Source organism: Oryx dammah, unplaced genomic scaffold (assembly GCF_014754425.2).
Source record: "Oryx dammah isolate SB20612 unplaced genomic scaffold, SCBI_Odam_1.1 HiC_scaffold_3, whole genome shotgun sequence".
Lineage (NCBI taxonomy): Eukaryota > Metazoa > Chordata > Mammalia > Artiodactyla > Bovidae > Oryx > Oryx dammah.
In genome coordinates, this window is record NW_024070187.1 from 70056139 (window position 1) to 70128227 (window position 72089).

Sequence of the window (72089 nt, forward strand, 5' to 3'; positions counted from 1 at the left end):
ACCTGATGGGGGCAGCCATCTAGCAGAAGTATAGGAAAAGTTTTAGATCTACTGTAAATATTAGATCACCCCTGCCCTAAGTTATGTCTTATTTACTTTCATTAGTTTCTTACTAAACATCCATAATAATAATGAAAAATCATCACCAAAAAAAACCCGATTTTCCAACACGTCCATATTTCAAAAACTGTCCTGTAATACAGAAAAGAATAAGGTTGAACTTGACCTAAAGGTCAGTAAAATCCAAGGACATTATTCATACAAAAGCAAAATGCAAAGTCTGAGAAGATGGAATAGAAATACTTTCCCCTACTCCTCCCATAAATTATATCTAAAAATTCAGAAATTATGTAGAAAACAGATATTAAAAGAGTCTGAAAGGTGGATAGAAGGTAGATTGAGAGAAAGAAAGGAAATAATAAAGTTAAGAGTATTAGTCAATGGGGAGGAAGAAAAAGAGTAAAAGTGAATGAAATTGCAAATGAAAAAAAAAAACAGCAGAGATAATCAAGAAAACAGAGAACTAATGCTTTGAAAATATCAGTAATGACAAACCTCTAGAAAGACTAACAAAGAAAAAAGAAACCCAAAAATGCCAATATAAGGATCAGAACTGATAAAGGGTTATCACTACAAAATCTGCAGACATCTAAAGGAGAATAAGGGAAGACTGCAAAAAACCCTGGTGGCTCAGAAGGTAAAGTGTCTGCCTGAGATGCGGAAGACCTGGGTTCAATCCCTGGATCAGGAAGATCCCCTGGAGAAGGTAATGGCACCCCACTCCAGTACTCTTGCCTGGAAAATCCCATGGATGGAGGAGCCTGGTGGGCTGCAGTCCATGGGGTCACTAAAGAGTCGGACACGACTGAGCGACTTCCCTTTCACTTTTCACTTTCGTGCACTGGAGAAGGACATGGCAACCCACTCCAGTGTTCTTGCCTGGAGAATCCCAGGGAAGGGGGAGCCTGGTGGGCTGCCGTCTATGGGATCGCAAAGAGTCGGACACGACTGAAGCAACTTAGCAGCAGTAGCAGCAGCACGTCAAGATCTCAATTTTCTCCAAATTGATATACCTTTTTAATTAAATTCCTAGCAAAATCCCATCAAGATTGATTTGCATATAAAGATTATATCAGGCTTCTCCATCCAAGGGATTTTCCATGCAAGAGTGCTAGAGTGGATTGCCATTTCTTTCTCCAGGGGATCTTCCCAACCCAGGAATTGAACCCGGGTCTCTCGCATTCCAGGCAGACGCTTTACCGTCTGAGCCACCAAGGAAGCCCATGGAAAAGCAAAGGAATAAGAATAGCTAAAACATTTTGAAAAAGAATAAAGTGGGAGGTATGCATATGTAGTTCATTCAGTCGTATCCAGCTCTGTGACCCCACCAGTTTCCTCTGTCCATGGAATTTTCCAGACAAAAATACTGAAGTGGATTGCCATTTCCTATTCTGGGGGATCTTCCTGACTCAGAGATCAAACCTCTGTCTCCTGCATTGCCTACACTGGCAGCCAAATCCTTTACCACTGAGCCACCTGGAAAATCTAAGGTGAGGGGCTTCTGCCCATGGCAGTTGCCACAGTGATTACTGCATGCTTGGGAGGGGCAGCAAAGGGAGAGGTATAGTCTACTCAATTTCAAGACATGATATAGCTATTGTAATAAAAACTGTGAGGTGCTGTCAGAGAGACAGACATATAGATCAACATAACAGAATAAAGAACTCAGATCTACATTAATATGCTCAATTGGTTTTTGACAAAGGTGCAAAACTAGTCAGTTGAGGAAAGATAACCTTTTCAAGATGCAGGATAAATTGGACATCTCAATGAAGGAAGGACAGGAAGATAAGAGGGAGGAAGGGAAGGAAGGAGAGGGAAAAGAGGGGAGGGGAGAGAAGGGAAGGGGGGAAGGGAGAAAGGGAGGAAGAAAGAGAAGAAAGGAAAAGAAAGAAAAAAAGAAAAGAAAAAGGTCTTGACCTAAGTCTCCTGCTGCTAAGTCACTTCAGTCGTGTCCGACTCTGTGTGATCCCATAGACGGCAGCCCACCGGCTCCTCTGTCCCTGGGATTCTCCAGGCAAGAACACTGGAGTGGGTTGCCATTTCCTTCTCCAATGCATGAAAGTGAAAAATGAAAGTGAAGTCGCTCAGTGGTTTCTGACTCTTAGTGACCCCATGGAGTGCACCCCACCAGGCTCCTGCTTCCATGAGGTTTTCCAGGCAAGAGTACTGGAGTGCGGTGCCATTGCCTTCTAACTTTTATCAAAAAACAACTCAAAATCGATCACAGACTTACATGTAAAACATAAAACTTAGAAGAAAAAGGAAGAATCTGATACCCAAAAAGTTGACACATAAAATTAACCACTACATTGGCATAATGACATAATACAGCTGCTGAAACTCAGCCATCATGCCTCAGTCCAAGAAGCAGGAAAGAGGAAGTGGGCAAGGACAAAGGAAGTGTGACAGTTTCTGATTTTATTAAGGAATTTTTCTGGCAATCCTAATCAACACCTTTTGCTTACATCGCAGGTGGAAACTGTAATATTTTAGCTGGGAAAACAAGCAGAGTGCCAGCGTAACTAATTCTGATAAGCTAGGCCCCAGAGTGAAACTTTATATTTATCCTACTTGGGGTCCATAGAACTCCTGTAACAGTAGCTTGACATCTTCCATCTGTTTTAGGAACTCTGATTATTATTTAAATATTGAGCTTGCTCTATTCTCTCTTTCCTCACCTGACCAGTGAACCAGTGAAGTTGCTCAGTTGTGTCCAACTCTGCGACCCCATGGACTGTAGCCTACCAGGCTCCTTCACCCATGGAATTTTCCAGGCAAGAGTACTGGAGTGGGTTGCCATTTCCTTCTCTAGGGGATTTCCCGACCCAGGGATCAAACCCAGGTCTCCCGAATTATAGGCAGACGCTTTACCGTCTGAGCCACCAAGGAAGTCCTCCCCTGACAGTTCAATCATATACATGTTTTCTCTTTTCATTATATCTCTGTACTTCTGTATTATACATGTATATGTATAATCATAAACATGTTATCTCTTTTCATTATTTCTTTGTATTTCTAGGGTTGTTCCCTGGTGGCTCGGGCAATAAAGAATCTGCCTGCAATGCAGGATACCTGGTTTGATTGCTTGGTCAGGAAGATCCCCTGGAGAAGGGAATGGCAACCCACTCCACTATTCTTTCCTGGAGAATTCCATGGACACAGGAACCTTGTGGTCTACAGTCCATGGGGTCACAAAGAGTCAGATGAGACTGAGCAACTAACACTTTCTTTCCTTGGTGGCTCAGACAGTAAAGAATCTGCCTGAAATGTGGGAGACCCAAGTTTGATTCCTGGGTTGGGAAGATCCCCTGGAGAAAGGAATGGCTACCCACTCCAATATTCTTGCCTGGAAAATCCCATGGACAGAGGAACCTGGCTGGCTACAGTCCATGGGGTAACAAAGAGTTGGACATGACTAAGCAACTAACACAATCCAATTTTGTATTTTCCATTATTTCTTCTTTTGATTCCTTAATCCATTATTTTCTTCTGATCTTTTTTTTCTTGCTCTAATGTACTTTTAAACCCATCTATTGAATTCTTAATTTCAATTACTGACATTTTAGTTGTAAAACGACTGTATAGCTTTCTCTCACAGTTTCCAGTTCTCTGTGGAAACTTTTCATCTAATGTGTTTAACATATTATTTTAAACCCTTTGTCTGCTACTTCAACTATCAAGAAATTTTTTCAGTCTATATCTATTGTCTGGGGTTTATTCCCCTTGATTTTTGATGATTGGTTTTGTCTGCTAGTATGCCTGGTAAGTTGCCAGAAATTGGAGATAAGCTATAGAGATAATTTGAGGCTCTGGGTGATATCACAGTCCTCCAGAGATTATTTACTTTTGCTTCTACCAGGTATTCTGAGTAAGAACAGATTATTTTAACCCAATTGAGCTGGCATGATAAAGGATTTTGCTTTTTGTGAAGGTTGCCTACTTCTATTTCATCCTTGCTGCTAGGATACAATCTTTTAGGGATCCTTTGAAAGCCTGGAATATTTCATTCACAAGAGTCCCACCTTCTTGATAGGCCAATATTGTTTCTTCAGCTATAACACTGGTAGAAATTTAGCCTCTTAGCCACCATTTTCCATTCAACTTTTTCATGTTTCATCCTCCATTTATGAATCACCCAATGTCTTGCCACCCAACTGGCAACAACAGTTGGGTTCATTTTTGTGTTTCTCTCCTTTCCAGCATCTTGGCCCCTCAACCTCAGTCTTGGTAACTCTCAGATGCCTTTGAATATGTATTTTTAAAATTTTTATCCATCATTTATAATTGTTGTCATTTGAAGAATTAATCTGCAATTGAGTTTACCAGCAGCATCCTGACTGATGAATTCTGAATAATTGACCCCTTAAGGGCAGGAATTCTGACTTTTCACTGTCAGCCTCAGCTAAAGGTCTACAACACAGCAAACTGTTAAATGAATGAGGTCTTTTAAATTTATACAACTGGTCAAGACAATAAATGCTCTAGGAATTCACAGAAAGACATAAAATTTGAACTGAAATCATTATGTAAAAACATCATGAAGATGCAGGTTGATGTAAACCTCTGTTTTAACATTTGAGCCAGAGTGGATAGAACTTAGGTAGTCTGTGATATGGAGTAGGATGCTGTATTAGTCTCTATGCTGTGCTGTGCTTAGTCACTCAGTTGTGTCCAACTCTTTGTGACCTCATGGACTGTACCCACGAGGCTCCTCTGTCCATGGGATTCTCCAGGCAAGAATACTGGAGTGGGTTGCCATGCCCTCCTCCAGGGGATCTTTCCAACCCAGGGATCGAACCCAGGTCTCCTGCATTGTAGGAAGATTTGATACCATCTGAGCCATCAGGGAAGCCCATATTAGTCTCTAGATGCTGCTGAAATCAATTGCCACAAACCTAGCAGCTTAAAACAACACAAATTTCTTAATATTATAGCTCTGAGGTCAGAAGTCTGAGATGAGTCTTACAGGGTTAAAATCATTATTTTGGCAGAGATTTGTTCTTTATGTAGCCTCCAAGAGAGAATGTTTCCTTGCCATTTTCATCTTCAAAAGGTCACCTGAATTCCTTGGTTTGTGGCCCCTTCCTTCACCTTCAAAATGCATCTCTTGAACCTTTGCTTCTTTCGTCAGTTCAGTTCAGTCGCTCAGTCATGTCCGACTCTTTGCGACCCCATGAACCACAGCACACCAGGCCTCCCTGTCCATCACCAACTCCCAGAGTTCACCCAAACTCATATCCATTGAGTCAGTGATGCCATCCAGCCATCTCATCCTCTGTCGTCCCCTTCTCCTCCTGCCCCCAGTCCTTCCTAGCATCAGGGTCTTTTCCAATGAGTCAACTCTTCGCATGAGGTGGCCAAAGTATTGGAGTTTCAGCTTCAGCACCAGTCCTTTCAATGGACACCCAGGACTGATCTCCTTTAGAATGAACTGGTTCAAAGGCAGAAAAAGGAGATTTGATGAAAGAAGCATGCTTCTTCTGCCTTTGATCCACTTGCTTCCATCTTACAAGGACTGCTGTGATTATGCTGTGCACAGCTGAATAATCCAGTATCATCTCCCCATTTTAAGAGCCTTAACCACAGCTGTAAAGTCCCTTTTGTTGTGTGTTTGTTGTTGTTCAGTCAGTCAGATGTGTCTGACTCTTTGAGACCCCATGGATGGCAGCACACCCGGCTTCCCTGTCCTTCACCATCTCCCAGAGCTTTTGTTGTATAACTTAACATATTCATAGGCTCTGGGGACTGGGATGTGGACATACTCATAAGTCCATTATTCTGTACCACAGATGTTTTAGCAAAGGTTTAATGAAGTGGCCTAGAACCAACAGCATCAGTATCAGCTGGTAATTTGTTAGAAACACAAATTCTCAGCCTGAACCCAGATCTACTGGACCAAAAACTCTGGTGAGGCCCAGCAATCTATGTTATAGCAAGCCCTCCAGGTAATTCTGATGTATACTAAACCATTTGTGAGATACTGTCCAAGAGTGTGGTAAAAGGCAAAGCAGGTGCAAAGGATTCATGAGTAGATGGACTTCATGAGAATAAAGAATTTCTAGAGCATAACACAGATGGAATCAAGAGCATGGAGAGCCTGCAGTGAAGTGTTATATCACAGGCAAACTTTTGTCTCCAAATATGAATTTGCTGGTCTTCTTACATATTTCAAAGAATAAAACACTTAACTGAACATTCCCATTGATTTCATGAGGCATAAAATTAATCTTTTCAAATACACAATCTAACAGATTGACCTAGAAAAATAATTTTATTTTTAAAAATAAAAATCAAAAATTTATTCTAAGAATTTGCAGACTAAAGACATAATTTCTTACACACTCAAAAAATTTTTTTAAAATACAGAAATACTCAAAGGGTTAATTAATAATATTTTAATTCCAGAGCATCTTCCTCAAATTAGCTATAACAATAGCTGTAATTTATCAGCAATTTTACTATTTTCATTTTTCCTTCTAACAAGCAGCAAGTGAGGAATTCTTAACAGTGTTATCTCTAGAAGACTAGGGCCTCCAAAGAATCACAGGTGACTTCCCAAGAGGGCTGATTAACAGCAGAGGACAATTGCCTTTCCAAAGGCAGCAAACTGGGGCCATTTCAAATTGTGCTCTCCTAGAGGCAAACAGGAAACAGGAAGCTCTCTGCCAGCCATTATTACCCTCCCCCAGAGCAGGAAAAGCAATGGGAGGAGGCTTATCAGTTACTTTGACTCAGCCCAGGGAACGAGATGGCTTGTTCTGCAGGCCTGGGCTGCTAGGTAGCAGACACCTGCAATCTACTATAACTCTCCCTGACAGCCAAATAACATCCATTCAGTTTTAATACTGGGGAAATGAAAATGAATGCTACTCAAAGCACATTTACTAGGCTTTAAACAAAAGGGAAGATAGTTTTGTCAAGTGGCAGTGAACAAGCAAAAGATAAGCTACCTTCCATCAGCAGAAGTCTTTTGCTGGGCCCCAAACTGCTCTGGTGGCTCAGTCAGTAAAGAATCTGCCTGCAATGCGGAAGACCTGGATTCGATTCCTGGGTTGGAAAGATCCCCTGGAGGACAGCATGGCAACCCGCTCCAGTATGCTTGCCTGGAGAATCTCCATGTACAGAGGAGCCTGGCGGGCTACAGTCCGTGAGGTCACAAAGAGTTGGACATGATGATGCGTTTGAACTGTGCTGTTGGAGAAGACTCTTGAGGGTCCCTTGGACTGCAAGGAGATCCAACCAGTCCATTCTGAAGGAGATCAACCCTGGGATTTCTTTGGAAGGAATGATGCTAAAGCTGAAGCTGCAGTACTTTGGCCACTTCATGCGAAGAGTTGACTCATTGGAAAAGACTCTGATGCTGGGAGAGATTGGGAGCAGGAGGAGAAAGGGACGACCCAGGATGAGATGGCTGGATGGCATCATGGACTCGATGGACGTGAGTCTGAGTGAACTCGGGGAGATGGTGATGGACAGGGAGGCCTGGTGTGCTGCGATTCACGGGGTTGCAGAGTCGGACACGACTGAGACTGAACTGAACTGAAGCGACCAAGCACGCACAGGACAAACTCCTCTGGGAGAACATCACCATAGCACTCAGCTACAAAAACTCAAAATGAGGAGAAACAGTAAGACGAGTTATAGTGTCCTCTAGCAAATGTAACAATAATAAGAGAATACGGGAGTAGGTAGCCGTTTTCTCCTCCAGGGGATCTCCCCAACACACCGATTGAACCCGTGTCTCCTGAAGCTCCTGCATTGGCAGGTAGATTCTTTTACCACTGAGTCACTTGAGAAACTAGTCCATGCTTCCACACGAATTCCTGTAGCCTCCTGGACTTGGTACAGTAGTGCACCCACAGCTTATTCTATTTGCATTTCTTTGCAAAATTTAACATACTCTCAAACAAGCCTGAGTTTAGAAGCAGAAGAGAGCTAAGTGCTGCTGCTGCTGCTAAGTCACTTCAGTCGTGTCCGACTCTGTGCGAACCCAGAGATGGCAGCCCACCAGGCTCCCCCATCCCTGGGATTCTCCAGGCAAGAACACTAGAGTGGGTTGTCATTTCCTTCTCCAGTGCATGAAAGTGAAAAGTGAAAGTGAAGTCGCTCGGTCATGTCCGACTCTTCACGGCCCCATGGACTGCAGCCTACCAGGCTCCTCCTTCCATGGGATTTTCCAGGCAAGAGTACTGGAGTGGAGCTAAGTGCTGAATGTGCCAAAATATACCAATTTATGAGTATCACCATGATTAAATATTTTAAGACTTCTCTTCAGGTTACTGAAACGGATCTACAAAGGATCTTCATCACACAGACATAGCGTAAGGGATCCATGCTTTGAGATTATATTTGTGGAGGAAAAAAGGAGAATTTGAATTGATATAACAGGTGCTATTAATTAACTCAAATGTTGGTTCTGACTGGGGCCAAGTCAAACCAACTGGTCATATGATTTAAGATATTTCCAAATATGTTTTTTTCTCCAACCTTTCTCTGTTAGCAATGGCATCGGCAACCCACATACCCAAAGGAGAACACACTGAGCCATTCTTATCTTTACCCTCTCCTTTACCATCTCCCCACCCACTTCATGCACATATGCAGTTTTAACCACTTGAGACCCTTTCTCATTCCACCTCTGAAATACCCTCATTTCTGTCTCTCTCCATTCCCAGTGCCCAACTTTTGGCTCCCATCATCTTTCTCTCTGGACTACAAACACTGCCTCTTGACCCATGTCCAAATCCTTGAAACCTTGACCAGAAGGGCCAAACACCCTCAACACAGTAGGTCAAATGTCCCTCACATGTGCATCTCATTCCCTCAGGAAAAGTCAATGGTCCCCTCATCAATGTTTTCACATCACTCTCTTCTGGATTTAACACAATCATTCTATAAAATTATTTTATTGAGATACAACTTGTATACAACAAAAGACACCAATCTTAAGTGTATAGCTGGACTAATTTTTACATATGTGTATGACCTGTAGCCACCACCCAAATCAAGACATCAAACATGCCAGCAGCTCCTCAATGTTCTCTTTACCCTGCTCCCAGTCAACACGTTGCCACCCAAAGGTAACCACTATTCTAACCTCAAATCACTAGATTAAGTTGCCTATTTTTAAATTGTATATAAATGGAATCAAGAAGTATGCACTCTTCTATGTGGTATTCTATTTTATGAATGCACCATTTATCCATTCTGTGAACAGATATTTAGGATGCTTCAATTTGGAGGCAATTATAAATCTGTCATGTCATATTATCGTACATATTTTTGTGGACATATACACTATTTCTGTGGAGAAGGCAATGGCACCCTACTCCAGTACTCTTGTCTGGAAAATCCCATGGATGGAGGAGCCTGGTAGGCTGCAGTCTGTGGGGTCACTAAGAGTTGGACATGACTGAGCGACTTCACTTTCACTTTTCATTTTCATGCATTGGAGAGGAAATGGCAACCCACTCCAGTGTTCTTGCCTGGAGAATCCCAGGGGTGGGGGAGCCTGGTGGGCTGACGTCTATAGGGTCACACAGAGTCGGACACGACTGAAGTGACTTAGCAGTAGCACACTATTTCTGTTGGATGTGTACCCAGAAGTGGAATCGTTAAGTCATAGGATATATATATATATATGTATGTATGTATATATATATTATATATATGCAGGGTGACACATACCTATCCTAGCTTTGTCAACACCTCACTCACCCAAAGCAACGTGGAATATTCAAATCAGTTCCCTATATCCCTTGGTCCCTACAGAGTTGCCCAAAAGCTCATTTGTATCTATCTGCCTGGTACTACTGGGTTTTAAACTTGCTGATACGTATTTTGTCCCCAATTAAACTGCTGGAAAATTTAACAGGCTAGAAAACCTCAAATGTTCAACTCTTTTTTCCCTGTAACTTTGTGCAGATTTATTCTGAAATGTGCTAAGGAAACCATGCTCATTAAGTAGCCATTCTGCTTTTAAGGTGGAATCAATTAGTGCCAAAGTTCTCCACCTCAACCCAGAGATAGAAAAGGCCTCCTGGAGAAACACCCCCAAAAGATGCATGTCCCTTGATCTGTTTGCGCAGATGGCAGGTATTAGTTACACAAACACATGGAAAGAAGATAGGATTACGGTAGGAAGTCCTCCAAAGTCCTCCAGCTCTCCCTGAAACTGAATTTCTTGCTCTTCCTGTTTTTGCTTCTGAGTCTTAAATTTTCACTGCTCTTGTATTTCTGTGAGTGTCATAGCATGAACCACTTTCTACTCCTTCTCACAGAGATGATTCTCTGCATTTTGATGTCACTTTTAATAAAACATTGGTTCCAGACAGTTTCAGCTACCACATCCAAAAGAAGCCCTTTGCAAACCTGAAACTGTAACCCTCCCTGAGCTAAAAGTAGAACAAAAGTCCCAAAGATAAAGTTTCATAAAGCTATGCAAAATGGGAAGATATATATTGTTATTATTTTCTTTTACCCTGAGAAGTATTAATAAAATTTAAATGTCCTTTTGATTTGAAATAAAGATCTTCTTTTAATTGAGAGAAACTCAATGTGTCTGAGTTACTCACTTGTTGCTACCCTATTCAGGAGGAGAGGTTTCATGAAAAAATTCTGATCTGGCAGCAGGCAGCCATTCTGTGCAATTAGGCACCTCATTCTTCTATCTTAAGAGATGCTTCTAAAATGAGTTCAACAAATAAGTATTTCTGAACACCCTCAGGCAAAATTAACCAGCCTGCACCTCTCACTTCCCCTTCTCAAAATCACAGTAAAATGACAGCTATTAATTCACTGAAACCTGGCAAATACCATGATTCACCCTGGGCAAGGGGTCAAGTTAACACTGGCAGAGCAGGATGGACAGTGTAATAATCTGGCTACTTCTTTAGGAAAACCTCAGGTGGTTTAAATAAAGTCCTGTGACATTTTTCTTGATTTTACAAATGTCCCACCCAATTCTCTCTGCCAAATGGTGATGCCACTTATCCCTCAGGATTCCTGATAGAGATGGCATATAATACAACCTCAAATATCAACTCAAATACCACCTTTTTATTTAAATATCCAAAAAAATGGTGTCAAAGGAAATACAGATATTGAGATGCTTTAATTATTGTTTAAAACAAGATATGAGGAAGGACACTACATAATGATCAAGGGATCAGTTCAAGAGGAAGACATAACAATTGTAAATATCTATGCTCCCAACATAGGAGAACCTCAATACATAAGACAAACACTGCTGCTGCCAAGTCGCTTCAGTCGTGTCTGACTCTGTGCGACCCCATAGATGGAAGCCCACCAGGCTCCCCCGTCCCCGGGATTCTCCAGGCAAGAACACTGGAGTGGGTTGCCATTTCCTTCACCAATGCATGAAAGTGAAAAGTGAAATGGAAGTTACTCAGTCGTGTCCGACTCTTAGAGACCCCATGGACTGCAGCCTACCAGGCTCTGCTGTTCATGGGATTTTCCAGGCAAGAGTACTGGAGTGGGGTGCCATTGCCTTCTCCGAAGACAAACATTAACAGACATAAAAGGACAAATTGACAGTAACACAATAATAGTAAGAGACTTTAACACCCCATCCACACCTACGAACAGATGATCAAAACAGAAAATTAATAAGGAAACACAAGTCTTAAATGATACATTAGATGAGATGGATTTCATTGATATCTTCAGGACATTCCATTCAAATGCAGAAGAATCCACCTTCTTCTCAAGTGCACATGGAACATTCCCCAGGAGATACCACATCTTGGGTCACAAATCAAACCTCAGTAAATTTAAGAAAATTGAAATCGTATTAAGCATCTTCTCCGACCACAATGCTATGAGACTAGATGTCAATTACAAGAAAAAAACTGAAAAACCCAAAACATGGAGATTAAACAATACATTTCTAAATAACCAACAGGTTACTAAAGAAATCAAAAGGGAAATCAAAAAATGTCTAGAAACAAATGACAATGAAAACATAACAACTCAAAACCTAGGGGATGCAGTGAAAGCAGTTCTAAGAGGGAAGTTTATAGCAATACAATCCTACCTCAAAGAAACAAAAAAAACATTGAAGAGACAACCTAACTTTACACCTAAAACAACTGAAAAGAAAGAAAAAAAAAACAAAATTAGTAGAAGGAAATAAATCAAAAAGTTCAGAGCAGAAATAACTGAAAAAGAAATGAAAGAAACAATAGTAAACATTGATAAAACTAAAAGCTGGTTCTTTGAGAAGATAAACAAAACTGACAAACCTTTAGCCAGACTCATCAGAAAAAAAGAGAGAAGAATCAAATCAAAAGGAGAGGTTACAAGAGACAATACAGAAACACAAAGAATTATAAGAGACTATTATGAACAACTATATGGCAATAAAATGGATAACCTGGAAGAAATGGACAGATTCTTAGAAAAGTTCAATCTTCCAAGACTGAACCAGGAAGAAACAGAAATTATGAACAACCCAATTACAAGAACTGAAATTGAAGCTGTGATCAAAAATCTCCCCCCCAAAAAACAAAAGGCCAGGACCAGATGGCTTCACAGCAAAATTCTATCAACATTTAGAGAAGAGCTAATGCCTATTCTTTTAAAACTCCTTCAAAAAATTGCAGAGGAAGGAACACTTCCAAATTCATTCTACAAGACCACTATCACCCTGATACCAAAACCAGACTGTTCAGTTCAGTTCAGTCACTCAGTTGTGTCCAACTCTGCGACCCCATGAATTGCAGCACACCAGGCCTCCCTGTCCATCACCAACTCCCGGAGTCTACCCAAATCCATGTCCATCGAGTTGGTGATGCCATCCAGCCATCTCATCCTCTATTGTCCCCTTCTCCTCCTGCCTCCAATCCTTCCCAGCATCAGGGTCTTTTCCAATGAGTCTTGCATGAGGTGGTCAGAATATTGGCATTTCAGCTTCAACATCAGTCCTTCCAATGAACACCCAGGACTGATCTCCTTTAGGATGGACTGGTTGGATCTTCCAGACAAAGACAACACAAAAAAAGAAAAGTACAAGCCAATATCACTGATGAACATAGATGCAAAAATCCTTAACAAAATTCTAGCAAACAAAATTGAGCAACACATCAAAAAGCTCATACACCATGATCAAGTTGGGTTTATTCCAAGGATGCAAAGATTCTTCAATATATGCAAATCAATCAACGGTGTATTTGTTAATACACCATACTGTATTTATTAAACACCATATTAACAAATTTAAAGATAAAAATCATATGATCATCTCAATAGATGCAGAAAAAGCCTTTGACAAAATTCAAGACCCATTTATGATTAAAACTATTCAAACAAATTGGCATAGAAGGAACCTACCTCAACATAGTAAAGGCCATATATGATAAGCCTACAGCAAACATTATTTTCAATGGTGAAAACCTGAAAGCATTCCTCCTAAGATCAGAAACAAGACAGGAGTGTGCACTTTCACCACTATTATTCAACATAGTTCTGGAAGTCCTAGCTACAGCAATCAGAGAAGTGAAAGAAATAAAAGGAATCCAGATTGGAAAAGAAGTCAATCTCTCACTGTTTGCAGATGACATGATACTGGACATAGAAAACCCTGAAGATAGTAACAGAAGATTACTAGAGCTAATCAGTGAATTTAGCAAAGTTGCAGGATATAAAATCAATACAAAGAAATCACTTGCACTTCTATATACTAACAACGAAAAATCAGAAAGAAATTAAGGAATCAATCCTATTCATCACTGCAACAAAAACGAACTAAATATCTAGGAATAAACTTACCTAAGGAGACAAAAGAACTGTACACAGAGAATTATAAGACACTAATGAAAAAAATCAAAGACAACACAAACAGATGGAGAGATAGATATTCCATGTTCCTGGGTAGGAAGAACCAATATTGTGAAAATGACTATACTACCAAGTGCAGTCTATAGATTCAATGTAATCCTTATCAAATTACCAGTGGCATTTTTCACAGAACTAGAACAAAAAAGTTTACAATTCACATGGAAACACAAAAGACCCTGAATAGCCAAAGCAGTTTTGAGAAAGAAGAATGGAGCTTGAAGAATCAACCTTCCTGAGTTCAGATTATACTACAAAGCTACAGTCATCTAGACAGTATGGTACTGGCACAAAAACAGAAATATAGACCAATGGAACAAGATAGAAAGTCCAAAAATAAACCCATGCACCTATGGGTACCTTATTTTTGACAAAGGAGGCAAGACTATACAATGGGGCAAAGACAGCCTCTTCAATAAATGGTGCTGGAAAAACTGGACAAATACATGTAAAAGAATGAAATTAGAACACTGCCTAACATCATACACAAAGATAAACTCAAAATGGATGAAAGACCTAATGTAAGACCAGAAACTATAAAACTCTTAGAGAAAACATAGGCAGAACACTCAATGACATAAATCAAAGCAAAATCCTCTACAACTCACCTACTAGAGTAATGGAAATAAAAACAAAAGTAAACAAGTGGGACTTGATTAAACTTAAAAGCTTTTGCACAGCAAAGGAACTATAAGCAACGTGATAAGACAACCCTCAGAATGGGAGAAAATAATAGCAAATGAAACAACTGACAAAGGATTAGTTTCCAAAATATACAAGCAGCTCATACAACTCAATACCAGAAAAACAAACAACCCAATCAAAAAATGGGGGAAAGACCTAAACAGACATTTCTCCAAAGAAGACATACAGATGGCTAACAAACAAATGAAAAAAAGATGCTCAACATCGCTCATTATTAGAGAAATGTAAATCAAAACTACAATGAGATATCACCTCACACCACTCAGAATTGGCCATCATCAAAAAGTCTGCAAACCATAAATGCTGGAGAGGGTGTGGAGAAAAGGGGACACTCTTGCAGTGTTGGTGGGAATGTAAATTGATACAGTCACCATGGAAGACAGTACGGAGATTCCTTTAAAAACTAGGAATAAAACCACCATATGACCCAGCAATCCTGCTCCTGGGCATATACCCTGAGGAAACAAAAATTGAAAAAGACACATGTATTCCATTGTTCCTTGCAGCAGTGTTTACAGTAGCTAGAACATGGAAGCAACGTAGATGTCCATCGACAGATGAATGGATAAGGAATTTGTGGTACATATACACAATGAAATATCACTCAGCCGTAAAAGGGAATACATTTGAGTCAGTTCCAATGAAATGGATGAACCTTGAAACTATTATACAGAGTGAAGTAAGTCAGAAAGAGAAAGATAAATATCGTATTCTAATGCATATATATAGAATCTAGAAAAATGGTACTGAAGAATTTATTTACAGGGTAGCAGTGGAGAAACATGGAACAACAGACTGGTTCCAAATAGGAAAATGAGTACGTCGAGGCTGTATATTGTCACCCTGCTTATTTAACTTATATGCAGAGTACATCATGAAAATCACTGGAAGAAGCACAAGCTGGAATCAAGATTGCCAGGAGAAATATCAATAACCTCAGATATGCAGATGACACCACCCTTATGGCAGAAAGTGAAGAGGAACTAAAAAGCCTCTTGATGAAAGTGAAAGAGGAGAGTGAAAAAGTTGGCTTAAAGCTCAACATTCAGAAAACGAAGATCATGGCATCTGGTCCCATCATTTCATGACAAATAGATAGGGAAAGAGTGGAAACAGTATCAGATTTTATTTTTTTTGGTTCCAAAATCACTGCAGATGGTGATTGCAGCCATGAAATTAAAAGACACTTTCTCCTTGGAAGGAAAGTTATGACCAACCTAGACAGCATATTGAAAAGCAGAGATATTACTTTGCCAACAAAGGTCAGTCTAGTCAAGGCTATGGTTTTTCCTGTGGTCATGTATGGATGTGAGAGTTGCACTGTGAAGAAGGCTGAGCGCCGAAGAATTGATGCTTTTGAACTGTGGTGTTGGAGAAGACTCTTGAGAGTCCCTTGGACTGCAAGGACATCCAACCAGTCCATCCTAAAGGAGATCAGTCCTGGGTGTTCATTGAAAGGACTGATGCTGAAGCTGAAACTCCAATACTTTGGCCACCTCACGCGAAGAGTTGACTCATTGGAAAAGACCCTGATGCTGGGAGGGGTTGGGGGCAGGAAGAAAAGGGGACAACAGAGGATGAGATGGTTGGATGGCATCACCGACTCGATGGACATGAGTTTGGGTGAACTCCGGGAGTTGGTGATGGACAGGGAGGCCTGGCGTGCTGTGATTCATGGGGTGGCAAGAGTCGGACACAACTGAGTGACTGAACTGAGTGGAGAAACAGACATATAGAATAGACTTATGGACATGGGGAGAGGGGAGAAGAGGGTGGGATGTATGGAAAGAGTAACATGGAAACTTACATTGCCATATGTAAAATAGCCGATGGGAATTTGCTGTATGGCTCAGGAAACTCAAACAGGGGCTCTGTATCATAGAGGGGTGGGATAGGGAGGGAGTTGGGAGGGAGGTTCAAAAGGGAGGGGATATATGTGTACCTATGGAGAAGGCAATGGCCACCCACTCCAGTACTCTTGCCTGGAAAATCCCATGGATGGAGGAGCCTGGTAGGCTGTAGTTCATGGGGTCACAAAGAGTCGGACACGACTGAGCGACTTCCCTTTCACTTTTCACTTTCATGCATTGGAGAAGGAAATGGCAACCCAGTCCAGTGTTCTTGCCTGGAGGATCCCAGGGACGGGGGAGCCTGGTGGGCTGCCGTCTCTGGGTTCGCACAGAGTCAGACACGACTGAAGCGACTTAGCAGCAGTAGCAGCAGCATGGCTGATTCATGTAGGTTTGACAGAAAACAAAGCAATTATCCTTCATTTAAAATAATTAATTAATTAATAAAAAAACAAGAATGTAATTCATAGCTGTCTGTTTTCTACAAATTCCAGCTAAAGTAACTTTCCCCTCTTTAACTTCTCACTTCCCTCACTTGTTACTTTTGCACCTACCTCTATCTTTTCTTCTCCCTTCTTTCCCACAACACACATACACACAAGTATACTTTTCTGCATTGGAATGCTTGCCCCCACATCACCACGACACCACATCTAACTGATGCTGTTGATCTTAACAACATCAGCCTATATAACTGTTCAAACTAACCCAGCACATTGGTCTCTTGTGAGTACCACCCTGTACCAAGCAAGTACCCCCTCTACACATCCCTTCCAGGTCCAAGCTCCAAGGAGATGGCAGAGTACACACTGTTATCTGACAACTCAACCATGGAATAATTACAATTCAAGCAGGCACCAGAACAAATTTGACACAGAAAGATTAAAGTAATGACAGCAACACTAATATTAAGTGTAATAATGATGATTATAATAAACCCTACCCCACTAATACTAATTTTATTTTGCATATTTAATTTTACAAAATTGAATACACTGCTGCTGCTGCTGCTGCTGCTGCTGCTAAGTCGCTTCAGTAGTGTCTGACTCTGTGCAACGCCATAGATGGCAGCCCACCAGGCTCCCCCGTCCCTGGGATCCTCCAGGCAAGAACACTGGAGTGGGTTGCCATTTCCTTCTCCAAGGCATGAAAGTGAAAAGTGAAAGTGAAGTCGCTCAGTCATGTCCAACCCTCAGCGATCCCATGGATGCAGCCTTCCAGGCTCTTCCATCCATGGGAAGAATACACTGCACATACACATTAATTTTACTTTTGTCTTTTTCCACTTAAAACTATGCTAAACATTTTCACATATTTCCACATAGTCTTAACATTTCATTTTTATGCTGACTGCACAATACTTTTACCTAAAATTCATCTAATTTTGTCATCAGTAATGTTAGCTGTATATCTTATCTATTCTAAGACTATGCTGCTTAATTGCTTAACTTAATATACAATAAAGATAAATGTGTTGTTAGTCATTCGGTTGTGTCCGACTCTTTGTGACCCCTAGACTTCAGCCCACCAGGCTCCTCTGTCCGTGGAGTTCTCCAAGGAGAATACTAAAGTGGATTGCCATTCCTTTCTCCAGGGGATCTTCCCCACCCACAGATCAAACTTGGGTCTCCTGTATTGCAGATTCTTTACCATCTGAGCCACCAGGAAAGCCCAAAGATAAATAAAATATATCAAAATATTAATAAATAGCTGTTCTAGAGGATAGGACACTGAGTGATTTTTCTTTCTGCTTTTGTACTTCCTAAATTTTCTATAATATGCAATAGAAAGTTTTTATTTTAAAACTTTAATAATATCACTTATCAAGTATTTACTATATAGCAGGCACTCTTCTAAATCAATATGTAATATTCTACCTTCTAATGTTTAATCCTATAAAACTTTATTTTAATAATCCTAAAAATAAAAACTTCTAAAAAACGAATACTATTACTATCCCCATTTTACAAATGAGAAACTGAGGCACAGAGCAATTAAGGAAACTGCAAAATAGGCAGAGTAGCAAGAATTTTAACTTAGTTCAACCCAAGTCTCACTCTTGCCCTATATGCTGTATTTTTTTAAAATGAGTATGCTTTCTAAATATATTTAAGGCTTAACCATTTTAAAATAGCCTACTGACTGGCTTTATGTTGCAATGGACTTCGTTATGTTTTTGCCACTTTGAGATTGCTAAGCGCCCAATGTAGAACCATCTTTATCATCTTCACCACCACCACCACCATCATCATACTATCAACTGTAATACCACCATCAGTTAAAGCCCTTTATTAAGCTTTTAGCATGTGCAGAATACTATACAAGGCACTTGGGGAAATACAAAGTATGTAAAACACATGTTCATTACTCTTGAGAATACCAGAGCTAGTCTGAAAACAGTTTCAAAATCAAAAGGAAGGAAGGAAGGATCCCTGAAATATGAATTGAGAATTTACATACATATCTGGAACTTATAGGCAATGGCAACCTACTCCAGTACTCTTGCCTGGAAAATCCCATGGATGGAGGAGCCTGGTAGGCTGTAGTCCATGGGATCGCTACTAGTCGGACATGACTGAGCAACTTCACTTTCACTTTTCACTTTCATGCCTTGGAGAAGGAAATGGCAACCCACTCCAGTGTTCTTGCCTGGAGGATCCCAGGGATGGGGGAGCCTAGTGGGCTGCCATCTATGGGGTCGCACAGAGTTGGACACGACTGAAGCGACTTAGCAGCAGCAGGCAAATAAAAATTTCTTCTATCTAAAATATGAAAATAATTTAAGATAATGAATGAATAATGAAGTGTTTTATTTATTTAGGATAATTGCCTCAGATTTCCATTCCATCTTACATATATAAAGTTTTACAAAAGAAAAAAAAATGAAGGTCAAAGTCAACTGCATATATCACACCATTCCTTTTGTATATTTTCAGCCTGGATCACAATATTCCCTAGTTCTATGCCAAATTAAAAATAGCTGTTCTCATATGCAATATGTAATTGTATACAACAAGTTTAATAAAATAAGATTCTGACCCTTTACCTTCCAAAATATTCTAAATATCATTAGCAAAAGGAAGTTTCTAGTTCTGATCATAGGTTGCAAGTCTAAAGTTGAGTAATTGCTCTGCCAATCTATTCAAATGAATGTGCTTGGCTTACATAACCTTTCTGGCATTTTTGAAACTCACCTGTTTATTTGATATAATACACTAAAGTATGTTAGTCACTCAGTCGTGTCCAACTCTTTGCAACCCCATGGACTATGGCCCCTCAGACTCCTCTGTCATAGGATTCTCTTCAGGCAAGAATCCTGGAGTAGGTGGCCATGCCCTCCTCCAAGGTGTCTTCCAGACCCAGGGATCAAACCCAGGTCTCCTGCATTGCAAGCAGATTCTTTACAGTCTGAGCCACCAGGTAGCCTCCCTGCTAAAAGTAAATGTATATTTTGAAGAAAAGACTTCTACTTTTACAAACTAATATTTTTAAAGATTTTATATATGTACATTTACCAGGTGGCTCAGGTGGAAAAGAATCTGCCTGAAGTGCAGAAGATCCAGGTTCAATCCCTGGGTCAGGAAGATCCCCTAGAGAACGGCATGACAACCCACTCAATATTCTTGCCTGGAGAATTCCTTGGACAGAAGAGCCTGGAGGGCTACAGTCAATGGGGTCACAGAGTCAGACACAACTAACTAATACTTTCACTTTTCACCTTCAAATAAATACTAAAGCCAAACTAAAATAAGGCTTAGAAGATGACCTTAGGAAACTATTTTAGCAGATAATAAAAATAATTTGTTGGCAGTATATAAATTGTACATAAAATGTTTTTCTGAAACACTTAGAGGTGCTTAATTATGATTTGTAGTCTCAAACACTTTAAATATCTTCATGACATCTTGTTTAGACTATTAAATTATTTGGCAATCCTTCTATCATAAATACAAAAGTAAACTTCATGAATTTGGAACCCACAGCATCCAATTAAATTAAATGTCTTCAGATTAGACTAAAATTTCAATCACATGAGACTTCTTCATCATTCTCAACTCTGACTGTGTAGGTATCCTTGACCTTGGTTCTAGTGAAACCTCCTTAAGTGGAGTAGATTTATTTTCCCTTTATATCTGCTGAGCATTCCTTTTGATTTTTCCTGACAATTTGTTTTTTACTGTGACTTTAATCTTCATCAGTCCATACAGCCAGTTTCTTATTTATTCTATTTATAAATTCCAACAAAATAATGTCTTTCATGTTTTTTAAATATTAAAATTTAGTGATGCTCTTAATTTAACAAGTTTCCTTTCTGTGAAAAACTGAAGGTTTTTAGAGAAATATCCAACCTTACATACTCACTTATTTTTTAATAATTTCTAAGCCTTAAAAGTGGGGAAGGCTTCCCGGCTGGCTCAGTGGTAGAGAATCCACCTGCCAATGCAGAAGACATGGGTTCGACCCCTGGTCCAGGAAGATTCCACATGCTGCAGAGCAACTAGGCTTGTGCACCGCAACTATTGAACCTGTGCTCTAGACCCTGGGAGCCACATCTACTGAGTTCACTCGCTGTAACGACTGCAGCCTGCATGCTCTAGAGCCCATGCTCTGCAACAAGAGAAGCCGCTGCAATGAGAAGCCCATGCACTGCAACTAGAGAGCAGCCCCTGCTCACTGCAGCTAGAGAAAGCCCACACAGTAATGAAGACCCAGTACAACCAAAAATAAATAAATCAAATTACTTTTGTTCAAGTCTGTTGGCCTCCATAAGTCTGGGAAACATGACTTATCATATGAGAATAAAGTTGAAAAATAAAAACAAAAAAAGTTCAGGGTTCACAATTACCCTTTAGAAAAAGTCTTAGTATTTCATTTAGTATTTAAAGTCCATAAACTGGCCCCTGATCTCTCTTCCTAATCTTACCTTCCACTCTATCTCAAAACAATACTCTCTTCAGGATTTAAGTTCAAGCCATTATTCCATGGTCCTCAACTGTGAAACAGGTTAATAATCTTTATTTCTGTTAGTTGTAGAATTTAAAGTAAATTAAGCACGAACCTTAGCAGCAAGCACAAACCTACTTAGCGTGGAAGCAAAGAGCTGTCACAGAGTTGGGCCTAAATCTCAGAGAACTGCTCATGGTAACATTAATCTCCAAGCCTCAGTTTCCTCATCTGTAAAACAGAATTATACCACTAAATTGGGTTCAACATAAAGCACTTAGTACAGAAGCTGGGACAGACTAAATGTAGACACACATTATACATGAAAAAATGAATACTGCTATCCTCCACGTAAAGCAAGAGAAACAGACAGAGACTTCCAGGAATTCACTTTAAATCCACTGAGATGAGCTCACCTCTCCAAACCAGAGAAAACAGGCTCTTAGAAGGCAGAGGCAAAGTGACTTCACTGAAATTGAAGTTTCAAAATTTATTCCGGAGCTCAGCTTTGCGCAGAATAGCTGATCTGAAATCTGGCTGCCTGTGTGTACTGGGTTTTGGCACAGTTAAACCTGCACGGTCAGGTACCTCGGTCAAAGATAGCTTGGCCAATTACATTTAACAATACTCAGACACAGATTAAACCATTTAGAAAATTGACGAGGGCAATTCTTATCTTTACCAGACCTCCTACCCCAGGTCACCTCTCCATAGAGAATGAGAAATGACAAAAGTAAGTAAAGTAAAAGGTACCTCCTTGTTTGCTTGAAATAAATAAGAAACATTAAATTCACCAGTTTTTATGTTTAGAATCAAAAACTTAAGAGTTTCTGTGGTAAACACAATGTACTCTTAAAATGGGAAATTCTTTCCCTCTTAGAGTCCCAGAGATAGACACTGGGTATCAAGAAGCCCAAGAATAGATAAGCAGCTGGTCAACTGAGGGAGGAAAGAGTCCAAGGAAAAGAAAGCATCCAAGGGGAGGAGAAAGAGGGACCAGAAGAGGAAAAAGGGAGACGAAATGACCGTGGAAGAAATAAGTTCATCTGAGAAAGAGGTGAACTGCTGATGCTGAGGAATCAGGTCCAACAGAGAAAGGAAAGAAAATAAAGTACCCAGGGTCCAGACCTGAGTACGTTCACATTTGCAATTATGACTCATATATCTCGGATGAGGAAAATAAACAGGGACTAAATAAACTCTACAGAGTGATTAGCCCCCAAATTCGGCCAAGTCTCCCATAATGTAAGAACAAAGAAGGCGAAGACAATAACCCATTACATTATGTCATTTGACCCTCACTCAGTCTTTATCTCATCCACAATATGTCACTGAGAAGGGTTTGAATCAAATACGGTTGTGGGAGGATGCACCTCAGCCTCATGCAGGCAGACAGGATTATTCCTTGTTCATCTTTGTCTTCTTGAGCACCAGCTTACACATAATAGCTACCTCATGAAGGCTGTTGAATTTAATTGAATAAACTATGTATTACTAAAGAGTGTTCACATTCAATTTTTTTTAAAATCACAACAAAGGCTTTAGATATGGCAAACTCTCACCTTCCAATCAAGGACCCCAGGAAACATCCAACCACCTCTCCTGCCTCTGGCATCCAGCCATAACTTGCTGATGCCATCAGAATAAATAAAATTAACAGAATTCTTCTTATTAATAAAACAGATCAGGGAAACCATGCTCCTGTGCACTCTATTTTCTAAACGCTTAACTGTATGTGATGCTTTATATACTTGATTATTTTCATATGATTCTATGTCTGGTTCTTCAATGTGACTTCTGGTTTTTTAAGTCTTTTTTTTCCTTTCATGTATCCCCTAGGCAGACTTGCAAACTCTAGGGGTTCAATAAATGTGTCTAGATAGTAACAGCCTAACATAGAATTTAGAAAGGTGTTCTGTTTGTTTTTTTAAAAATTATATTATTACCCTCATTCTGCAAGTGTTTCTGGCAATTAACCACTTTTAAACTACAGGAAAGAATTGAGTAGATGAGGTTGATAAATAGTCTTTTTATTGTTCTTGTTTAGGCTCTCCTTATCTCTTGTTTGGATAAGCTCCTTACCTGGTTCCTCTGCCCACGGCATCTTCCCTTCAACTCATCCTTTACACTGCTGCCAGGATGGTATCTGTAAAACACAACTTAGTTCAGGCCACTGTCCTCCTCAGAAAACTTTAATGGGTTTCTCTCACCTGCAGAATAAAAGCTCCAATGACCTTGTATATGGCATTCAAGATATTCCAAAGCTCCACACTGCCCTTGTTTCCCTACCTCTTAACTCTATACATCTGCCCCAAATTCCCAGCTCAAGTGACCAAGAGCCAAGTATATTGCATTTTCAAGCCTCATTACCATGTTCATTCCATTTTTTCAACCTAGGTTGCCCTCTTTGTTGTTCTTCTTTGTTCTTCAAATCCAACTCATCCTCTAAGACTCAAGCTACGTCTCACCTCTCTGTAAGACAACCACAGAGATCCCCAAGTACAATTAATTATTCTTTTTCTGGGGTCACAGTGTATTCAGTTCAGTCACTCAGTCGTGTCCGACTCTTTGTGACCCCATGAATCACAGCACGCCAGGCCTCCCTGTCCATCACCAACTCCCGGAGTTCACTCAGACTCACATCCATCGAGTCAGTGATGCCATCCAGCCATCTCATTCTCTGTCGTCCCCTTCTCCTCCTGCCCCCAATCCCTCCCAGCATCAGAGTCTTTTCCAATGAGTCAACTCTTCGCATGAGGTGGCCAAAGTACTGGAGTTTCAGCTTTAGCATCATTCCTTCCAAAGAAATCCCAGGGCTGATCTCCTTCAGAATGGACTGGTTGGATCTCCTTGTAGTCCAAGGGACTCTCAAGAGTCTTCTCCAACAACACAGTTCAAAAGCACCAATTCTTCGGCGCTCAGCTTTCTTCACAGTCCAACTCTCACATCCATACATGACCACTGGAAAAACCATAGCCTTGACTAGGCGGACCTTAGTCGATAAAGTAATGTCTCTGCTTTTGGATATGCTATCTAGGTTGGTCATAACTTTTCTTCCAAGGAGTAAGTGTCTTTTAATTTCATGGCTGCCATCACCATCTGCAGTGATTTTGGAGCCCAAAAAAATAAATTCTGACACTGTTTCTACTGTTTCCCCATCTATTTCCCATGAAGTGATGGGACCAGATGCCATGATCTTCGTTTTCTGAATGTTGAGCTTTAAGCCAACTTTTTCACTTTCCACTTTCACTTTCATCAAGAGGCTTTTTAGTTCCTCTTCACTTTCTGCCATAAGGGTGGTGTCATCTGCATATCTGAGGTTATTGATATTTCTCCTGGCAATCTTGATTCCAGCTTGTGTTTCTTCCAGTCCAGCATTTCTCATGATGTACTCTGCATACAAGTTAAATAAGCAGGGTGACAGTATACAGCCTTGATGTACACCTTTTCCTATTTGGAACCAGTCTGTTGTTCCATGTCCAGTTCTAACTTGCTTCCTGACCTGCATACAGGTTTCTCAAGAGGCAGGTCAGGTGGTCTGGTATTCCCATCTCTTTCAGAATTTTCCACAGTTTATTGTGATCCGTACAGTCAAAGGCTTTAATAGTCAATAAAGCAGAAATAGATGTTATACACCACTAATAAATACTTATTTTCTATGAATTTCTCTCATGGTTGGCTGTATAATGGTTGTCTTTGCTACTAGTCTAGAAGTCCCTTGAAAGCAAGCATGAGGAATTTTTTTTAACATTAACATTATATTTTACTTAGTGTATTCAAAAAATTATCATTGTAGCATCTAATCAATAATGAGAACATTACTAGTGAGACATTTTTCTTTTCATGTTGAGTCTTCAAAATCAGGTATTTTATAGTTGAGGCACTTTTTTTGACAGTAAGATATACTTTATATGGTAGTAAATTTTAATATAAAATACATTTATTGTGAAAACAATATTATATTAACATTGATTTTTTAATGTAAATAAACAACCCACTCCATAATGTCCATATTTATGCATCTATTTTCATGTTTTGTTTGTTCTAATTTTATGTGTCATATAGTTCTCTCTGGCTCAGCTGATAAAGAATCTCCTTGCAATACAAGTAATCCCAGTTTGATTCCTGGGTCAGGAAGATCCCCTGGAGAAGGGATAGGGAAACCACTCCAGTATTCTTGGGCTTCCCTGGTGGCTCAGATGGTAAAGAATTCATCCCAAAAGTGGGAGACCTGCATTCAGTCCCTGGGTTGGGAAAATCCCTTGGAGAAGGGAATGGCTACCCACTCCAGTATTCTTGCCTGGAGAATTCCATGGACAGAGGAGCCTGGTGGCCTCTAGTCCACAGGGTCACAAAGAGTTGGACATGACTGAGAGACTTGACACATACGGTTCTCTCACTTAACATATAAATATTTCTCTTCATTTTTATATAATATTAATACTTCATACTTCTATTTTACCATCATAATATTTATTTTACCAGGATGTTCAAATATAATATTTGTGGAATGTTTAGGCCATAAGGATATTGTTTTCACTTTTTCAGGACTATAAACAATGCTCAAAAGGACCTCTTCAGCATATTTTTCTTCTTTACATTACTTCCCTAGAATAAATTTCCTGGCTCAAGAAAAAAAAATTTGAGCCTTCTTACTACATATTGTTATATTGATTTGTAAGAAGATCACAACAAAACAACCCAACCAAAAAATCGAAGAGATTTACTATTTTCATGTATTTCCTTCACAGTGATGAGTCCAGGGTCTTGCGCAGAGATTGATAAATGAAAATGAATGAGTGAATGAATGACAGAGCACGGCCTTGGAACCATCAGCAGTTCCTTAAGCCATGGAGTTAGACACTGGAAGTTTCTGATGGAACAGTTGGCTCAGCCCTTTCAGAGGTGAAAGAGCAAATCTGTGAGCTTAACTGACAATATATATTCTGCTCAAAATGACAGAAAGGTGTCCCTTGGTGAAGATGATGTCACATCCTTTGGCCTGGGCTCCTTAAATATTAAATGACAGAAGTCTGTTTTCCCCTCCTTCTGCTTCAGTGCCCAGCACATGGGAGATACTCAGTGAACACTCATCCCAGCTTCTCCCTGGGCCTGAAGCCCAGTTGGCAGTGATGCTCACACCAAGTGGTTCTGTGTGTAGGGCCCAAGGTTTTCCTCAACAGGTCAGGATCCCAGTGCCAGGCACTGACACGGAGGCTGCAGAACAGAGATGCTGGACAGAAATGAAGGTGTTAGGAAAGTGATGGAGAGTGTGGGGAAGACCAGGGCAGGTGGACAACAGATAGCAAACACTAACAGAGGTTCCTTGGTGAGGGCTGATGTGCTGTGGAATCTTCCACTTGGAAGCTGACAGCTATGCCTGGCTCCTGAGCACACTCCCTGTGGACTCTCTTGGCAAGCCAAGGACTTCGATGTCAGCTTAAGCCAAGCCTTCCCTTGCTAGAACCAAATATATTTGGCACCATGTGGGAAATTACATTTGTTTTCAACCACTCGCCATACTTGCCAGTGTGAGCCTTGGTGAGTAAAAAGGGGACTGAGAGGAAGGTTGGAGAAACGGAATGTCTTTAACTCTCTCGCTGTGTCAACATGGTGTGGTGATTTTAGGAGTATTTATTTTAGCAATCTTGAAATCGACGTGACATAAGACAGGATTTCCACCAGGACAGTGCCAAGTGAAATCATGATCATTTTAAGATCAGGGTGATCAGGGGATTCACAACCATATGGCACCATGGATAAGAAGCTTAGGCTCTCTGCCCAGTTAACCCAATCTGAGTGTAAAAGGGAAAGAGTAACTCCTATTCTAGACTCTAGAATTTTGACTATAAGTAATTAAATTTACAAGAAACAAACACCCTATTAAACAGCCCCACAACTCCCTGATTATGGGGGAGTGACCACTCCTGCTTCCTCCAAACAGGCCTGGAAAATAGATCCTCATGAGGCGGCAGAAAGGAAGACGCTTAACAGAGCTCATGATCAAAGTATCTAGCTGCCTGTTTGGGGAAGCTGTCCAAGCTGTGTTTACCAACCCCCTGCTTCCCTTCCTCCTAAACACAGAGGAAAAACAAAGTAGAATCCTGAAGTGCATTTCAGAAAACTGTGCAAATTTCAGGCATAACATTAGGGGCAGTCAGAGCTATTGAAACAATCAAGTGACTAGGTCAAGATGGATGCTGACACACAAGCCCAGGATACATAGGGGACAAGATCCGTAAGGGGAAAAAAACAGGTCTCTTAAATATTCTGACTGATATTTCCCTTAAACTTTTCAGAGCTATATATTTAGATGAGTGTTCTCCCTCCCGTTAAGGAAGACAGGTCATCTATAAAAATAGCTGCAGGAGGCAACAGGGGGAGGTAAGTTCTCTAAGATTTATATGTAATATGGGTTTGATGCACAGAAGAGGGAGACTTTCCTGACTGAGGAAGTGGAGATGACTTCACGGTAGGGGTTAAGGGGCACACAGACTGTACCTTCAAGGATTCTGACAATTAAAGGTAGGCTTGATAGGGCATTCAAGGAAAAGAAAATAGTGTGAATAAAGGCATAGAGACAATTCAGATTGGTTGATGGGGAAGGTTTGTCAGTTATGAGAGTAATGCAAAATTAGATTGGAAAGGTGAGCTGGGACCCAATCATGAAAGGCCTTTAGTACAATAAGACTTGAACACAAGAAGCTCAGGCTGTACTCAGGAAGCACTATCGAATCATTGAAGGATTGTGGGCAGTAAAGCCATAAAACCTATGAGTTTTTCTGATTGGTTGATTGTTTTTTTACTTTCCAGGCAAAAAGGCAGGGGAAAGAGATTAGCCCAGGAAGGAGAAGAAGGAAGAAAGACCCTTTAGGAGACTATTGCAATAATTTGGTGAAAGGGGATGATGGTTCAAACCACAGAAATAGAAACAGCTGGTGATGCTACTGACACTGATGGTCTAGATAAGCAAAGAGAACTTTGAAGTGATTAAATCAAGCAGAACTGTCAGTATGAGCATCTGAGTGGGACTAAAAATGTTTTTGCTGTTCATGCAACTAAAAGACAAAAGTCCACAGAGGCTGGTCTTCTGAAAGGCTGACATGGCTATTCATGGAAAGGCCACGTATCCACTCCCTGTTGGGAAAACAGGAATTCTGGAAGCATCTTCAAATGTAAAGCATAAGAAATGTATTAAGAAACAGATGGTTAAATAAAGAAATATTCTAGAATTCACAAAAGAGGACATATCAGTGACCTATCAGTTCAGTTCAGTTGCTCAGTCATGTCCGACCCTTTGTGACCCCATGGACTGTAGCACACCAGGCCTCCCTGTCCATCACCAACTCCCGGAGTCCACCCAAACCCATGTCTATTGAGTTGGTGATGCCATCCAACCATCTCATCCTCTGTTGTCCCCTTCTCCTCTTGCCCCCAATCCCTCCCAGCATCAGGGTCTTTTCAAATGAGTCAGCTCTTTGCATCAGGTGGCCAAAGTACTGGAATTTCAGCTTCAACATCAGTCCTTCCAATGAACATCCAGGACTGATCTCCATTAGGATGGACTGGTTGGATCTCCTTGGAGTTCAAGGGACTCTCAAGAGTCTCTCCAACACCACAGTTCAAAAGCATCAGTTCTTCGGTGCTCAGCTTTCTTTATAGTCAAACTCTCACATCCATACCTATAACATTTTTTAAAAATATAAACCTCATTGCCACCAATATTGATTTCTTATTGCCTTCCAGAATAAACCTAGGAACAGTGGTTTCCCCAGCTCTGAGCATATGGGGTGGGTAGAGGAGTAAAAGAAGAAAGGAGGAGGGAGAATGTCAAGGGGAGAAGGGGGCTAAAGCTGACTCAGACAGGCTAAGGGAGCACAATGAGAATAGTTAAAATTTAAAAAAGTGTGCATCATACTCTGGACTCACAATGTTTGCATTCAGTTACTAGTAAGACTATATTTGGACTCTTACAGGCATGCCTCTCATGACATTACAGACTGGAATAGAAGGTTTCATGTAGAATGTGAAATAAACTGTTAAATACTCAGAAAATAAAATCTCCTATTTTACACATGGCAAAATATATGTGGGTGTGTGTGTATATATATGTGTGTGTGGGGGGTGTGTATGTATATATGATCCCCTGGAGAAGGGATAGGCTACCCACTCCAGTATTCCTGGGCTTCCCTGGTGCCTCAGATGGCAAAGAATCTACCTGCAATGCGGGAGACCTGGGTTCAGTCCCTGGGTTGGGAAGATCCCCTGGAGGAGGGCATGGCAACCCACTCCAGTGTTTTGCCTAGAGAATCCCCATAGACAAAGGAGCCTGGAGGGCTCCAGTCCATGGTGTCATAAAGAGTTGGACACGACTGAGTGACTAAGCACAGCATGTGTATATATACATATGAGGCTTCCCAGGTGGTGCTAGTTGATAAAGAACCTGCCTGACAAGTCAGGAGACTTAAGAGACATCGGTTTGATCCTTGATTCAGGAGGATCCCTTGGAGAAGGAAATGGCCACTCTCTCCAGTATTCTTGCCTGGAGAATCCCATGGACAGTGGACCCTGGCAGGCTGCAGTCCATGGGGTTGCAAAGAGTCGGACACACACACACACACATACATACACACACATACATACATACACACACACCATACACACACACATATAAACTGTACTAACAACAAAGCAAAATAAATAGAAAGATAATATTTCTTACCTATCAATATTTCAAAGATTTAAAAAGTTTTTCAATACAATTTAAATCAAAAGTTTGAAACTGTTCATACTCTTCAGCTCAGTAATTCTATCTCTAGGAAATGATGCTAAGGAAATAGTAACTGAGATTTGTAAACACTGTTTGTTTATATTATTCAAAATTGGAAGTAACCCGAAAGTCCATACTTAGAATAACTTTATCCATACACTGAAACACCATGTAGCCATTTAAAAGTATGCTGCAAAACACTATGTAGTGGCTTGTAAACTGGTTTGTTATACATTAACTGGAAAATTTGTGAACAAAACAGTATATGAACTACAATATCATTTTGAAAAATATATAATCTATGATTGAAATATATACCACAACCATGGCTAAAGTTAACCATGCTTATCTCTGAGGGGTAAAGTAATGACTGATAGTTATTTCTTTTTATCTTTTTAAATGAAGTTTTTATAACAAACATTTACTACTGTAATAAAAAAAAGAGATATTTGAAAAGCTGAACTGGTTGATGGGCCTCATCACTGTAATTACTGTAACAGGTATTTGTTGAGCCTCTACTATGGGCCAGGCAATACTCCTGCTATTGTGGGACTTCTCATTTAGAAGAGTTCATTTTGATTGCTTAGTCAGTTAAAGTGGAGAAGATAAGTACCGTTATATCAAGATTCTGTCCGTTGCAAGAAACAACATCCACTTCAAATAAGGTTTAGCAGAAAAGAAAATTCAGGAGTTCATGAAACTGAAGTTCTAACTTCACACACAGCTAGATCATGTGGAACCTTTAGAACCTGTTATCTCATGAAATTTCAGCCACCTTTTTCCTTTATGATCACTTCAGCATCAGTCTAGCTCTCCTGGCATTGTTACAATGGCTGTCTACAACTCCAGACTTATGTCCAGTGTCCCCAACAACTCCAACAAAAATAGAAACTACTTTTTCAATAATTAAAAAAAAAAAAGATTGAGTCTGGTTGGTTCTAACAGGATCATGTGCTGGCCCCTGAACCAGTCACCATGGCCTGAGGAGCATAATGCTCTGATCCACCAATCCTAGGTTCATATAACCTCTGTTGGAAATAGACTGAGAGTAGAGGAGAGATTGTCCCCACCCCCTGCCCAAAGAATCATGGTGCTGTTACCAGAATAAGGCATGAATGCTGAGACAGTATAAAAAAAATAAAAATTGAGATGTCTACTAGGGCCTTACATTAGAGGCAAGATGAACACATAGGAGTTCTGGCTTCAAAGGGTGAAACTTCATCTAAAACACCAAGCTGCATTTTGACACTATTATTTGATGAAGCAAAGGATATGAATATCACCAGAAAAATTTACTTTTAGGCTCTTATTCTCCCAAATGTAGATATATTTTGAAACCATCCTTACTTACATGTATCAATACATTTTGCCATAAGAATTCTGATCTCACAGTATAGATGTGAGATCTGTACACAGTACAAATAAACAGAGAATCAAGCATGTTAGACATCTACTCATCTGAGAGATGATGTGAGAGGGACCCAAAGTCTTGTTGCTACCTAACAGCAAAGACAGACTAGAGCTCTGACCCATCTCTCCAGTCTCAGCATTGCTGCACCTTGAGGACACACCCCATATAACTCTGGCCAGCAATAACCCTTCAGATTTTTAAGATTTCACTGTGAATGAAGAACACTTAAAGCTTTAATAGGCCAGCTCATAAACACCTCACTTTTGTTCTGGCTAAAGATTAAACAGTGCCTATCCATAGGGATAACTAGCTAAGTGGCAACATATGTCCCTCAAAGCTCACTTTGAATAAGTTCTCCCTTTATCAATTATTTTTCATAAGTATTTTAACACTTCAAAGCTCACACTTAATACTAAGAAACCAGGCTTGCCAAATACATTCAGCAGAAGATCTGTCACTCTACACCCAGATCTACCCCCTGTTAAACTTGTCTCTCCATAACTGGGAGTAAGACCAATGTTCAAATCTAGGACTTGGTTACAGGGAAGGCACTGGGGTTTGGGAATAAGATCAAGATTTAGTAAGGGGGACTGGGTACAAGATCAAAACTGGTCCAGTAGAAAGTCTGATTTGATGCTGAGTAAATGAATCTAAGTCACTGCCATTAATAGCTTCCTTGCCACCCGTGCACTTGGTCAAAAGACCCTATAAGCAGCTGTATGTATGATTCCATGGCTCAGGGACTTCCTCCAGCTTCCACCTCCCATTCTTTATTTTGAACCCTATTGTTTTGGTTTGGTTTCCCTGGTTCCTTCCTGTTTCCTTGAACTTGGATTTTCCCTCTTTGCCTATTCTCTTTGGGTTGATAACAGAGCTGCCTGGCTTACCGTGCTCCATCTTGGACCTTCAATGATATGCTCTGCAGCCCTTGGCTAGTCCTTCCTACCCTTCCTTGAACCCAGCCACGGCAATTCCAGCTGGGCTGGGAGCAGCCTGTGTCCATTGGCCTGGCTCCTTGCTTGCCTGGGAAGAGAGATGAGACACTGAGTTCTCTTAGATGGAGCTCCTGGGTCTCTTAAGTCTAAGATGAGGATTGTATCCATCTTCATCAGGGTAACTTGGTGGCAAATACTAACTGAGCACTTACTATGTGCCAGGCACTACCCTAGGTGCTGAAAATAGAGCAGAGCATGAAACAAGCTCTCTGATCTCAGGCAGTTTAGATTCTATGTAGACAGTGGGAAAGACAAATGTATGAACAATTGAGACAAAGTAATAATAACTACAAACCAGGTTGGGACTTGCGACTGCTGAAATGAAAATTAAACAGTATGGCACAGACAGGTTCTGGGTGATTAGGAAAGACCCCTTGAGGAAAAAGAATGAGTGACAAGAAGGAGCTAGCCTTGGGAAGATCTGGAGGAAGAGAGCTTTGAAGGAGAGGGGGCAACAGATACAAAGGCCATGAGGCAGGAATGAACTTGGCATCTTACAGGGATGGAAAAAAGACCAGCGAGGCAAGAGCCACAAAATTGACAAATAATTTGCTTGAAACATGAAAGTGGGCTTGAAGCGTCAGCTTGAAAACATGACAAGTTTTCCTCCCAATTCAACTAGATTTTCAACATAAATAAGATGCATAATTGTACATGCTTGTCACAAATCTTATTGGCAGTTCTGGTAAATAAATGTAGGACCAGTTGAGTCTCCTTGACGCCTAACACAACTGTGAACACAGCCTTCGATAACATTGTTTTGTCACTTTTCACTCTCACCAGCAAAGAAGACAGATAAATGGTTTCCTGAGACAAATGGCCCCTGTCTCCAGGGCCCTGGGCTCTGAAGGAAGGAGATGCGAGCCTTGGAACATTCTCAGGGTGGCTCCGTGAAGAGTTCATGGCCACAAGCTCTCTGAGTCTGCTGTAGAAAGAGCTGCTGCATTAATTGTTCTGAAAAATTACTTGTTTGCAGTCCATTAAAATTTCAAAAGACTTATGAAATCAATACCAGACTAATTATGTGCCACTGCAGTGCACAACAGAAAATCCCTGATTATAACAATAATAGGGATTTAAAGTAAAAAATACCTTATGTTTTGCCTGTATCTCACCACAGTGCCCTGGACAAGACAAAAATCGTCCTTTCTGGGAGTGAATTCTCATGCAGGTAACATTCCTTCCAGGTGTAACAGCTGTAGAGAACTGAATCATGCATTGCGTGCTAAGTCTCTTCAGTCGTGTCTGACTTTGTACAACCCCATGGACTATAACCCGTCAGACACCCCTGTCCATGGGATTCTCCAGGCAAGGATACTAGAGTGGGTTGTCATGACCTCCTCCAAGGGATCTTCCTGACCCAGGAATCGAACCCACGTCTCTTACATCTCCTGCATTGGCAGGTGGGTTCTTTAACGCTAGCGTCACCTGGAAAACCCAACTGAATCATATCCCCCTAGAAATTCATGTTCAGCCAGAGCCTCAGAATGTGATCTAATTCAGACAGAGAGTCTTAGTAGATGTAATTATTTAAGACACACTGTATGTATCAGGGTAGCGCCTAAATTCAATGAATGGTATCTTCATAAAAGAAAAGAGAGGGAAATTTTACACACACACACAGAAGCAGGGCATGTGAAACCAGAGGCAGAGACTGGAGTGATGCAACTATAAGCTGAAGACTTATAGGTCTTCCCAAGACTGCCAGGTAAGGACCAGAAGTTAGCAGAGGTCAAGGAAGGATTCCCTTCTAGAGCCTTCAGAGGGAGCAAGGCCCTGTCAACAACACCTCACTTTCAGATTTCTAGCCTCCAGAACTGAGAACAAACGTCTGTAGCCTTAAGCCACCCAGTTTGTGGTAATTTGTTACGGCAACCCTAGGAAACTAATATACTAGTCACGGGCACGTTTGCCCCAGCACCAGAGGACAGGGGAACCACTGGGTACTGGGAACCCAGGGAAACTGGATACTGGGAACCAACTGAATCTACATTAACAAAGTGGAAAATTGGGTATTTATTTGATAAATTTGACCACCAACAATTTGGGAGGAGGAACTTAATTTGGACAGGGGTTAAAAGGTAGGACTTTGGAATCAGAAAGTCTGGATTGGGTCTTAACTCTATTCTTCACCTTGTTTAAGTTACTAAACTCTGCTGCTAAGTCGCTTCAGTCGTGTCCGACTCTGTGCGACCCCATAGACGGCAGCCCACCAGGCTCCCCTGTCCCTGGGATTCTCCAGGCAAGAACCCTGGAGTGGGTTGCCATTTCCTTCTCCAATGCATGAAAGTGAAAAGTGAAAGGGAAGTCGCTCAGTCGTGCCTGACTCTTTGCGACCCCATGGACTACAGTCTTCCAGGCTCCTCCATCCATGGGATTTTCCAGGCAAGAGTACTGGAGTGGGGTGCCAGCACCTTCTCCGTACTAAACTCTAAGCCCCAGCTTTTCATAGGTAAAATAGGAACTTACCTCACAAGCTGGCTGTGAGATTTAGAGGGGCAACCTCTGTGTCGAGCTTGGTACGTGCCCATCCCATAGTGAGCCCTCACGAAAGGATAGCTGCGGTATCATTATTGTATGGTTGTCACTCTTTCACCTTGAGAAACATTTCCTATCCTTGCAGGAAGGAATGTGTGGTTAGAGGCAAATGTGCTTTAGAGTCTATACTTCTGTTTTTTGTTCAGCTACTGCTTAGCACGACCTGTCTCAAACTAAAAACGTTCCATATTTACCAGTTCTGACTGAGAAACAGCATCCCTGTGTTCACAGTGAGCCTTAACTCCCCAAAACATATTTTTAAATGATTTCTTACCTGTCTTAAGACATATTTATTCAAAAACATGGGTTTTAAGGACCACAATATTTTCAACAACATGTATTTCTTGAAAGCTCATCATTTGCCAGGCACTTCCCAAAGGTCCCCTCACTCAGACCTTACCACAATTCTGCAAACTCAGTGAGAAACATCTGGTTTTACAGAGGAGGAGGCTGAGACTCCAAGAAACTTCTGAGGATTCCAGACTGACTCCAAATTAAAGTAAGAAATAAAAGCAGTGTTGGGGAAGGAGTGGGCGAGGCAGAGATGCTGCTGCAAACACTCTTCTTTCCAAAAGGCAAAATGAAGTCCAGACCAGAGAGTCAGAATTCAGCACTGGGAGGCCTGCCTGGGTTCTGATCTGGGCTCCACCCTCACCTGTTGAGTGAAGCACTGTTTCTCTGTGGACCTCCCTTTCCCTACCTGTAAGGCAAGCCATGTGAACCAGATGATCTCTAATAGCATGTTCTGCTCTTAAAACAAAATCAAAATTATTTTAAAAATCCAAATGATAAAATTAAAATTCTCTGATATGCAGTGTCATTAATCTTAGGCCTTTTTTTTTTAAGCAATGCAATATGGAAAAAAAGATTAAAGATGCTGAGGTTGAAGTTTTGAAACAAATTCATAATATTTACAATAAAGCATTGTAATTTTAGTTTTCATAACACTGATCTTACTCCTTTATTTCAGTTGTTAGCTCATATCAAAACAAAAGCTGGGGCATTTTTCACTAAAATCCTATTTTTTTTTCTTTTTTGGTAGGAAAGTCTGAGTAATACAAAAAAAACAGAAATAATAATGCTTCACATTTAAATAGTATCTTTGATCTGAGGCCTTCCTGTATGGTATTTTTATAAGCCATGTGTGTTATTATTTCTTTTGGTAGGTCACATTAAAGTCCTAGGATGTCTAGACCACTGATATTATGGGAGCTCTTCAAAGTAACACAATAATATTTAATAATAAACTCAGCTTTTTCTTTAGTTGTACCTTACATCCCAGAAGTGCTGAACCTTTTAGTTTTAAACGATGTTTCATCACCCTGTGTATTTTATGGCTAGAAAAACTGAATCCAGGCAGATTCTAAAGAAGACTCCATATATCTGTGATGTTTATTAGTAAGAGTAGCATGCACTTATTAGGTGTCTACTCTGTTACCGGCATTGTTCTAAGTGCCTTACAAGTGTTAACTCATTTAAGCCTCACAATCCTAGAAGGGAGGTTATGACGTCCCCATTTTACAGATGAGGAAACTAAGGCAGAGAGAAGAGAGTAAACTGATTCAAGAGCTGACGACTGGTCATTCACAGAGCTGGGACTTGACTCCAGTAGTCTGGCTTCAGAGCCCACAATCGTCACCTTTACCCTCATGCGGGGAAACTGAGGCTCATCAAAGTTTAGTAACTCAAATGTTTTCCAAAAATTCCCATATAACCACTCCCCCATGGTAACATTCCATCAGGTTGCCCTCTCCAGAAGAAAATAAATAGTTCTCTCCATCTATCGTTGGCTGGTTCCACTAACTTGTGTTGGTCTTTATCTTTAGTACCAATCTGGAGATTTCACTAGACCATCTTTATCTTTTGTATCTGATAGTAAACTCTTCAGTTGTCAGATATTTGATCCTCACATACATTAAAATATAGAGCAAAAAAGAGCAAAGTGTATAATAGTCTTGATTTCTGAGCAGATTGAGTTTCACATCAAATATTTCATCTTCTTCCAATATATAATCCAATTACTTCCAAATCCCCATTATTATTTTCATTGTACATTCATGTACTGCAAGAAAAAAAGTTTTTGAAAACACCTGAAAAAACCTTCACGACTGGGCCAAATCCATTTCTGAACCACCTATTGCTAGTTTTATTCCTTGGATTTCTCTAGGTCACATTGTTTAAAATTGCTATCATCTGTGAAACATTCTAAATCCCTTCACTCAGAAGCACACTGGTCAAACTTGATTTTTAGTGAGTTATTTTATCAGACATTACCTTACTCCTATGATGTCGATTCTAGCTCAGGGAAACAGACTTCTTTCCTCCCCCAGAGGAAGATGGAACAACCTTTGAAGCTGATGTAGCTACAACTTAGGAGAAGTGAAAACAACCTCTCTCGAATCATTCCCTATGAAATTCCGTGCAAGGACACCGAGTTTAGCAGCGAAACAAGCTTCTGGATTATTTAATTTTTTTTAATTTATTTGATTCTTTATTTCCTGCCTTGCTCCTCCAAGGATTCAAAGTTCATCCTTTTTTTTTTTTTTTAAGGTATGCTGGTTAAGAATTTTTATCTTCCAAGTGACAGATTTATTCATAGCTATAGGCAATGCTTCCCTCATTTTTCTGATGTTCCTCCACTCTTGTGGCAGGTAAGATCCAAAAAAATATGAATGTTCCTCCCAACAGAATCCCTCCCCAACTCCCCCTCCCCACAACCAATTTCCTAGGGATCTCTTTAAAGGAGTCCAGAAATTAAATTTAGAACTATCAGACTAAGCACAAAAAATAAAAGAGGTTACTCAGTGTGTGGAAATTGGCTTTATCTCTCATGCATTTGCTTCTCTTATTAAGGTCCACCTTCTCTCCATCTGCCAAAAAGGGCTGACATCAGTTTGAAGCATTCAAAGTTATCAAGGGGTCTGAGGGGAGGAGGGGCGCCAGAGGAGGGGGTGGACCAGCAGACTTGCAGAGCCTGGCCATGTCATAAGCATTCTTTCCAAAGGAAACCAGGCTAAAAGGCTGATAAACCCCAATCTCTTTTCACAGCTTGCCTTCAGAGCCCCTTAATGCAACTCCCTCATTTGTTCATCAGCACTTTATGAGAAAATAAACAAAAACATGGCCTGTTTCCTCATTGTCAGCACATCAGAACACTTCCTGCTCAGAGAGGCCACCATCCCACGAAAAAGTCAGGGGTCCACTCTCTATTTTGCCTCAACTTTTTAACAGCTCGTTTTCTAAGCTGAATTCCAAGGGCTTAATCAAATCTGAAGCCCCCTCTGGGTGGATTAGATGTCTTAGATTCCAGTGCTCTGCAGGACAGGAGCTCCCCTGGAAGGATCAGTGGGTGAGCTACACTACAACCACAGAGCTTGCTTCCTGTTTCTCCATTCCTACTTTACTTAAAAAAAAAAAAAAAAAAGTGGGCTAAGGAAAGGAAGAAACACTTAAAATAATTAACTGCTCACCAAATCACCAGTTCTACAGGTACCATAAATTCTATAGCTGTTGTAACATTGTCAAATCAATTCAATCCTTCCAGATTTTTCACTAAATCTGACTTTTAAAAAGCAAGTAGGAAAGAAAGAGGAGGAGAGGAGAGGGGAGGGCAGGGCAGAGAAGGAAAGGGATAGTCAGTGCAAATGTAAGATCTGAAGGGTCATGACTCTTGTGTTTAAATTCCCAAAGGGCTCAACCACGCCCTGAGAGAGTCGTTGATTTCGCATCATTCATATTGAAATGATGTGAACGTTTGAAGAGGAAAAGCACAGAAAGTCTAGCTGGAAGATGCAGTCAAGATTTTGGATGGGGGCTTCCCTGGTAGCTCAGTAGTTAAGAATCCGCCTGCCAGAGCAGGAGATCAATCCCTGATCGAGGAAGATCCCACGTGTCATGGAGCAAATAAGCCCGTGCTCCACAACAATTGAGCCTGTGCTCTAGAGTCCATGAGCCACAACTAGTGAGTCCACATGCTGTAACTACGGAAGCCTGAGGGCCTTTGAACCCATGCTCCACAATAAGAGAAGCCACCGCATTGAGAAGCCCAGGCAGCCCAACTGGAGAGTAACCTCTGTTCTCCAGAACCAGAGAAAAGCCCACACGGCAACAAAGACTCAGTACAGCCAGAAACAAATAAATACTTTTTAAAAAAATATTTTGGATGCATGTTGGAATGCTTCAATGGCTCAGACATGTGGTGGATGCCCGCAATGCCAATTTTCAGGAGTCTGGTGTTTGAAATGTATGAATACTATGGAGCTATAGTTCAGGCCTCAGGCTCTAGAGCCTGACTCATTGGGTTCACAGAGTAACCCCAGCACGTGCTAACTCTGAGAACTTAGGCTAGTTCCTTAAACTCTCTAAGCCTCCATGTCTGCCTTACAGGGTGATTATGACGATTAAGTCAGGCGGTGAGTGGAAAGAGCAGGGGCCTGGACCACTGGGCTCAAGAAATGTTTACTGCTAAATATCAGATGACATTCATGAATTCCAGCATTTCTTACACTGTGCAGATTATGGGCATAATCCTAAAAGGCTGTTTTTCTTTGAAAAAAAAAAAGAAAGAAAAAATAATACAGACACAGCAGAAACTAACTTTAATATATTTGCCAAAGAGTAGAATTCAGTATGAGTTACATCTATTTTAGAACCAACGCCATAGGGGCTTTATTATCACAAAACAAGGGCCTCATTTAGAAACAAAGCAAACTCTTGGCATGAGCCTGGGGCCCCAGCATACTTTGGAACCAAAATCTAAATAAGCGAGAAATAAGTGAACATTGCCACTGACTGTGTAATCATGTGCTCTTGGACAAGACACTTAACTTCTTGGTGTTCTCATCTGAAAAAAAAAAAAACAAAAACATGAGCTGGACAAAAAGTATCAAAGACTTCTAAGAGGTCTCATTCCACCTAACATTCTATAATTCTACTTAATGCCATGAACTGTCTGAAGAAAAATATAACCAGATGATGAGAGTAATAGCCCTCAAGCCCTCACACTCTAGGATAGACCATTTAGCTATAGATTATTTAGATTCCTGTGAATATGTGATTGTGAAAAGTCCTTTAGTCTTGTTTCCCCAGCTAGCTTAAAATTTCTTTGAAGACAGAGATCTTGCACCATTCTTAATCCTCATTGTCCTCTGCCCAGCATCTAACACATGATAGTCATGAGGAATGTGCATAAACAGAGCCTAATTCCATAAACCACCCATGTTCTGGCTTCACAGGCGTAATCCCATAATCCATCCACGTTACAACTTCATAGTCATGCTTGATACCTGTTGCTTAATCACAGCAACCTAACCCAAAACAGGCATCAGTGAGGACAGCCAGCCATGTGCTCAGTAAATCGTATTTCTAGCCTTTCATTTGCTCACAAAGATCTATTAAATAACTATGATTATCAGACATTAGGGACGCTCTACAAGCCCCATCACAACCCTGAAGGTTCTCACATAGGCAGTGTGTAAGGCGGGTGTACACTTATGTGTGCACTGATACACTTGTGTATCAATGTACTATAACCAGAAACTGAACTGGGTCAACAATTTTTTTTCCCAAACTGTGATTCCCCTTGTAGATGAACAGGCTTCCCAGTTCATTCCTGGAGTTTTATTAGAATTTACCATGTTACTAGGTATGGTATTACTAAATTTAAAGAAAAATGAACCTGTATTTACAGGACTCTGTAAAGATCAAAAACCTAGTGTTTATCAACAACAATTTGACCCTTGTTAAAGCAGAAATATTACACTACAGACTAACTACTCTTATTCCTAGAAGCCGTCTGAACTTAGCATTTCCTGCTGCTGTGTTTCTGGTCTTAAGTACGTCAGCAAAATACTCTGTAGGTCTGTAGATTATCTGTAAACCAACTGACAGGTATCCAATGCAGACCATGCGAAGACGTTTCTTCACCCCTATCGCTGCCCTCAGATGATGCTGTGAAAAGTAAAAGTTCATCAGGTGCTGACCGGGTTCTTGATGGACCTGCACTGTGAATTCCTGAAAGGCCAATTGCAATTTATCATTCCTCCTGCTTATCAGCCATGGAGTGACTTTCCTCCATTTAAATAGCAGCCAGCTTCCCTCCTATGGCTCCATCCCCGTTGTCAAGGTTCTCTAAATGCTAATCAGGAGATAGAGGACACTCTGTGATCTTGTCAAGTGCTCACCCAGCAATTTGACAAAAACAGAGTGTAAACATCATGCCTGAATACCTGCATTTGTTGGTCAAGGATCAAGGCAGAAATGACCATCACAGAGGCTGTGTCTGCCATCACAAAAAGGAACAAGAATATTTCAAAGTTTTTCTAGAAGTTTGAAATGTGTTGAAAATATTACTAGTAAAACCAATCTACTTATATCAATGGTTTATTTGTGGCAATAAAAAAAGAACAGGATTGAAATTATAAACAAACTTAAGCAGATTATATGGAGATATGACCTGGTTCTATAGAAAACATTTGAGATGGGAATATGTGAACGCTTCCAAACGATGTGAATAATAGCATCAGGATGCTTAGTTAGCAAATAAGAGAATCAGCAATACTCTGTTTGACAGTTGCTGTGGTTTCCTGGATAGAAAAATCAACTTGGAAGTGAGAAGTCTTTGTTTGATTCAATAAATGTTCGTTGAGACCATTCCCGGCTTCACCACAAACACAACGAGTGAACATTATAAAGTCATACCTCCTCCCTGAAGTCTTCAGTGAAAGGATCCAGGTTGAATGGGGCTTTTTAAGACTCTGAGTCATCAGCAGTATTTATAAGAAGTAAGCAAGATCAATCAACCACCAGATTATTTCACTCAAAGGCTATAGCAGAATTCTGTGTGCTGACTTCTTTTCACAATCAACTGCAAATTTTAGATATACCCCAAGTGTCACAGTTTCAGAGCTGGAAGCATTGTCTGTTCCACTCAGTCACTCAGTCGTGTGGCTTTGCGACCCCGTGGACTGCAGCACACCAGGCTTCCCTATCCCTCACTGTTTTCTAGAGTTTGCTCAAACTCATGTCTCAAGAGATCACAAAATGAAGTAACATTTGGCACATATCCATATATAAGTAAATCCACCTAGACAGAACAATTAATGCTCAGCATTAATCAAGTAGGGAATCATAAGGGACCTGAAACTACACAGAAATCAAGATGAGATGGTTCCCAGAAGGAAACAACAAAGATAAGATGCTGAGCCAGGATTACAAAAATCAAAGTTAACCTCAAAACCATCAGAGAAATATGCCCTCTTGGGAATGTTTGTAGTTTCAGTTCAGCATAACTTCGTTTGAATTTTTATTCATTAATGTCAAGCCCGGTTTTAAAATTAATGTCTACAGGTCAAGTTCAGACACAAAAAGCATAGGCGTGCAAGCAGATACAACCTGACGTGTTTATCTTTTCAGTGCACACTTTCTGCTGCAGGCGTGTACCAGATGTAGCAGCAGCTGTAGGAAGTTGTTTATCTACCCTCTTGACCTTTGTAAAGTGTTGGGAGATGGTAAGAATCGTGTTTTTAAATTATAGGCGTCTCCTTTCAAACTAATATCTTCTTAGCATCAGTCAAAACACATCAATAAAGGCATAAGAAGGTCAGCAAGATATGATTGCATCCCAATGATATCTGTGAAAACGTACTTCTGCAATGATTTATAATGCCTCTGCTTATTTCCATATTCACTTCACTCATTCAACACTCAGTAAATATTTATTGCACTCCTGTGTGCAAGGCACAATTAACAACTGCAAATCAAATGAATGCTAATACCTGTACTATTTGTGTCTTTGCCTGAATTTTTACAAATGTCATTTGTGCTTTGCAAATCTATCCTTTAAATTTTTAAAAAATCTTTTTAAAATTCCAAGGATGAAAGATGACTCAAAATCTTTAAGCAGACTTCTTTATTAAAACATCACTTGGGGGTTCACAGTCAAACGTACAGATTTCAGAAGCAAATGCCACATCCTTCTTAGAGAGACGAGAGCTATGGCCAAGCTTCAGGGCCACACAGCTTCTGTACTGGTAGGTCACCTCTCAGGTCTGGAGGGATTACAGTAAATGCAAGGGGGACTGATCTATCAACCTAATCACTCACAAGAAATAATAACAATGTCATTAGGTAAGTTTCCAAAACAACCTAGTTCCTGCTTGAAAGTCAATCCCTCAGAAGACTGCTGAAACTTACTTTTGTTATGACATTTGGAAGAAGTCACAAAAGTTCTTTTGGTCTTTCTCTGTCAACGTCAGTGTCCTCTGGGGAAACCAGTGTGGTGATATCAAAAAACAAAAGGCAACAAATCAGAGTCTCCAAAGAGAAAGATGCAAACAATGATTATTTTTAAGAAACCCAATGAGTTTCTCATTTAGGTCAAGGAACAGTTAGAAAATCTATTGCCTTCCCCAAAAGCTCTGCTTGCAAACGAAATCAACAGGTATTCTCACACTTCTCTGAATCATGTTTATTGATTTGCCAGAATTCTCCTAACCTGATAAAATATTTATAAACTTGGGCATTCACATTAAACTCTATTTGGACATATTTAGTGTGTGCATGCAATTTAATTATACAGGTACAGACAAACTGACACAAAACTTTATTTCTCTTTGAGATGTGTGTACACACAGCTTCCTTTGTGTGTCGGCAAGAATTGACAGATATGACCTTTGCCTTGAAGGAACTCTTAATCTAGTAGTTGCACATTAGAGCTGATCCACTTGACATGATTTTCTCTGACAATCTTTGTCTATATAGTAAAAGGCAATTCATTCACTGAGCAGTGATAAGGTAGAAGATTTTGAATTTTCATCTTCCATAACCAGCTGTCTTGTTTTCCATTCAGTTAGCCTTAAACTAAAATTAGCCTTAAAGCTCTCTGAGTCTCAACTTTTTGCTACCACATCAACTTGTCTTAGAGAGATGACATAAGTTTTTCAAAAAAACAATTTTTAAGAATTCTGTGGCAATGACAACCTGTTGGACTGAATTTCCAGTTGTGCAAATTGTAGATACTCAGTCTGAGGGAATGACTGGGGTAGAACTAAAAGAAACACGAAAAAAATTCTGAAAATATTCTCAGATGCCAAAGAATGAGACAATCGTTCAGTAAATATGGCCGACATATCTACTTGGTGCTGATTGTTGCAACAGAAAATTGCTTCCAAATGTCTTCCTCACTCACTTCAGAGCCACAGTGAATCACGATAGCCAAGTCCTGGCCATGGTCATAGAAAAACAGCCCAAATCTCTGTCGTATGAAATTTTTGTTAGGATTCCTGTGACGGTGTTGATGGGGAAAATGTTGACTGTTACTGAAGGCAAAAAATATGTGTACGATTGGAGTGATATATGGACTCCTATTTACATGGTACAATGTACATAAATATGGTATGATTTTAGGAAAATGAAAATGGTCCCTGTGACACCAGAAGCACAGATGAAGAAAGAAAAAATAAACTGGGCTGCATCAAAAGTTCAAAATGATTATGTCTGTGCAAAAGACATAATCAACAGAGAAAAAAGTCAGACCAAGAAATGGAAGAAAATATCTGTAAATCATAGATGTGATGAGAGATTATCTGGAATGTAAAAATAAATTCTACAATTAACAACAAAAAACAAACAACTCAATTTTTAAAATGGGCAAAGGATGTGAACAGACATTTCTCCCAAAGGAGATGTACAAATGGCTAATAAGCATAGGAAAAGATGCTCAATCTCATTAACCATTAGAGAAATAGAAATCAAAACCACAGTTGGATACCACCTTATATCCATTAGGATGGCTACTATCAAATAAACAAAAAATAACACGTGTTGAAAAGGACAGGGAGAAACTGGAAATTTTTGTGCACTGTTAGTGGGAAGTAAAGTGGTTCATTCACTATAGGAAATGGTATGGTATTTTTTTTTTTTAATTAAAAATATAAATACCATATGATTCAGCAATTCTACTTCTGGGTATATATGAAAGAACTGAGAGTAGAGCCTTAAAAAAATATTTATATAACCATAATCATAGCAGCATTATGCACAATTACCAAGAGGCAGAAACCCAAATGCCCATCAACAGATGAATGGATAAACAAAATATGGTATATACATACAATAGAATAGTATTTAGCCTTAAAAAGGAAGCAAATTCGGACAGATGCTATAACACAGATAAACCTTGAGAACATTATGCCACATGAATACACTAGTCACACACACACAAAAATACCATATGATTCTACCTATGTGAGGTATCTAGAATCATACAGACCGAAAGTAGAATGGTGGTCTTCAGGAGTTGGGGGTGGAGGTGGGGGTAGAGAGAAATGGCAAGTTGTTTAGTGGGTACAGAATTTCAGTTTTGTAAGAATACAGGAGTACTGGAGGCCTGTTTCACACCAATGTGAATATATTTAACACTACTGCACGGTACATCTAAAAATGGTTAAGATGGTAAATTTTATGCTACACGTAGTAATAACTGTAGTTCAGTAGCGCAGTCATGTCCGACTCTTTGCGACCCCATGGACTGCAGCACTCCAGGCCTCCCTGTCCATCACCAACTGCCGGTGTTTATCCAAACTCATGTCCATTGAGTTGGTGATGCCATCCAACCATCTCATCCTCTGTCGTCCTTTTCTCCTCCTGCCCTCAATCTTTCCCAGCATCAGGGTCTTTTCAAATGAGTCAGCTCTTTGCATCAGGTGGCCAAAGTATTGGAGTTTCAGCTTCAACATCAGTCCTTCCAATGAACACCCAGGTCTGATCTCCTTTAGGATGGATTGACTGGATCTCCTTGCAGTCCAAGGGGCTCTCAAGAGTCTCCTCCAACACCACAGTTCAAAAGCATCAATTCTTTGGTGCTCAGCTTTCTTTACATTCCAACTCTCACATCCATACATGACCACTGGAAAAACCATAGCTTTGACTAGACGGGCCTTTGTTGGCAAAGTAATGTCTCTGCTTTTGAGTATGCTGTCTAGGTTGGTCATAACTTTCCTTCCAAGGAGTAAGCGTCTTTCATGGCTGCAGTCAACATTCACACTGATTTTGGAGCCCAGAAAAATAAAGCCAGCCACTGTTTCCACTGTTTCCCCATCTATTTGCCATGAAGTGATGGGACCAGATGCCATGATCTTTATTTTCTGAATGTTGAGCTTTAAGCCAACTTTTTCACTCTCCTCTTTCACTTTCATCAAAAGGCTCTTTAGTTCTTCTTCACTTTCTGCCATAAGGCTGGTGTCATCTGCATTATCTGAAGTTATTGATATTTCTCCCACAATCTTGATTCTAGGTTGTGCTTCATCCAGCCCAGCGTTTTTCATGATGTACACTGCATATAAGTTAAATAAGCAGGGTGACAATATACAGCCTTGATGTACCCCTTTTCCATTTGGAACCAGTCTGTGGTTCCATGTCCAGTTCTAACTGTTGCTTCCTGACCTGCATACAGATTTCTCAAGAGGCAGATCAGGTGGTCTGGTATTCTCATCTCTTTCAGAATTTTCCATAGTTTACTGTGATCCACACAGTCAAAGGCTTTGGCATAGTCAATAAAGCAGAAATAGATGTTTTTCTGGAACTCTCTCACTTCTTCAATGATCCAGTGGATTTTGGCAACTTGCTCCCTGGTTCCTCTACCTTTTCTAAAACCAGCTTAACCATCTGGAAGTTACGGTTCACATACTGCTGAAGCCTGGCTTGGAGAATTTTGAGCATTACTTTGCTAGTGTGTGAGATGAGTGCAACTGTGCGGTAGTTTGAGCATTCTTTGGCACTGCCTATCTTTGGGATTGGAATGAAAACTGACCTTTTCCAGTCCCGTGGCCACTGCTGAGTTTTCCAAACTTGCTGGCATATTGAGTGCAGCACTTTCACAGCATCATCTTTTAGGATTTGAAATAGCTCCACTGGAATTCCATCACCTCCACTAGCTTTGTTCATAGTGATGCTTTCTAAGGCCCACTTGACTTCACATTCCAGGATGTCTGGCTCTAGATGAGCGATCACACCATCGTGATTATCTGGGTCGTGAAGATCTTTTTTGTACAGTTCTTCTGTGTATTCTTGCTACCTCTTCTTAATATCTTCTGCTTCTATTAGGTCCATACCATTTCTGTCCTTTATCAAGTCCATCTTTGCATGAAATGTTCCCTAGGTATCTCCAATTTTCTTGAAGAGATCTCTAGTCTTTCCCATTCTATTATTTTCCTCTATTTCTTTGCACTGATCACTAAGGAAGGCTTTCTTATGTCTCCTTGCTATTCTTTGGAACTCTACATGCAAATGGGTATATCTTTCCTTTTCTCCTTTGCTTTTCACTTCTCTTCTTTTCACAGCTATTTGTAAGGCCTCCTCAAATGGTCATTTTGCTCTTTTTCATTTCTTTTTCTTGGGGATGGTCTTTCTCCCTATCTCCTGTACAATGTCATGAACCTTGTCCATAGTTCATCAGGCACTCTGTCTATCAGATCTAGTCCCTTAAATCTATTTCTCACTTCCACTGTATAATCATAAGGGATTTGACTTAGCATACCTGAATGGTCTAGTGGTTTTCCCCACTTTCTTCAATTTAAGTCTGAATTTGGCAATAAGGAGTTCATGATCTGAGCCATGGTTAGCTCCCAGTCTTGTTTTTGCTGATTGCATAGAGCTTCTCCATCTTTGGCTGCAAAGAATATAATCAACCTGATTTCGGTGTTGACCATCTGGTGATGTCCATGTGTAGAGTCTTCTATTGTGTTGTTGGAAGAGGGTGTTTGCTATGACCAGTGCATTTTCTTGGCGAAACTCTATTAGCCTTTGCTCTGCTTCATTCTGTATTTACCACAATTAAAAATAATAAGTAAATGATCCTAATGCAATTTAAGAAAGCTGATTTCTTTAAACAAATACTCTTCTCAATGTTTTAAAAAATCTGCTATATATCAGTTGGAGTCAACAGAGGGCCATCAGCCCAAAGGGAACATGGTGTTCAAAATCTAAGACAAAGTCAGCATGCATCTCCCTTCACAACTGATAGTAGTAAAAATAACACATAACAGAAGGGATTTTGGTACAACTGATCAATGTATTAGGGTTCACAAGAGAAATAAAACCAATAAGGTCTATAGAAGGAGATCCATTTTAAGGAGTTGGCTCACAATTGACTCATAATTGTGAGGCTGGCATGTCCATAATCTATAGGGCAGGCTGTAAGCAGGAAATTCTGGCAAGAGTTGGTGTTGCGGTCTTGAGTCCAAAGGCTATAAACTTGGACAGGTTTTTTTTTTTTTCTTTTTTCCTTCATCTTCTTTTTCTTAAAAGATAATATTAGTGTTTATTAGAACTTTTAAATTTAATTAAAAGATATACTCAAACTGTCAGACAATAAGATTTAAATTATGAGAGGTATGCTGTGCTGTTCTGAGCTGTCACTTCAGTTGAGTCCAACTCTTGATGACCTTATAGACTAAAGCCAACCAGGCTCCTCTCTCCATGGTATTCTCTAGGCAAGAATAGTGAAGTGGGTTGCCATGCTCTCTCTTCCAGGGGATCTTCGACCCAGAGATAGAACCCACATCTCTTACATCTCCTGTACTGGCAGGTGGGTTCTTTAACACTAGTGCCACCTGGGAAGCCCCATAAAAGGCATATGTGAAGTTGCTGTTCAGTCACTAAGTTGTGTCTGACTCCTTGCAACCCCCTGAACTGCAGCATGCCAGGCTTCCCCATCCTTCACTATCTCCCAGAGTTTGCTCAAACTCACGTTCATTCAGTCAGTGATGCCATTCAACAATCTCATCCTGTGTCACCCCCTTCTCCTCTTGCCTTCAGTCTTTCCCAGCATTAGAGACTCTTCCAGTGAGTCAGTTCCTCACATCAGGTGGCCAAAATTATTGGAGCTTCAGCTTCAGCATCAGTCCTTCCAATGAATATTCAGGGTTGATTTCCTTTAGGATTGACTGGTTTGATCTCCATGCTGTCTAAGGGACTCTCAAGAGTCTTCAGCACCACAGTTTGAAAGCATCAATTCTTCGGCCCTCAGCCTTCTTTATAGTCCAACTCTCATCTGTACACGACTACTAGAAAAACCACAGCTTTGACTATTTGGACCTTTGTTGGCAAAGTAATGTCTCTGCTTCTTAATATAGTGTCTAGGTTTGTCATAGCTATTCTTCCAATTTGGGGGCTGCAGTCACCATCTACATTGATTGTGGAGCCCAAGAAAATGAAATCTGACATTGTTTTCACATTTTCCCCATCTATTTGCCATGAAGTGATAGGACGAGATGCCATGATCTTCGTTTTTTGAATGTTGAGTTATAAGCCAGCTTTTTCACTCTCCTTCTTCACCTTCATCAAGAGGCTCTTTAGTTCCTCTTCACTTTCTGCCATTAAAGTGGTATCATCTGCATATCTGAGGTTGTTGATATTTTTCCCAGCAATCTTGATTCCAGCTTGTGATTCATCCAGTCCAGTATTTCACATGATGTACTCTGCACAGAAATTAAATAAACAGGGTGACAATATACAGCCTTGACATACTCCTTTCCTGATTTTGAACCAGTTCATTGTTCCATGTCCAGTTCTAACTGTTGTTTCTTGTCCTGCATACAGGTTTCTCAGGAGGCAGGTATTGTGGTCTAGTAGTCCCCTCTCATAAAGAATATTCCACAGTTGGTTGTGATCCACACAGTCAAAGGATTTAGCATAGTTAATGAAGCTGAAGTAGATGTTTTTTTGGAATTCTCTTGCTTTTTCTGTGATCCACTATATGTTGACAATTTGTTCTAAAGTCCTTGTGTAATCTGGGAGCTGAGTAAAGGTTTCAGAGAAATTCAGTTCAGTTCAGTTCAGTTGCTCAGTTGTGTCTGACTCTTTAAGACTTTAGTAAGTTAAGTTAGCATGTTGTGATTGGTTGGGTTACCAATGAAAGTATGGAAATACCACAAATAGCTTCCAAACTAGTAGAGGTAAAAAATAAAATGATTAAAAAAAGAAATTTATTCAGTTCAGGCAGGGTTCCTATGTTACAGTCTCGAGGCAGAATTCCTTCCTTTTTAGGGGTCCTCCATCTTTGCCTTATGACCTTCAACTGATTAGACAAGACCCACTGCATTATGGAAGATAACTTGATTTACTCAAAGTCTACTAATAGAAAATCCTAATTTCCTTTAATAAAAATAATCTCAGCAACATCTAGACTGGTACTGGACCAAACAACTGGCACTATAACCTAGCTAAGATGACAAATAAAATTAACCATCATAGTTATGACACAGATTTTCTTTTAAACAAACATATCTGTATTTGTATCAGTGAATTTCTAATTCCAAGTAATAAACTTGGGAAGCTATACACTTATTCCATTGATGCTTTCTTTTCTCTCTTTTGGAAAGTATCTTGCTGGAAAAATCCCATGGACAGAAGAGGGTTACAGTCCAAAGGGTCACAAAGAGTTAGACACGACTGAATGTCTAAGCACACTAAACTAGATAGAATATTGTAGCTGTCTAAAACAGGATAGGCAGGGACAGTAAATGTACTGTTTCTACTCAGGCAGTGAAACTCCTAAGATTTGTATGCATGTTCACTGGTCTAGGGCAAGACACTCTAACTCTGATACAATGTGTTATAACCCCCCCAAAAAAAGTTAGAAAACTGTAGCAGAAGAATATTCAATGCAATGATAAAATGTGAAATTTACATTGCTAAGTAAAAAGACAAGATATTAAAAGGCTAATACAATGTGCTGTATTTAAAAGATTTTGATGTATGCTTAGTAAATAATAATGAAAATTGTATCAAGATGTTAGCAAGAAGAATCTCTGAGTAGTGTGGGATTATATATGATGTTTGCTGTCGGCTTGTTTGTATTTTCTCAATTTTCTACAATGAAATGTGATGCTTTTACAAAGAAAAGATAAAATTTAAGTTGGAAATGGAAGGTAGAAGAATAATTTGTCAGTGTGTCATCAATACAGTTCAGACCACAGGAGTTCTGATTCTAGTCAACTGGTCCCTGTTTGACATTAATAGCAGCTGTAATAATAATAAAGTAGCTATTATAATGATAATAACAAACTACTTGACAACAACCTATGCAGATAATTCCCATTAATTGATTGGGCCTGGTGTGTTTCTCATTATAAATCAATTAGCTGGAATTTGGGTTTATAAATTATTTTAGTATGAACTTAACTGACACAAGGAACTGACCAAGGGAGATTTACTCCCTTGGGTGGGAAGAAAATCAAATTTCTGAACTTACAAAATTAAAACATCCATGTGGTTATACCAACGATTCTCTTATATGATCCCTCAAATTTGACAAAGATATAAGATACTTACATGAAATAATAGCAGTATCTTTTCAAAAAAATTAGAATTTTTTCAGTAAATTTTAAAAATTGTATTTATGTTATAATAAACCCTTTATTTTAGAATAGTTTCAGATTTATGAAAAAGCTGCAAAGATAATACAAAGAGTCCCAGTATCCCCGTCCCCCAGTTTCCTCTAATGTTACGATTATCTATTACTGCTGCACATTTGTCACAACTAATGAGCCAATACTGACACATTAATATTAACCCAAGTCCATTCTTTCTCTTTTCAGTTTTTTAAATTTAAGGTGCATAGCATACTGATTAGCCTTACAGACATCATGAAATGGTCATCACAATAAATTTAGTGAACCCACATAGGTACAAAATCAAAGAAATAAGGAAAAAAAATGTGTTTCCCGGTGATTAGAACTCAGGATTTACTCTATCAACTTTCATGTATAACATACAGCAGTGTTAATTATATTTATCATGTTGTGTATTACATGCCTAGTACTTATTTATCTTATAACTGGAGTTTGTATCTTTTGACTGTAGCTATCCAATTCCCCTTCCCTATCCCTGGCCTCATGTAACCACAAATTTGATATCTCTTTTTCTATGGATTTGTTTTTGAAGTGTAAGTGACCTACAATGCTATATTAGTTCCTATTACACAATATAGAGATTGGATATTTCTTCACATTTCATACTGATAAGTATAGTCACCATACAAAGACATTATATAATTACTGACTATATTCCCTACACTGTACATTTCTTACCCATTTCATATTCATTTATTTTGCAACTCTATAAATACTATTTATGTCTTTGTTTTGCAACTATATAAATATATTTAGTTACTTATTCTTTTTGGCTGCACTGGGTCTTTGTCACTCCATGAGAGACTTCTCTACTTGTGGTGAGCAGGGGATACTCTTTCCTGTGGTGTGCGGGCTTCTCATGTGGTGCTTCTCTTGGGGAGCATGTTTTATAGGGCATGGAGGCTTTGTCATTGAGGTGCACGGGCTTAGTTGCCCCAAGTTAGATTCTTGATTAGACTATCTCCATTTTTTAAAGTGTGTTATCTCTTGACAACTTTTTCTCAACATATTGGTATCATCACTTATATGCTAGCAAATATAAGCAGCTAACAAAACAAATGATAAAATAGCAAATAAATATTAATAAACAATACTTAGCTCACTGCTATTTTTTCACAAACAGTAGTATTTTAGGTTCTGTATCAGTTTGGGGACCTCCAGGAAATAGGACTTCCAGGAAACAGAATTAGACTTTACTGGGGGAAACGTTTATGAAAGTTTTCCCAGATTGTGCTAGTGGTAAACAACCCACCTGCCAACGCAGGAGAAATAAGAGATGCGGGTTCAATCCCTGGGTCAAGAAGATCCCCTGGAGGAGGGCATGGCAACCCTCTCCAGTATTCCTTCCTGGAGAATCCCATGGATAGAAGAGTCTGGAAGGCTACAGTTCATAGGATTGCACAGAGTCTAGCACAACTGAAGTGATTTAGCATGCAGGCATGCAGGTTTATGAAGAACAAAAGGGAGCGGGAGAGGGAGCAGCATAACAGCGACTTCAGATCATGTTTCTAGAGAAGGAGGGAAGAAGGACGTGGTACAAGAGCCTCAGACTGCAGTGACCTCTGTGAGGGTCTCAGCCAGACCTATGCAGTGTCTCAGAGAGATGGCTGCCCATTGAGAAGCTTTATGCTGAACAAAAATGGCCCAGCTCCAGTAACTCTATCATGCCTGGTCATTAGCTGGGGAGAACATGGTCTCAGTGTGAAGACCAGAGCAGATGCAAAGGTGCAAAAGCTGAGGCAGGCTCTCTCTTGAAGGGAGAGCTGAGTGGCACATGTGGGTCATAGCCACAGGCTGATACTTTTTATTTCATACATGCCAATTTATTTTTTGCAACTAAAATTATTCATAGTTCTGGCATTGGAATTAAACATGCCATTCTGTTCCCATGTCCCAAAAAGAGCACAATATTCCTAGTTGCAATCTACAACAACTATGATTTCCAAGTGTGTTACCACCTTTACAATTTTGAAACACTTTCCCAATTTGAAGTCAGAAGACTTGGACTCAAATTCTAGCTTCATTGCTTTTGGCCTGCATTGTCTTGAGCAAGACACCTGACCTTGCTGAACCTCAGTTTCCTTATCTCTAAAGTAGGAATATTCATGCCTTACCCCAAAGGACTCTTTTAAAGACTAAATACAACAATGTATATGAAACTCTCTGGCATATAGAAAGTGCTCAATAAATGTTTCTTTTTAGATTGGAAAACAACCAGATATTATTACATCTAGATTGTCAACATTATCTTACTTTACCTGGACAAGTTACCTAACTCTTATGAGCCTCAGTTTCCTCATATATATAATAGAATAGTAGTTTACCCTACGGCACTGAGTCACTGAAAAGATTAGATGAAACAATATAAAGACAGCATTTATCACAATACCTGACACATAAGAAGTCCCCAGTAAATATTACAGATTCAGTTCAGTTCAGCTCAGTCACTCAGTCGTGTCCAACTCTTTGTGACCCCATGAATCACAGCACACCAGGACTCCTGTTCTATCACCAACTCCCGGAGTTCACCCAAACTCATGTGCATCGAGTCGGTGATGCCATCCAGCCATCTCATCCTCCGTTGTCCCCTTCTCCTCCTGCCCCCAATCCCTCCCAGCATCAGGGTCTTTTCCAGTGAGTCAACTCTTTGCATGAAGTGGCCGAAGTATTGGAGTTTCAGCCTCAGCATCAGTCCTTCCAATGAACACCCAGAACTGGTCTCCTTTAGGATGGACTGGTTGAATCTCCCTGCAGTCCAAGGGACTCACAAGAGTCTTCTCCATCACCACAGTTCAAAAGCATCAATTCTTTGGTGCTCAGCTTTCTTCACAGTCCAACTCTCACATCCATACATGACCACTGGAAAAACCATAGCCTTGACTAGATGGACCTTTGTAGCAAAGCAATATCTCCGCTTTTCAATATGCCATCTAGGTTGGTCATAACTTTCCGTCCAAGGAGTAAGCGATTAGCATTACTTATTATCAGCACATCTTACTGTTATTGTTGTTGTTCAGTCGCTAAGTCATGTTCAACTCTTTGCGACCCCATGTTCTTTAATTTCACAGCTGCATTAACTCTCCACAGTGATTTTGCAGCCCAAGAAAATAAAATCTGTCACTGCTTCCACTTTTGCCCCTTCTATTTGCCCTGAAGTGATGGGACTGGATGCCATTAGCTTAGTTTTTTGAAAGTTGAGTTTTAAGCCAGCTTTTTCACTCTCCTCTAGATTCACCCTCATCAAGAGGCTCTTTAGTTCCTCTTTACTTTCTGCCATTAGAATGGTATTGTCTACATATCTGAGGTTATTGATCTTTCTCTGAGTAGTCTTAATTCCAGCTTGTGATTCATCCAGCCCAGCATTTCTCATGATGTACTCTGCAGAGAAGTTAAATAAGCAGAGTGAAAATATACAGCTTTGTCATATGACTTTTCCAATTTTGAATCAGTAAGTTGCTCAACTTAGGTTCTAACTGTTGCTTCTTGCCCCACATACAGGTTTCTCAGGAAACAGGCAAGGTGGTCTGGTACTCCCATCTCTTGAAGAATTTTCCATATGCAGAGTACATCATGAGAAACGCTGGACTGGAAGAAACACAAGCTGGAATCAAGATTGCTGGGAGAAATATCAATAACCGCAGATATGCAGATGACACCACACTTATGGCAGAAAGTGAAGAGGAGCTAAAAAGCCTCTTGATGAAAGTGAAAGAGGAGAGTGAAAAAGTTGGCTTAAAGCTCAACATTCAGAAAATGAAGATCATGGCATCTGGTCTCATCACTTCATGGGAAATAGATGGGGAAACAGTAGAAACAGTGTCAGACTTTATTTTGGGGGGCTCCAAAATCACTGCAGATGGTGACTGTAGCCATGAAATTTAAAGACGCTTACTCCTCAGAAGAAAAGTTATGACCAACCTAGATAGGATATTAAAAAGCAGAGACATTACTTTGCCAACAAATGTCCATCTAGTCAAGGCTATGGTTTTTCCTGTGGTCATGTATGGATGTGAGAGTTGGACTGTGAAGAAGGCTGAGCGCCGAAGAATTGATGCTTTTGAACTGTGTTGTTGGAGAAGACTCTTGAGAGTTCCTTGGACTGCAAGGAGATCCAACCAGTCCATTCTGAAGGAGATCAGTCCTGGGATTTCGTTGGAACGAATGATGCTAAAGCTGAAGCTCCAGTACTTTGGCCACCTCATGTGAAGAGTTGACTCATTGGAAAAGACTCTGATGCTGGGAGGGATTGGGGGCAGGAGGTGAAGGGGACGACAGAGAATGAGATGGCTGGATGGCATCACTGACTCGATGGATGTGAATCTGAGTGAACTCCGGGAGTTGGTGATGGACAGGGAGGCCTGGCGGGCTGTGATTCATGGGGTCGCAAAGAGTCAGACATGACTGAGCGACTGAACTGAACTGAACAGAACACAGTCAAAGGCTTTAATGTAGCCTATGAAGCAGAAGTAGATGTTTTTCTGAAACTCCTTTGCTTTCTTCATGATCCAACAAATTTTGGCAATTTGATCTCTAGTTCCTCTGCCTCTTCAAAACCCAACTTCCAACATGTACAACTGGAAGATCTTGGTTCACATACTGTTGAAGTCTAGCCTGAAGGATTTTGAGCATAATCTTGCTAGCATGTGAAATGAGTGCAATTGTGTGATAGTCTGAACATTCTTTGGCACTGCCCTTCTTTGGGATTGGAATGAAAACTGACCTTTTTTCAGTCCTGTGGCCACTGCCGAGTTTTCCAAATTTCCTGGCATATTGAGTGCAGCACTTTCACAGCATCATCTTTTAGGATTCCAGCTCAGCTGGAATTCCGTCACCTCCTCTAGCTTTGTTCGTAGTGATGCTTCCTAAGGCCCACTTGACTCCACACACCAAGATGTGTGGCTCTAAGGGAATGACCACACCATCGTGGTTATCTAGGTCTTTAAGACCTTTCTAGTATAGTTCTTCTATGTATTCTTGCCATCTCGTCTTAATCTCTTCTGCTTCTGTTAGGTCCTTACCATTTCTGTCCTTTATCATGCCCATCCTTACATGTCGCTCCCTTGATAGCTCCAGTTTTCTTGAAGAGATCTCTAGTCTTTCCCACTCTATTGTTTTCCTCTATTTCTTTACATCGTTCATTTAAGAAGCCCTTCTTATATTTCCTTGCTCTTCTCTGGAACTCTGCATTCAGTTGGGTATATCAAAGCCCTTCTTATCTTTCCTTGCTCTTCTCTGGAACTCTGCATTCAGTTGAGTATATCTCTCCCTTTCTCCCTTGCCTTTCGCTTCTTTTCTTTAATAAGCTATTTGTAAAGCTTCCTCAGACAACCACTTTGCCTTCTTGCATTTCTGTCCCTTGGGGATGGTCTTGATTACTGCCGCTTGTACACCGTTACAAACCTCTTTTCATAGTTTTTCAGGCACTTTGTCTGCCAGATAATCCCTTGAATCTATTCATCACCTCCACTGGATAGTCATAAGTGATTTGATTTAGGTCATACTTGAATGGGCTTGAATGGCCTAACGGTTTTCCCTACTTTCTTCAAGCTAAGCCTGAATTTTGCAATGAGGAACTCAAGATCTGAGCCACAGGAAGCTCTAGGTCTTATTTTTACTGATTGTATAGAGTGTATCCATCTTTGGCTGCAAAGAACATAATCAATCTGATTCCTCCATTGACCATCTGGTGATGTCTGGTGTGTAGAGTCGTCTTTTGTGTTGTTGACCAGTGTGTTATCTTGACAAAACTCTGTTAGCTTTGGCTTTGCTTCATTTTGTACACTAAGATTAAACTTGTCTATTACTCAAGTATCTCTTTTTTATTTTATTTTATTTTTTTACTTTACAATACTGTATTGGTTTTGCCATACATTGACATGAATCCACCACAGGTGTACATGAGTTCCCAACCCTGAACCCCCCTCCCACCACTCTCCCCATATCATCTCACCAGCCCCAAGAATCCTGTATCCTGTATTGAACCTAGACTAGCGATTTGTTTCTCACATGATAGTATACATGTTTCAATGCCATTCTCCCAAATCATCCCACCCTCTCCCTCTCCCACAGAGTCCAAAAGTCTGTTCTTTACATATGTTTCTCTTTTGCTGTCTTGTATATAGGGTTATCATTACCATCTTTCTAAATTCCATATATACGTGTTAGTATACTGTATTGGTGTTTTTCTTTCTGGCTTACTTCACTCTGTATAATAGGCTCCAGTTTCATCCACCTCATTAGAACTGATTCAAATGTATTCTTTTTAATGGCTGAGTAATACTCCATTGTGTATATGTACCACAGCTTTCTTATCCATTCATCTGCTCGTGGACATCTAGGTTGCTTCCATGTCCTGGCTATTATAAACAGTGCTGCGATGAACATTGGGGTACACGTGTCTCTTTCAATTCTGGTTTCCTCAGTGTGTGTGCATAGCAGTGGGATTGCTGGGTCATAAGGCGGTCTATTTGTAGTTTTTTAAGGAATCTCCACACTGTTCTCCATAGTGGCTGTACTAGTTTGCATTCCCACCACGAGTGTAAGAGGGTTCCCTTTTCTCCACACCCTCTCCAGCATTTATTGCTTGTAGACTTTTGGATCGCAGCCATTCTGACTGGTATGAAATGGTACCTCATTGTGGTCTTGATTTGCATTTCTCTGATAATGAGTGATGTTGAGCATCTTTTCATGTGTTTGTTACTATCCGTATGTCTTCTTTGGAGAAATGTCTATTTAGTTCTTTGGCCCATTTTTTGATTGGGTCATTTATTTTTCTGGAGTTGAGCTGCATAAGTTGCTTGTATATTTTTGAGATTAGTTGTTTGTCAGTGCTTCATTTGCTATTATTTTCTCCCATGCCGTAGGCTGTCTTTTCACCTTGTTTATAGTTTCCTTTGTTGGGCAGAAACTTTTAATTTTAATTAGATCCCATTTGTTTATTTTGCTTTTATTTCCAGTATTCTGGGAGGTGAATCATAGAGGATCCTGCTGTGATTTATGTCGAAGAGTGTTTTCCCTATGTTCTCCTCTAGGAGTTTTATAGTTTCTGGTCTTACATTTAGATCTTTAATCCATTTTGAGTTTATTTTTGTGAATGGTGTTAGAAAGTGTTCTAGTTTCATTCTTTTACAAGTGGTTGACCAGTTAGTTTTCCCAGCACCACTTGTTAAAGAGATTGTCTTTACTGCATTGTATATTCTTGCCTCCTTGGTCAAAGATGAGGTGTCCATAGGTGTGTGGATTTATCTCTGGGCTTTCTATTTTGTTCCATTGATCTATATTTCTGTCTTTGTGCCAGTACCATACTGTCTTGATGACTGTGGCTTTGTAGTATACCCTGAAGTCACGTAGGTTGATTCCTCCAGTTCCATTCTTCTTTCTCAAGATTGCTTTGGCTATTCGAGGTTTTTTGTATTTCCATACAAATTGTGAAATTATTTGTTCTAGCTCTGTGAAAAATACCGCTGGTAGCTTGATAGGGATTTCATTGAATCTGTAGATTGCCTTGGGTAGTGTACTCATTTTCACTATATTGATTCTTCCGATCCATGAACATGGTATATTTCTCCATCTGTTACTGTCCTCTTTGATTTCTTTCATCAGTGTTTTATAGTTTTTGATATATAGGTCTTTAGTTTCTTTAGGTAGGTATATTCCTAAGTATTTTATTCTTTTCGTTGCAATGGTGAATGGAATTGTTTCCTTAATTTCTTTTTCTGCTTTCTCATTATTAGTGTATAGGAATGCAAGGGATTTCTGTGTGTTAATTTTATATCCCGCAACTTTACTATATTCATTGATTAGTTCTAGTAATTTTCTGGTGGAGTCTTTAGGGTTTTCTATGTAGAAGATCATGTCATCTGCAAACAGTGAGAGTTTTACTTCTTCTTTTCCAATTTGGATTCCTTTTATTTCTTTTTCTGCTCTGATTGCTGTGGCCAAAACTTCCAGAACTATGTTGAATAGTAGCAGTGAAAGTGGGCACCTTTGTCTTGTTCCTGACTTTAGGGGAAATGCTTTCAATTTTTCACCATTGAGGATAGTGTTTGCTGTGGGTTTGTCATATATAGCTTTTATTATGTTGAGGTATGTTCCTTCTATTCCTGAGAGTTTTTATCATAAATGGATGTTGAATTTTGTCAAAGGCTTTCTCTGCATCTATTGAGATAATCATATGGCTTTTATTTTTATATTTGTTAATGTGGTGAATTACATTGATTTGTGGATATTGAGGAATCCTTGCATCCCTGGGATAAAGCCCACTTGGTCATGGTGCATGATCTTTTTCATGTGTTGCTGGATTCTGATTGCTAGAATTTTGTTAAGGATTTTTGCATCTATGTTCATCAGTGATATTGGCCTGTAGTTTTCTTTCCTTGTGGCATCTTTGTCAGGTTTTGGTATTAGGGTGATGGTGGTCTCATAGAATGAGTTTGGAAGTTTCCCTTCTTCTGCAATTTTCTGGAAGAGTTTGAGTAGGATAGGTGTTAGCTCTTCTCTAAAGTTTTGGTAGAATTCAGCTGTGAAGCCGTCTGGACCTGGGCTTTTGTTTGCTGGAAGATTTCTGATTACAGTTTCAATTTCTGTGCTTGTGATTGGTCTGTTAAGATTTTCTATTTCTTCCTGGTTCAGTTTTGGAAAGTTGTACTTTTCTAAGAATTTGTCCACTTCTTCCACGTTGTCCATTTTATTGGCATATAATTGTTGATAGTAGTCTCTTATGATCCTTTGTATTTCTGTGTTGTCTGTTGTGATCTCTCCATTTTCATTTCTAATTTTATTGATTTGATTTTTCTCTCTTTGCTTCTTGATGAGTCTGGCTAATGGTCTGTCAATTTTATTTATCCTTTCAAAGAACCAGCTTTTGGCTTTGTTGATTTTTGCTATGGTCTCTTTTGTTTCTTTGGCATTTATTTCTGCCCTAATTTTTAAGATTTCTTTCCTTCTACTAACCCTGGGGTTCTCCATTTCTTCCTTTTCTAGTTGCTTTAGGTGTAGAGTTAGGTTATTTATTTGACTTTTTTCTTGTTTCTTGAGGTATGCCTGTATTGCTATGAACTTTCCCCTTAACACTATTTTTATAGTGTCCCACAGGTTTTGGGTTGTTGTGTTTTCATTTTCATTCACTTCTATACATATTTTGATTTCTTTTTTGATTTCTTCTGTGATTTGTTGGTTATTCAGGAGCGTGTTGTTCAGCCTCCATATGTTGGTATTTTTAACAGTTTTTCTCCTGTAATTGAGATCTAATCTTAATGCATTATGGTCAGAAAAGATGCTTGGAATGATTTCAATTTTTTTGAATTTATCAAGGCTAGATTTATGGCCCAGGATGTGATCTATCCTGGAGAAGTTTCCGTGAGCACTTGAGAAAAAGGTGAAATTCATTGTTTTAGGGTGAAATGTCCCATAGATATCAATTAGGTCCAACTAGTCTATTGTATCATAAAGTCTGTGTTTCTTTGTTAATTTTCTGTTTAGTTGATCTGTCCATAGGTGTGAGTGGGGTATTAAAGTCTCCCACTATTACTGTGTTATTGTTAATTTCCCCTTTTATACTTGTTAGCATTTGTCTTACATATTGCGGTGCTCCTATGTTGGGCACATATATATTTATAATTGTTATATCTTCTTCTTAGATTGATCCTTTGATCATTATGTAGTGTCCTTCTTTGTCTCTTTTCATGCCTTTGTTTTAAAGTCTATTTTATCTGATATGAGTATAGCTACTCCTGCTTTCTTTTGGTCTCTATTTGCATGGAATATCTTTTTCCAGCCCTTTACTTTCAGTCTGTATGTGTCCCTTGTTTTGAGGTGGGTCTCTTGTAGACAACATATATAGGGGTCTTGTTTTTGTATCCATTCAGCCAGCCTTTGGTTGGGGCATTCAACCCATTTACGTTTAAAGTAATTATTGATAAGTATGATCCCATTGCCATTTACTTTATTGTTTTGGGCTCAGGTTTATACACCCTTTTTGTGTTTTCTGTCTAGAGAATATCCTTTAGTAATTGTTGGAGAGCTGGTTTGGTGGTGCTGAATTCTCTCAGCTTTTGCTTGTCTGCAAAGCTTTTGATTTCTCCTTCATATCTGAATGAGATCCTTGCTGGGTACAGTAATCTGGGCTGTAGGTTATTTTCTTTCATCACTTTAAGTATGTCTTGCCATTCCCTCCTGGCCTGAAGAGTTTCTGTTGAAAGATCAGCTGTTATCCTTATGGGAATCCCCTTGTGTGTTATTTGTTGTTTTTCCTTTGCTGCTTTTAATATTTGTTCTTTATGTTTGATCTTTGTTAATTTGATTAATATGTGTCTTGGGGTGTTTCACCTTGGGTTTATCCTGTTTGGGACTCTCTGGGTTTCTTGGACTTGGGTGATTATTTCCTTCCCCATTTTAGGGAAGTTTTCAACTATTATCTCCTCAAGTATTTTCTCATGGTCTTTCTTTTTGTCTTCTTCTTCTGGGACTCCTATAATTTGAATGTTGGTGCATTTCATATTGTCCTGGAGGTCTCTGAGATTGTCCTCATTTCTTTTAATTCGTTTTTCTTTTTTTCCTCTCTGATTCATTTATTTCTACCATTCTATCTTCTATTTCACTAATCCTATCTTCTGCCTCCATTATTCTACTATTTGTTGCCTCCAGAGTGTTTCTGATCTCATTTATTGCATTGTTCATTATATATTGACTCTTTTTTATTTCTTCTAGGTCCTTGTTAAACCTTTCTTGCATCTTCTCAATCCTTGTCTCCAGACTATTTATCTGTGATTCCATTTCGATTTCAAGATTTTGGATCATTTTCACTATCATTATTCAGAATTCTTTATCAGGTAGATTCCCTATCTCTTCCTCTTTTGTTTGGTTTGGTGGGCATTTATCCTGTTCCTTTACCTGCTGGGTATTCCTCTGTCTCTTCATCTTGGTTATATTACTGCATTTGGGGTGGCCTTTCTGTATTCTGGCAGTTTGTGGAGGTCTCTATTATGGAGTTTCCTCACTGTGGATGGGGTTTTATCAGTCGCTTGTCAAGGTTTCTTGGTTAGGGAAGTTTGTGTCGGAGTTCTGGTGGCTGGAGCTGGATTTCTTCTCTCTGGAGTGCAATGAAGTGTCCAGTAATGAGTTATAAGATGTCAATGGTTTTGGAGTAACTTGAGCTGCCTGTATATTGAAGCTCAGGGGTGTGTTCCTGTGTTCCTGGAGAATTTGCATAGTATGTCTTGCTCTGGAGCTTGTTGGCCCTTGAGTGGTGCTTGGTTTCAGTGTAGGTATGGAGGCATTTGATAAGCTCCTATCGATTAAGGTTCCCTGAAGTCAGGAGTTCTCTGATGTTCTCAGGATTTGGACTTAAGTCTCCTGCTTCTGGTTTTCAGTTTTATTTTTACAGTAGCTTCAAGACTTCTCCATCTATATAGCACCAATGATAAAACATCTAGGTTAGAAATGAAGTTTCTCCACATTGAGGGACACCCAGAGAGGCTCACTGAGTTACATGGAGAAGAGAAGAGGGAGGGGGGAGTTAGAGGTGACTGGAATGAGATGAGGTGGGATCAGAAAAGGAGAGAGCATGCTAAGCAGTAATCACTTCCTTATGTGCATTCCACTGTCTGGACTGCTCAGAGATATTCACAGAGTTATACAGAGAAGAGGAGAGGGAGGAAGGAGACAGAGGTGGCCAGGAGGGTAAAAGAGGGAAATGAAAAGGAGAGAGAAAGATCCAGCTAGTAAACAGTTCCCTAAGTGTTCTCCATCGTCTGGAACACACAGAGATTCACAGAGTTGGGTAGAGAAGAGAAGGGGAGGGAGGAGACAGAGGCAACCTGGTGGAGAAAAAGGAGAGTCCAAAGGAGGAAAGAGCAGTCAAGCCAGTAATCTCGCTCTCAAGTAAAAATGGGTACTGAAGATTGAGTTTTTTAAGGTACAAAATTGATAACAAATACCAAAAAGCAAAGATTAAAAATCTAGAGTAGAGGTTGGATTTTCAAAAATACAATATTAAAGAAAAGATGAAGAAGAAGAAAGAAAAAAAAAAGTCATATGAATTATTAAAACAACAACAACCACAAAAAAAATATATATATATATATATATATATGGCGTTTGCTTTAAGAACTTAAAAATTAAAAAATGTTAAAATAAAATTTTAAAAAAATGAAGAAAAAGAAAAGAAGAAAAAACCAAAACAAACAAAAAAAAAGAATGATCGTAAAAATAGTAAAGGTAAATCTGGGACTTTCTCTGGTAGTGTTGTGGGCAGTGTGGGGTCAGTTCATTTTCGGATAGTTCCTTGGTCTGGCTTATATTTCTTAAGATCTATACTTCCAAGACAGTTCCCTCTGTTTTAGCTTCTTCTGTTTGCTGGTCTCTTCAGTGTCTGTTTTTCGCCCTGACATAAGGGGGACGGTGGTGGACACTTTTTTTTTTTTTTTAGGCTCACTTGTTCAGTCGCTCTTAGGGGAGGGAGGGATGCTGCAAACAAATCACACTGGCATGTGCTCGCAGTGTCTCAGCCCTGCTGGGCCTGTCCCCGCTCACTGCACGCACACCGCTTAGGCTCTAGGTTGCTCCGCCGGGAACCATCTGAGGCTGGCCCTGGGCTGCACGCACCTCCCTGGTCTAAGCCATTCAAGCTCAGGCACTCAGAGGCGCAGACTCAGTTGGGCTTGCATTTTGTGCCCTTCCCAGGTCTGAGCAGCTCGGGAGTTTGGTGAGCACAGTCGCTGAGATTTATCGCCTTTCCCGTCCCTACTGCTCAGTTTTCTGGGTGTACAACTGGCGCCCCTTATTAGGCAGATGGTGACTGTCCAGAACCCCAAGAAGTCTTAGCAAAGAAGCTTGCTTGAAGTTTGGAAGTTTTTCTGGGGCTGCGATTGCCCCCTTCCGGCCCTTCCGGCTCTGGCTGCCTGTCACCAGAGGGGGATGGTCTGCAGTGGGCTAATTCTGTTCCGTCCTTTTTTCTGTGCGCGGTCCTGGTGGTGTCTTATGTTAGAGCTTTTCGCATGGTAGCTATCCCACAATCTGGTTTGCTAGCCCAAGTTAGTTCGCTCTGGTTATGCTCCGGGCATTCTGGCCCGATTCTTAAAAAGCACTGCAGCCCGCGCCTCCCTGCCAAGACCCTGCTTGCTAGTGGCGGATGCAGGCGTCTGTGCTGCTTCTCCGCTGGGGGAGTTACCGTTGGGCTCGTAATCTGTTGCTTTTAATTATTTATTTATTTTTCTTCCCTGTTATGTTGCCCTCTGTGCTTCCAAGGCCCACCACAGACTCAGCCACGAGAGTGTTTCCTGGTGTTTGGAAACTTCTCTCTTTTTAAGACTCCCTTCCTGGGATGGAGCTCCCTCCCTACCTCTTTTGTCTCTTTTTTCCATCTTTTATATTTTTCCTACCCGTTTTTGAAGACAATGATCTGTTTTTCTGGGTGCCTGATGTCCTCTGCTAGCATTCAGAAGTTGTTTTGTGAAGTTTACTCAGCATTGAAATGTGCTTTTGATGAATTTGTGAGGGAGAAAGTGGTCTCCCCATCCTATTCCTCCACCATCTTAGGACCGCCCTCTCAAGTATCTCTTGAATTCCTACTTTTGCATTCCAGTCCCCTATGATGAAAAGGACATCTTTTCCTGGTGTTAGTTCTAGAAGGTGTTGTAGGTCTTCATAGAACAGGTCAACTTCAATTTCTTTGGCATCAGTGGTTGGGGCCTAGACTTGAATTACTGTGATACTGAATGGTTTGCCTTGGAAATGAACTGAGATCATTCTGCTATTTTTGAGACTGCACCCAAATACTGAATTTGAGACTCTTTTGTCATCCATTCCTGTCCATTTTAGTTCACTGATTCCTAAGATGTCTATGTTCACTCTTGCCATCTCCTGCTTGGTCACATCCAATTTACCTTGATTCATGGACTTACCATTCCAGGCTCTTATGCAATCTTGTTGGTTACTGCATCAGACTTCACTTTCACCACTAGGCACATCCACAACTGAGCATCGTTTCTGCTTTGGCCCAATCGCTCCATTCCTTCTGGAGCTATTAGTAGTTGCCCTCTGCTCTTCCCCAGTAGCATACTGGACATCTTCTAGCCTGGGGGTTTCATCTGCTGGTGTCATACCTTTTTGACTTTCCATATTGCCCATGGGATTCTCCAGGCAAGAATACTGGAGTGGGTTGCATTTCCTTTTCCAGTGGACCACACTTTCCCAGAACTCTTCACTATGACTTGTCCACCTTGGCCCTGCATGGCACGGCTCATAGCTTCACTGAGTTACATGAAACCCTTCAGCACAACAAGACTGTGATCCATGAAGGGGATCAGCACATTAGTTCATTTTAATTTTGAAGTTCAGAGAAATTAGATTTATTATATTATAGATTTCACGACAATCTTAGTCTCATCAGTTCAGTTCAGTCACTCAGTCGTGTCTGACTCTTTGCGACCCCATGAATCACAGCACGCCAGGCCTCCCTGTCCATCACCAACTCCTGGAGTTCACTCAGACTCACGTCCATCGAGTCAATGATGCCATCCAGCCATCTCATCCTCTGTTGTCCCCTTCTCCTCCTGCCCCCAATCCCTCCCAGCATCAGAGTCTTTTCCAATGAGTCAACTCTTCGCATGAGGTGGCCAGAGTACTGGAGTTTCAGCTTTAGCATCATTCCTTCCAAAGAACACCCAGGACTGATCTCCTTTAGAATGGACTGGTTGGATCTCTTTGCAGTCTAAGGGACTCTCAAGAGTCTTCTCCAACACCACAGTTCAAAAGCATCAATTCTTCGGTGCTCAGCTTTCTTCACAGTCCAACTCTCACATCCATACATGACCACAGGAAAAACCATAGCCTTGACTAGACAGACCTTTGTTGGCAAAGTAATGTCTCTGCTTTTCAATATGCTATCTAGGTTGGTCATAACTTTTCTTCCGAGGAGTAAGCGTCTTTTAATTTCATGGCTGCAGTCACCATCTGCAGTGATTTTGGAGCCCCCCCCCAAATAAAGTCTGACACTGTTTCCACTGTTTCCCCATCTCTTTCCCATTAAGTGATGGGACCAGATGCCACGATCTTCGTTTTCTGAATGTTGAGCTTTAAGCCAACTTTTTCACTCTCCTCTTTCACTTTCACCAAGAGGCTTTTTAGTTTAGTTTCATAGGAACAAATAATATCTCTATTCTCAGACTTGACATGTCCTTTGATATAAGTGCACACAAATATCCCTACTGTTGGCCCTTGGTATCCGCAGGAGTCATGGATTGGTTAAACCCACAGGTTGGAGGACTGACTGTATTAACTGCATGACACCATTTTATATAAAGGATCTGAGCAGCTGAAGATTTTGGTATCCACAGGGACTCCTGGAACCAATCCCACAGATATCAAGGGACATTATACTTGCCAAAATGACCCAGTGCTGTACAATAATAATGAGACAGAGATAAGCAGCCTTATTTTCTTGATCATATATTTTCAAATTCGCTCCTCTGACAGAAAGACATGCTTGGTTTGAAAGACATGCTTGGTTTTTCTACATAGATTCTGACATTCGTTAGTCATTGATCATTATTATCACCACTAAAGATAATAACAACAATAATGTATTTTTTAACCTGAAAGACTCAATTTCTGTAAGGTATGTTTCCTTAGTTTCAGAGCCTCAACTGGACATTTAAAATATAAATTGGATCTATTTTTTCTTTCTGTTCATTTACCAATTTTGCCTCTGCCAGTTGATCACCTGAAACTTTAGAGAGTTAGGGACAGGGGAATATTGAGGGATAGAAGAGAGAATAGTTTAAAATAAAGAAAAGTATAGAAATATAGATTGTATAATCACTTGAAATTAGGAAGGGGATAGAACAGAAAATAGCAATGGAAGTTTCCAAAGACAGGATTACAGATTTTCAACTCGACCACTGAATACTGGAAAATGAAAAACAGTCATAGACAAGCCATGCTTTTTTCCCATACAGTTCAGATTGACAGTTCCAGACTTCACACAGCTAGTTGACCAGATGAGGCTAGTCTCTAGACTCTGGGTGGAAAGCTTTTCTTTCAAAATTGGGAAAAAAAAAGGAAATCTTATTACGTTCAGTCTTTAACTCTTGGGTAAAATTGTCACTCAAACATGCTTCTGCCTGATAAGGAAATCAATTTGATTAAAAGTGTGCTAAGATCATAAGTTTTTCCCTGCCGGTAAGCAGTCACTCCCCAGTGAGTAATGATTTCCCATAATAATCAACAGAGCTTAATTACAGCAACTAATTCAAACATAAGCCATTTAATAAATTAATTGTTGACACAAATCTATTACTCAAAATCTAGTTTTTCAAATTTTTATTCAAAATGTATAATTTCCACTATTGCAGATCACCAAGAATTCAAAAATATCGATCATCTTTGAGAAACGTGCAACAGAAGTATATCATTACTGAGCAAAAATAGTTTTTCCATGAAGTAAGAGTCAGGACTCATCATTCATTTCAGGCCACAGTCCACGAAATTTAATTTCCCTGGCCCTCAGTCTCAGATATAAAGGCAATTCACTAGATAAGAAGATTCTGGGCTTTGTCTCCAGACACAAAAGAGAAAAACAAAGAAGCAGCTGGAACTGCAGAGGTTGATGCAACTGTAAAAACACAAACAAAACTCGTAACAGAAGTCAACTTGATGGGCATAAGCAGCCCCAGATGGTAGAAGCAATTGGCGAGTGTGTATCATTCTTTCATTCTATTATTAGGTATTTACTGTGTGTCAACTGTATGCCAAGCTCCTCTGGAGCCGAACAGTGTTAACCATATGGCAAAGTTTCAGGAAACCTCAAAAAACTATCATACAAGTAACATCGTGCTGCTGATAACAAGTTGGATTCATAATAACTGGTCCCTGTCTATGAAAAAGGGATATGTCTGCTGTAAAATGTCAAAAAATAAGTCATCCTCCCCCAACTCCCAATATCTCAGATGATAAAACATACTTCAAAATTTCTGTAGTACAGGTACATATTGAAGAACAACAACCAGATATTTTTGTATTAAGGCCAGAGAATAAACGGTAAATGAAATACAGTGATATTTCTCCCTATCTACCTCATCCCTATGTTGCAGATCCCTAGTGTGCATAAAATTCCCAACATAAGTCACTTGACCCTCTCTGCTATGCCCTGTCTGTAGGGGAAAAGAAAGAGCAAATATAGTGAGAGGTAGCTTAGGTATACAGTACACACCTCAGAGAGCTGAGGTTTTAGTACAATTTTATTATTGAAGCTTGGAACCTCCTCTATGAGTATTGGCAGAGGTAGGATTCACGGTGGTCATGGGTCCCAGCATGAACATAATTAGAGGAGTTGTAAAGTCACAGAAAAATGTCTGCTATTCTGGAAAGCTTTGTTCATCCTGGCATTTCAACAAACCCCAGTACATGTTTGGTTCCCTTTTACGGAGGTAGCATAATGCTCTAAGCCAAAAGTCATTAAGAGACCACAGAGGACAATTTTAGTGTCAGTTTTCATTTTCATCCCAATGACCCTCCTTCTTGTCATCTTTATTAAAGACATTGGTCGCCCACTCAATTCCCTCTGCCCTTCAAGTCAGGAAAAGAAATTCCCTGGAGGAAACTGAAGGAAAAGCAAAACTGATAGAGCATTTGAAGATGAGATAAGATCAAAATGGGTAAGGGGAAGGTTCATATTCCCTCAATCCAAGAAACAATCAGGTCACCTCAGGAAATCTACCCTTCAGTTAGAAATCTATGGAAAAACAGTACAAGGAAACTTTGCCACAAAGTTTGCATGACTGGCTTCCAGGGGACTTCTTAGTTAGGATTGGTAGAAAAAAAGAGTAAAATAAAAATAAAGAAAAATGTAACAAATGATTGTGTTTAGAAGAAGCTTTTCATAAAGCCACTAATTTCAATGATTGTTATCATAGCTTACATTTAGTCTGTGCTTAGTATATGCCAGGTACCACATTAAGCCCTTTACACAGATCATCATATTTAATTCTCACAAAATCCTATGAAGAATGTACAATTATTATTTTCATTTTACAGATGAACACATTGATACACACAGAAGGGAAGGAATGTGCATGAGGTCAAGGAGCTAGCAGGTTCCAAATTCTAACAACCAAACCCCAGACTCTAGCCTAGGAGTCTGGCCTCTTCCCAGAGGAAACTGTTTCAGTGGCTCTATTGCTATGTATTAAGCTACCCTAGACACAATGGCTTAAAACTCTATAATTTATTCTCAAGATTCTGTGGGCTGAGTGACAGAGGCAGTGATAGACTGCTCTGTGAGGCCGTCCTTGCTTAAGGACTCTCATACAGTAACAGTTATATATGATGGCTGAGTCAAAATTTATTTGACGGTATTGGCCATTTAAATGATGGGGTTGGGCTGGGTATCCAAGATGGTGTACTCACATGGCTGCCAGGTGACGTTGGCTGTCACTTGGCAGGCAAAGAGGGGCCATTAATCAGAGCACCAATACATGACCATGGTAGCTGTGTTCCAACAAGGAGAGTTCTGAAAAGAGAGTGCCCTAAGAGCAAACATTCCAAGCAAAGCTTGCAAAGCTTCTTACGATCAAATCTCAGAAATCCTGCAGCATCATTTCCACCAAACTATTGGTCAACAGTGACTACCAGGCACAGCCAGATTCAAAGGGAGAATACCATAAAGGATATAAATTCTAAGAGGTATTGGGTTGATCTTTGGAGACTAACTACTATAGTCATATCTGCTAAGAACAAATCTTTATGGTCCCCTCCTGGGATGAAGCCAGGGAAGGGAGTCTGACTCCCATGAGGCTCTGGAAATGGGGAAGTTTTTACAAAGATGTTAAGCCAACTACATTACTAAGAGGCTGATATGAAAACAACAGCAAGAAAAGCAAATATGAATTATAGACCCAAATTTAAATCACATAAATAATGAATTCCTCAGCATCCTCCCCAAAGCACTGCCATAAAGATTGTCTTCTGAAGGCCTCATATGTTTTGTAGGCTACATGTGATTTCTTCTTTTCTAACTTATCCTGCCTTTCTGTATCCTACTGACTTAGAGGCAATATGGTAGAAGTACAAAGGTAGGCCCTGAAATCAACTTCAAAGCCCTGAATTCGAATTGAGACTCTTAGCAGTACTCTGAGTCCTTAGGTAAGACTTAACCCCTCCAACATTCTGTTTCCTCATCTATTAATAAATAACATGAGTAATAATATCTGCATTTATAGCTGAGTATACATCTCTCTCTCTGTGTCGCTAAGATACATGGTCACTGCATAACTCAAATCCTTTTCTCTAAAGCTCACAATACCAAATAGAAAAAAAAAATCTAAATTATATTTATATCCATTTTATAAATTAAAAAACAAAGGGGAATTAAATTACTTATTAAGAACTTCAGCAGATCTGCAGTCTCAGAGCTCTAGCCCATAGGATTTCCCCTGGTCCACTCCACTCAATAGTGGGGCCTCTGCCCAGCATGGTCCTGTATCTAGGAACATGTGGTCCTAACAGTTTTCTACCTAGACAGGAAGACCATATGAGGCAGGTACAGGCAGGTGAGAAAAGGCATAGCACAAAGGTTATTCTAATTGCACAGCACCTGTCTCAGAGTAGTGCATGTATGCATGCTAAGTCGCTTCAGTTCAGTTCAGTTCAGTCGCTCAGTCGTGTCCGACTCTTTGCGACCCCATGAATTGCAGCACGCTAGGCCTCCCTGCCCATCACCAACTCCCGGAGTTCACTCAGACTCGTGTTCATTGAGTCGGTGATGCCATCCAGTCATCTCATCCTCTGTCATCCCCTTCTCCTCCTGCCCCCAATCCCTCCCAGCATCAGAGTCTTTTCCAATGAGTCAACTCTTTGCATGAGGTGGCCAAAGTACTGGAGTTTCAGCTTTAGCATCATTCCTTCCAAAGAACACCCAGGACTGATCTCCTTTAGAATGGACTGGTTGGATCTCCTTGCAGTTCAAGGAACTCTCAAGAGTCTTCTCCAACACCACAGTTCAAAAGCATCAATTCTTCGACGCTCAGCTTCAGTCATGTACAATTCTTTGCAACTTCCATGGACTATCGCCCATCAGGCTCCTCTGTCCATGGGATTCTCCAGACAGAAATACTGGAGTGGGTTACCATGACCTCCTCCAGGGGATCTTTGAGGCCCAGGTTTTGAACCCACATCTCTTTGGCCTCCTGCCTTGGCAGGTAGGCTCTTTACCACTAGCATCACCTGGGAAGCCCTGTCTCAGAGTAGACATATAGTCATATCTGTTGGGTGGATAGACAAACAGATGGATCAGTTTTAACTGCAAATCTTTTTCCTCTTGTGGTGTCAAGAAACCACAAGAGGTTTCCACCTCAGGAAGTTCCCAGACATTTCATACTCCTTAAGCAGAGAGAGCTGGAATCAAGACTGCTGGGAGAAATATCAATAACCTCAGATATGCAGATGACACCACTATTATGACAGAAAGCAAAGAGGAATTAAAGAGCCTCTTGAGGGAAGTGAAAGAGGAGAGTAAAAAAGTTGACTTAAAACTCAACATTCAACTAACGA